Source organism: Amblyomma maculatum, unplaced genomic scaffold, assembly GCF_055883805.1.
Source record: "Amblyomma maculatum isolate TAMU_Amacu unplaced genomic scaffold, ASM5588380v1 scaffold_13, whole genome shotgun sequence".
Classification (NCBI taxonomy): Eukaryota; Metazoa; Arthropoda; class Arachnida; order Ixodida; family Ixodidae; genus Amblyomma; species Amblyomma maculatum.
In genome coordinates, this window is record NW_028146738.1 from 7,605,430 (window position 1) to 7,668,902 (window position 63,473).

Consider the following 63,473-nt stretch of genomic DNA (forward strand, 5'->3'; position numbering starts at 1 on the left):
CGTGATGGCGCCACTCAAATGTTAGCACCGGCAAGCTTCAGATTCCTCCTTGAGAGCTCCATCTCAAGCCGGGCTACAAGGTTGGCTTTTCAGCACAATATGAGCCCAGAACACGTCGCGTAAAAAAAAAGCTAGCACGCGCCAACACGAGCGCTTATCGGTTGCCAGAAGAACCAGATGCTCTAAGCGCACAGAACCATCATTGTGGTGCTGACGCCGAAGCGCAAACATTTCACAGTAAAAGAAAAAAATGGCATAAGGTATTTTCAACTCCGCGCCGTGACGCCGCCTTCACCTTACAAGGCAGAGACGCGTTTGACACTCTTACCACACGTTCAAAATTGAAACATATTATCAGTTACCATCAGCAGTGGCAGTAATCTAAAATGGGCCAACATCTCGGTGGCGGGCCCATAAGCCGAAGAGACTAATGCTACGCAGATAATGGCTCTGCTGGAAAGGCCGGCCTTGACATTTTTGCAAAGTCAGAGGACTCCGAGCAGAAATTCTCAGCCGAAACGCTACACCTGAGTCACTTCGAGTTCCGGGCTCACCACCGCGCCATGATTCAGTTGTGCGAAAATGGTTTGGTACGCTAGCATTTTCCCACCTCATCAACCACCAGCACGGCCGCTCGACGTGCTGCCCGACAACGTACAAAGCAGGGGCCTAAACCGCACTGGGCTGATTGACGAACCAGCCTACCGTAACATGCCCTGCCTATCTCTCCAACTCCCAGTCTAGCTGACAGCGGAAGCAGCGGAAGAATAAAGGTTCGTAAAAACGCCGTTCAGCGAGAAAATGCACTTACGGGCTGGAAGGCGAGAGCACCCGGACCAGTTAACCGCCGCTGCTCCTTGCACGCTCTTTCACGAGCCAGGATACGGAAGCGTCTTCTTTGTCTTCGTGAAGGTATCCACGCAAACTGAACATGGTCGTGAGCCTCACATTTGGAGCGAGCTGCGCTAGCGTCGATAAAGAAGAGCAAGTGGGATCATATGACCCAACGTACTGATCCGGGAGCAGACGCTCTATTAAATTCTAGCGTTTTAAAAGATGAACGTCTCAGTTTGTGAGTACAAGAATTTCAAAGTTTGATCTTTTGTCTTCGAGGCGGTTGCTAGAGTTTAATTAAGCAGTGGTCATGGTCCGTAACGCCTTTTTTACCTGAATGAAGTAGGTATGCAACAAAACCCGGCGTAAGCTCCCATCTCTTCCCGAATAATAAATTGAGAGAAGCTTGCCTAATAAGGCTGCAAATCGATGAAAAAGTGAGCGGCCATTCTCATGTGTGCAGGAAGCATTTCAGCGAACAAGACTTCGTCTTTGGAGTTTCTGCAGAGTTTGGTGGGTAGCGGCGAAAGGACATGCACGCGTTTACTTTCTTGCGCATATCACATGTGGAGCCGGCGAAGACTAATTGGTGGAAGATGTGGCGTCTCCAAGCATCAGTATCCTCCAAAACTAGGGAAGGTTTGCCCGAAAGCGAGTAGGTCTCAATTTGTTTCCTGTGATGATTGATGCCCAAGACGAAAATTTCATTGAAACAAACTAAATGATTCTGCCGTCATGTACAGTGGTATGCGTAACAGATCGTGCTAGAAAGCTTCAGCAGCACTGAAGCACTAATTTCAAATAACAGAAGAAGCGAATAGGCATGAGGAAGAGAATTAAAAGTAGTGATCTGCTGATGTAAGGATAAAGAAGACTGCTCCGCGCGGTGAAAACAAATATCCACCCGTCTCGAGTGGTAATTATTGCGGTCACTAGGCAAGAATTCACTGCTTGAAACACACCTCTGAATAGTTGCCTTAAAAGGTGTCTCCACATAGTTCCAGTGGCAAAACATGCCAAATCTATGCGCTCAGAAAAGTTGTCAAATAAAGTCGCTTCTTCCGACACTGCATCTGCAATCAGGCACCTGACAGTCCCGCTCATCTCGCAGCGAGGTTGAACGACCGGTCACCTCTGAATGGATTGTAGCATCTTCAGTTATTTTCAAGCAACTGCAATAATGAACTACTCAAGTTGGCATGGCAGTAGTTAAAAAACGTCGGACAACTCTTCGACACCTCGCTGACTCTACGAACTGCTTGCTTACGGAATTATAGCTCTTAATACTACAAATTAAGCTTAAACAAGACCAGGCTGACAGGTGTAATATATTGTCAGGTAGTGGTGACAAGGCCGTAGACACAAAAAGAAGACACAGGCTTGATGGTACTGAAATCAACTCTTTATTTAGGTGACTTGCGCCCTTAGAAGAACTAAGCAACTCGGCTGCGGCGATAGCAACAAACGTGCTCGTCGATCGTCGAACAAATGCCCGTCACACTCGTCAACGCTCAATTTAAAGGCTGCTCAACTGCTACTAGCACAACCTGGAACATTGTAGAAACATACGCAAATGATCGGAATCTTCGAGATAGATTTCGGCGCATCGTTCTCGACAAAGGAAAATGATAACGCGTCGTATCGCGTTAACGAGCATGAACAAACACGGGATACAGAATTCATACACGTACCAGAATCACAACGATAAGGCCACATACCGGCGGCTGTTGAAAAACAACAAATACAGTTTTGAATGTTTCGCTGCATTACTCCATCCTTTAAAAACATCACCTCGATGTTCCAAAATAAACAAAGCAACTTCAATACAACAATTACAAAGTTTAAACACCACGAATTGTTTAACGCGCGTAATAAGGCTTCTGGGCACGCTCGTCGCCGTTGTGATGCTGTCGTACCGTCGGGAATGACTTCATAGTCCAGTTGTCCGACGCAGCTGAGGATTTTGTACACCCCAAAGTATCGACGCAGCAGCGTTTCACTTAGTCCACTGCGGCGAATTGGAGTCCAAACCCACATTTGGTCTCCTGGATTGTACTCTGCGTGGCGTCGTCGTATCTTGTATCGTCGGGTGTCGGTGCGCTGTTGGTCTTTTATACGCAGCCGTGCGAGGCGTCGGGCATCCTTTACACGCTGCAGGTAGGCGGCGATGTCAAAGTTGTCTCGTTGATTGCGTGCGGCAGCATTGCGTCGGACGTCGTCGTGGGCTCCTTGGCGTGGCCGAGTGGTTAGCGTGCTCAGCTAGTGATTGATATGTACCTAGGGACGTAGTTCGAGGCGCGCTTGGTGCACTAATTTTTTTTATTTTTTTTTACTTTTTAGGTTTTTTTATGTACCTAACTTGTTTCGTTACTTTTTACTTTTTAATTTTTATCCCACGCCTTTTTTTCTCCGTGCGAACAGTGCCGCCAGTGCGGAGCGTCCCAGTATGCCGCGTCCCTGTGAGCCCAGTTTCCAGCGTCATACTGGGACCATAATCAGGTATGGCGCTGGAGCGCTGGCACCCAGTGGCAGTGGGTTTTGCAATAGGGCACCTTGAATGGTCGGCCGTATATGTACGGGCGGAAAAGTGGCCCAGATGATCGCCAGGCACTCCTCGGTGGTCGAGTAGTTCGCTTCGGCTTTCGAGAGGGACCTGCTAGCGCGATTACTTTCTCCTGTCCGGAATTCTTCTGAATAAGAACGCCGCCTAGGCCCTGACTACTCACGTCGGTATGTATCTCAGTCTCGGCGTTCTCATCGACCTGGTCTAGCACAGGAAGTGACACTAGGCGGCGCTTATGTTCCTCGAAGGCTTCCGCTTTCGGTACTTCCCAATGAAATTGCAAGTCTGCCTTTGTAAGCTGCGTCAAAGGTTCGGAGGGGCATGAAAAGTTCTTGACGAATCCTCGGTAATATGCGCACAGTCCGAGGAAGCGGCGCACCACTTTCTTGTCACCTGGATGTGGAAACTGTTCGATTGCAGCTGTTTTCTGTGGGTCGGGGCGAACTCCTTCCTTGCTCTATCACCAAGAAACAACATCTCATTTTAGACGAAGTGACATTTCTCTGCTTTCAAAGTTAAACCTGAGGACATTGATTGCATCAAGTACTGTTCGAAGCCTTCTCAGATGGTCTTCAAAGTCTGACGAGAACACAACGACGTCCTCCAAGTATACCAAACAAATCTGCCACTTTAAGCCCGCCAGGACAGTGTCCATTACCCTTTGAAATGCGGCTGGAGCGGAGCACAAGCCAAACGGCATTACCATGAATTCGAAGAGGCCGTCCGTTGTTATGAACGCCGTCTTCTCGCGGTCTCTTTCGTCGACCGCAATTTGCCAGTACCCGTTTTTCAGGTCCATCGACGAGAAGTACTTAGCATTACAGAGCCGCTGCAGAGTGTCATCGATATCGGGGAAGCGGGTAGACATCCTTCTTAGTTATACAATTCAAGCGGCGGTAATCAATGCAGAAGCGAAGTGTGCCATCTTCACCAAAATGACTAGTGCCGCCCAGAGGCTCTTGGATGACTAGATCACGTCATCACGCAGCATTTCCTGAACTTGGTCGCGTATTGCCTAGCGTTCTCACGGCGATACACGGTAGGGGCTTTGACGTTGCAGTCGAGCGTTTTCGTCCATGATGATGCGATGCTTTGCCAACGGAGTTTGCCGCACTTTCGACGCTAAGAAAAGCACTCGCTGTAGTTTTCAAGAGTGCGAATGCAGTCTTGTCTGTCTCAGGGGAGCAACACTTGCTGTTGGGCTCGGGGGAGCGCTAGGTTAATTTCGAAATTGGGCTGCTTGGCTCGGTTGGGTGCATCGTCTTCAAGTTTCTGTGGAGGGCGAAGACTTCTCGGATGGCCGCTAGCTTGTCAAGTAAAGCAATCGTCATGCCCTTGTTCAGGTGCCGGTATTCATCGGTGAAGTTCGTGACGAGCACGTCAGCTTGTCCATGACAGAAACGGACGATGCGTCTTGCGATACCAAGTCCTCTATACATAACAACTGAGTGTTTACTTCGACAACCCTTTCCGTGATTTCGACTTCTGTTGTAACGACAGGGACGATGACGCTTGATTGGGGCGGTATGGTCAATTCTCCGTCGAGGATGTTGAGGGCGACGTGATGCGTCGAATTTCTCGTAGCAGGTATGGCTTTGTCGCCCAAGAGCTTGATGAGTTTGGATCGGAAGTCGATGATCGCTCAATGTGCGTTCAGAAAATGCATGAACAGAATCACATCGCGGGAACAGTTCCGTTGGACGATGAAGGTGGTAGGGTAGGTACGTCCATTTACTGTAATCCTTTCTGTGCATCGCCCCGACGGCGTAATAAGGTTACCACCTGCGGTGCGGATTAGCGGGCCGTCCAAAGTGCTCATCACGTTTTTGAGCTGGGCGGCGAAAGCTCCACTGATGACAGAGTAGTCGGCATCGGTGTCCACTAGGGCGGTAACCGTGCGTTCATCGACAGCAACCTCAAGGTCACTTGTTCGCGTCCTAGTATTGCGCGTTGGCTTCGGTGTTCGATCTCTGCTGCGTCTTGTGCTGAGGTCGCGGCCGGTGCACACCGTCGTAACGTCGCTGGGTGGCGATACTTGAAGTCTGGTCGTGATCTCGTCGACGTTGTCGTCTTCTGGATCGGCGATTTAATGGCTGCGTCGTCGTCACTCATCGTCGGCGATGGAGGATCTTGTTTTCGCAACCTCACCTCCAAAGGTGTTTAGTTTCCCCTGCGCGGGTTTGGGGACCTTCCGCGCACACTCTCATCGTAGTCACGGCCTGGCGACACAAAGCGGGCCCTGTACGGCGATGGAGACCTGAACCGACGGCTTGGTGGCGCAATCTCACCGCTACGCAGATGGTTGTCAATTTCTTGCGGTCGTTCACCTGGGCGTGGTCAGGGAGCGTTGACTGCAAATCCGCGGAGACCGATTTGTTGGTGCGGGCAGTGGCGCAGAATGTGGCCGGCCTCACCGCAGTGAAAGCACAATGGCCGGTTGTTCGCTGCCCTCCAGGCGTCGCACTTCCTGGGGCTTGGGGGTGGTTGGTAGGCTTGGCGGGCGGGGGCCAAGGGGCTGCTTTCAGGAAAAGGACGGTAGCGGCGAGGGCTTGTAAAGTCATCACATCGGGGCGCAGGGTGACGTAATGCAGCAGCGTGTTCATCGCTGCTGCATTATGTCACCCTGCATTACGTCACCCCGTCATTACGCCCAGCGCCTGCTGGACTTCTTCACGGACGACGACCGTAAGCGTCGCTACCTGGGGTGTTTGCGATGATGGCAGCAATCGGCGGAGCTCCTCTCGCACAATCTGCCGGATGAAGTCCCGAAGGTTCTATCCGCTTGCAGATGCGCTTGGGTAGTGGCTTGAGTAGTCCGGTTGAAGTGGTCGCTCGTAGTGGCGCATCCGGGTGTTCAATGTCTTCTCAATGGTCGATGCTTCGCTTTCATATTCGTCCACAGGTTTAGGCGAGTTCCGGACAAGCCCTGCAAAAAGCGACTCTTTAACACCCCGCATTACAAATTTCACTCTCTCACCTTCTGTCATGTTAGGGTCGGGGCGGCGAAACAGGCGCTTCATCTCCTCTACGCAGACCAGGACGGGCTCGTTTGGGAGTTGGAGCTTTTTCTTTTCGGACAGAACTTGCGAAGCCCATGAAAAACTTTACTTTGAATATCTCCCAATCCTTTAAAGAATTCTTGCGATTTTTGAACCAAACTCGAGCATGTCCTTGAAGAACAAAATAGACCTTCCTGAGTTTCGTAGTGTCGTTCCAGCCGTTGAATTCTGCCACACGGTCGAAAAGGTCCATTCAATCTTTCGCATCTTCATTGGGCAGTCGTTCGAAGATGGGGGCTCCCGGGCCTGCACGAAGACGACGGGCTGTTGACTGGGCCATTCCAAAAGTTGGTGCCTTCCGCAGTCGAACGTGGTCAGGCAGCAGACAGTGTTCGGGTTGTAGGCCTTGGAGTCGGCGGCTGGTTCGGTGACCTGTAGGCTGGTCCCCCAGGGGACAGGAACAAGGCTGGGGTCTTCGCATGAAGGATCAAGGCAGCACCTACCCCAGATGTCACGTAGTGGTGACAAGGCTGTAGACATCAAAAAAGACACAGGCTTGATGGTACTGAAATTAACTCTTTATTGGGCGGACTTGCGCCCGCAAAAGAACTATGCAACTCGGCGGTGGCGATAGCAACAAACGTGCTCATCAATCGTCGAACTAAGAGTCCCCGTCGCACTCGTCAACGCTAAATTTAAAGGCTGCTCAACTGCTAGTAGCACAACCTGGAACATTGTAGAAACATAAGCAAATGATCAGAATCTTCGAGACAGATCTCGGCGCATCGTTCGCGACAAAGAAAATGATAACGCGTCGTATCGCGACAACGAGCATGAACAAACACGAGATATAGAATTGATACGCGTGCTAGAATCACAGCGATAAGGCCGCATGCCGGCGGCTGTTAAAAATACAACAAACACAGTTTGAAGGTTTCGCTGCAATATGCATAAGTAAATAAACTGTCAACGCGCAACTACACTATCTAGGAAAACACCACACAGCAGCAGCTAGTTCAACGCACGTTATGCAACTTAGTTTTCCATGTGGGAGCTTCCGAGAGGTGGCACTACGGTATTACCTCACGCCAATAATTCCAGACTTAGCCCAAACCATAGAGTTTCTTACACTAACTAGAGGGAAAGCTGAGGGCGCTGTACTTCAGCCACCATGGGCGCGCTAAGAATCATGGGCCGGTGTGCTTCTTGGTGCGGGACAGTCGGTTTTTCTCGGGTGCGTGGAGTGGCGTTACTGCGATGTTTCTTTTTCATCATCATCATCATCATCTCAAGGTGCGTACATAGACCGCAAAAGCCATAGTAGAGAAGGCACAAAAGCAGACGTATCAATAAAAGGTTTATGTTTCCCGAAATACCACTAAAAACTTTCTTAAGTAATTGCACAACCATAGATATTTTCATAACGTTTTTTTCTTTCGAAGTTTGCCTATTAAGTGCGAAATATTGGTATTTGTGCTGCTCAAAACTAAGCCAATAGGAGAAAGAGCCATCGCTTATATTCGATAAATCTCACACTGACATGCTGTTTCTCTCTCTTTTTGCAATTTATAGTCACATTATTTAATGTTAGAAGATTATTTACGGTAGAGCAACGTTTATATTTGCATTAGTTTTGGCCAAAAGTTGTAGTTCTGCACTCGGTAACTGTCCGGCCCATGATGTTTTGAGCGCCCATGGTGGCTGAACTGGTCGTCTGGAAAACCCATGTAAACTCCCATAGACGGCAGCACAGCTTTCCCTCTAGGTAAGAGTAAGAAACTCTATGGCCCAAACTAACTTCTGAAAACTTTTTGCTGCTTGTTTAGAACATGAACAAGGGAGTGAGTCAACAGTAATAGAAAAGGTTTTGAATTTAAAGATTTGAAATTGAACTGCAATGGGTAACTCTTTCTCTACCTCTTCATCACTTTCCTAATGGTGCGGTTCAAAGTGAAGGGTGAGCTACACTGGCTGTACCAATGTACTGCGTTTCAGCACACGCGTTAAAATGTACCACTTATAACTGAAACGTTTTTACACGTTTGTGGAACCAGAATAAAGATGCGGCTCGGCTATTTTATTTTGTACAATTAGGAAAATGCAGCACCACCCACCTTCGTGAAATCATTTTTAAGACAGAGAGCAGCTTGACACCGCTTCTGTCGAATCGACGAAACTTTTTACAGGACGGATACCACTTGAAGCGTGGATGTCAGCTAAAGCTGATTGCGAGAAGGGGGAGGGGGCACAGTGTGTTCACGGTAGTAACTAAGTCATTTTGTCTCAATGTAGCCAACATGTAGGTCGGACAAAAGGTCGAAGGCTATAAGTTCTAGTCTGAGCAGCATAGTCCGACACGAGAAATCCCTATGAAGCTACTAACCTGATTTCGGGTGAAGCGTGAGGATGAAGCTGCTCCTCACCTTTCATAAATTTTGAATTTGGGAGCGTAAGTGCTGCTGCCTGCATGTTACAAGTGAATACGATTTCAGAAGTTCAAAAGTGTAAGCTTTGTTCACACTCAGCTGCACATACATAAGACACATAAATGAAAAAGATTTCTGTGGCTCAACTCAGCTGAGACAGCTTATACTGAGCGAAAGCTCTGTTAAAGAAGGGAATAAAACAGCTTGAGGCAAGACAAAACACGCGAATGATAGACACATGCGTCTGTCCTTAAGTGTGTCTACCCATTACACATGGTGCATGTGTCTGCCCTTCACGTGTTCTGTCTTGCATCGTGCTGTTTTATTCCCTTCTTCAACATGTACCAACCAGCCCGTATTCGTACTCTTCTGGAGCGCGGACAAATATTGTCTAACCGCCGAAATGGCTGAGGCGAGGGCCCTTGGGATTCTCAGCCTCTTGGCGTTAGGAGCAGTCATCCTCCTCCGCTGTCCGTTTCGGGTTGCCCAGGCGGCGAGCGCTGCTCTTTTATCAAGAAAAAGTGAACGACAGTGTGAACCACATGACGCAACTGGCGAGAGTGAGCGGCTGAAGCGGCGGCGGACACGGCTGCAAAACCATGCCTTGGCGGCGGCTAGTCCAGTGATGCTTAACGTGAACATCTGGAGAGAAGGAGTGGGCAGTGCGACGGTCAGCAGAGCAGCGGACGTGACTGGGAAGAGCACAGCTGTGGCAGCGGCCCGGCTCTGATTCGAGGTCATTTCCAAGCCTTGTGCGACCTTCAGCTCAGCATCCGAGATGTGGAGCTTCGCTCCATAGTTCAGTGAAGACAGGAAGAGCACCTCTTCCTTAAAGGGCCGTCCAAACTTGTCCGCTATGCTTAAGACGAATTCTTTGCATCACGGTGATACCAAATCAAAATTAAGTGCGGGAATCTGTACACTGTAACAGGAGGTATTAAGGAATAAATTGTTCATTCGCTTTCCCATTTCACTTGCCCACTGAAGACACGCGGAGGGACCAATCAAAACAGCTTACATGAGCACGTCACTAAAATGTGAACGAAGTAGGCTTCTCATGGTTTCCAGGTCGCAGTAACATGTTTTCGGTAAAGTTTTCCTCTCTTCCATAAGACAGCGTGAACGCCTTGCAGTAATAGAATGACGAACAGGCTGGAATCAGGCAGGGGGAGACATTCTTTTATCACCATGCAACCCAAACTACTGGGCTTTTTTCATGAGTCCACTTCTTGACTACCCCTTTCTCTCCACCCCAGGCATCCTACAATAGCAAGGATTCACTTGCGAGGCTGTTCAGCTCTATCCTGCCTAACATTGGCTATACGTATACTTGTACACGTGTGTATGGCTATAGGTATACGCGGCTATACGATGTATAGGTCATAAAAGTTTTTTTATGAAAAGCAGTAACCAACACCTCTGCGGGTAATCTTTGTGCAACTTGCTTAGCAGTGCCTAAACATGTTAGATTCATTCACTCAATATCAAATACATCAATGTGGCATAATATAGCTTTCTTAATGGACACAATGTACCCCGCAGGGGTGGCGCAGTGGCTACGATATTCGACTACTCTTCCCGAGGACGCGGGATTGAATCCCGGCCTCAGCGGCTGTTTTTCGTTGCCGGTGAAAAGCAAGGCGCCCGTTTGCTGTGCCATGTCAGTGCACGTTGAAGAACCCCAGGTGGTCAAAATTTCCGGAGTCCTCCACTACGGCGTCTCTCATATCTTGAGTTGCTTTGGTACGTTAAACTCCAAAACCAAGCCAAACCAAATGGACACAATTTGCAGTGCATAGGCAACTTACCCAATTGTGAAACACTCGCTCGCCAGTTGATGTCATATCAGCTGCACAGAACCACCACTGTGTATTGACACCTTCAGTACCATAATTTTGATTTTTCAAGAATATAAAATATTAGATACGAAAATATGTTATATATATATATATATATTGCAAACAATATTGTATTTTCTCCAATTTAACATTTCAAGATTTCTATATGTTGATCTTAACACTTTGGTTGAATTTTCTTGGTTGAAGCAAATAAATCAATCGCCTATGTTAGCAGCTTATGATTGGATGGCCAATTATGATTCCATTGTATATGTCAGTAATACGGTTTATTTTGTTTTGTCTTTTGCACTTCTTTTCCTGCTGTGATTTCACGTGTGTAACAGCCTTTTTGCGGCATATCCGTTTAATATCTGTGTTGGTTGTAATGCCTAGATTGATAATGTATTATTTCACTGGTCTGTCAAACTTTGCTTGGGTGCCGAGGCCTCATCAGGTTTTTCACCCTTTTGCCTCGGCTGCCCCTTTCTGTAGAAATAAAAAAAAATACAGTCACATATACGGTTATTAAGGATACCAAGGATAGCAGGAGATACCCCAGACAAAACGGCAGCAAGCAGCTTAGACGCAAACGCGCAAGTGCCACTTCGTCGTCCTATCAACTACGGCCTTCACTCAGTCATGCGCCACCTGGCAACGCTAGGTGGCATTACCCCCCTCTTCCGAAAAAAAAAATGAAAAAAAAAATGGAGATGGCTGGTGAGAACGGTGTAAAAAGTAAGAGAGTGGTCACTGGGGGTGGCCGTACGTTATCGTTGGTAGTAGGGCTTCAGCCGCACAATATGCACGATGTCGGAGTTGGACTTTCGACGTTTTGGAAGTGCAGCATTGTCTAGAATAAGCTCGTAACTGAGGTCACTCACACGACGCAACACTTTCTACGGCCCGAAGTAGCGGGAAATGAGTTTCTCTGATAAGCCTGGACAGCGAACTGGTGTCCACACCCAGACTTGGCCCCCAGGTTTGTAGTCAACCTGGCGGTGCCGGAGATTGTAGCGCTGCGCATCAGAGGTCTGCTGCCGCCCGATGTGCACACGGGCGAGCTGGCTGGCTTCCTCAGTGCGGATGGCATACTGCTGGGAATCTAGGGAAACCTGGTCATCATCTGGGCACGGGAGCATGGAATCGAGCATGCTCTGAGCTTCACGTCCATACACAAGTCGAAATGGTGTGAAGCGCGTTGTTTCTTGCAAGGCTGTATTATACGCAAATGGGAGGTACGGCAGCAGCTCGTCCCAGGTCTTGTGCTGCACATCGATGTACATTGAGATGTCCGCAACCGTCTTATTCAACCTTTCGGTAAGACAATGTACGCTGGTACGCTGTGGTCCTGCGATGGGTTGTGTAACTCAGCTCAAATATGTGGTCGGTGAGCTGGGGCGTGAAAGCTTTCCTTCTGTCGGTAATGACGTACGAAGGGGCGCATGCCGCAAGACTATTTTGTACATGAAAAACTCGGCTACTTCGAAATATGTGTGCATGAGGGGTTGCCTTTGTCTCAGCGTATCGAGTCAAGTAGTCAGTAGCGACTACTATCCATCTGTTTCCCGCCTGCGACAAAAGGAAAGGGCCAAGGAGTTCCATGCCAATTTGGTCGAATGGAATACGTGGTGCTTAAACGGGCTTGAGAAATTCGGTAGGCTTCAGGGGGGGGGGGGGGGAATGTTTTACGGCGCTGGCATTCGCGACAGCTTCTTACAGAGCGTTTCACAGTTTCGGAGAGTCCTGGCCAGTAATGCATGTTCCGCACTCGAGCAAGTGTCCGTGAAAAACCCAAATGACCAAAAGTCGGTTCGTCGTGGAAAGCAAGAAGAATATCCGCACGGCGCTCGCATTGCACTACCAGAAGGTAAGCCCTTTCTTGGCCTTGGAAGTTCCCTTTATACAAGACGCCTTGCTGCATACAGAAAGACCCAAGGTGCCGAGATAGGTGTCGAGGGGGCTGGGAGTCGTATCATGCCGTAACAGATAATCGGTGAGTGGAAGGATGTCTGGATCAGCTTTTTGTCGATCCCTGAGAGCTCCTAGAAAGCCGCTGTCGTCATCTGCTGCAGCATCGCCAGTGTCAACGGGTGCTTGTGGCAGCGTGTCAGCGTCTTCGTGTTTGCGGCCTGACTTATAAACAATAGTTATGTCAAACTCATGAAGCAGTAAACTTCAGCGTGCAAGTCATCCAGATGGGACTCGCAGATTTGTCAACCAGCACAAAGAATGATGGTCCGTGACGACTTTAAATGGTCGGCCGTAAAGATAGGGGCGAAACTTCATAGGGGCCCACATGCCCGCCGGGCATTCCTTTTACGAAATGGAGTAGTTCGTTTCGGCACGAGAAAGAGTGAGGCTAGCATAGGCTATTACTCGCACAATTCCGTCTTGATGTTGAACACGAACCCCGCCAAGACCGATACTACTGGCGTCAGTGTGCACCTCTGTGACAGCCGCTTCATCGAAGTGCGCCAGAACAGAGGATGTTTGAAGGCGCTCGCGAAGCAAAGAGGAGGCCGTCTGCTGCTCAGAGTTCCACACAAAGGAGGTGTCCTTCCTTGTGAGGCGCGTCAGAGGTTCCGCAATCAAAAAAGTCCGCAATGAACCGCCGATAACATGCGCACAGGCAGAGAAAGCTCTCTACAGCCCTCTTGTTAGCTGGAACGGGAAACCGTGCGACGGCAGCAGTCTTATCGGGATCCGGGCGCACCCCATCAGCGCTCCCAACATGGCCAAGGAACTTAAGTTCTGTATACCCGAAGTGGCATTTCTGGGGCTTCAGCGTGAGATCAGCAGAATGAAGGGCTTCGAGTGCAGCTCGAGGCGTTCGAGGTGTTGGTCAAATGTTTCGGAAAAAACAACTACATCGTCCAAGTACACAAGACAGATCTGCCACTTGAGGCCAGTGAGGACGGTGTCCATCATCCTTTGGAATGTAGCTGGGGCAGAGCCCACTCCAAATGGGAGTACTGTGAATTCATATAGGCCATCTGGAGTGACAAATGCAGTTTTTTCTCGCTCTCCTTTGTCTACTTCGATTTGCCAATAGCCGCTTTTCTAATCAATAGATGAAAAATTCTTAGCACGTCGCAATCTGTCCAGGGAGTCATCAGTGCGCGGCAACGGGTATACATCTTTCTTTGTCACATTATTCAATTTCCTATAGTCGACGTAAAATCGGCGAGTGCCGTCCTTCTTGACCAGGACTACTGGAGAAGACCACAAATTTTGTGAAAGCTGCACAACACCATCATCTAGCATCTCCTGAGCTTGCGTCTGGATCACCTCCCATTCTTTGGCAGACACACGACAAGGCTGCTTTCGTATAGGGCGAGTGTCGTCATAAGTAATGATGCGATGTTGTGTGATGGGTGTTGGACGAACCTTCGCGGAAGAAGCAAAACAGTGCTTGAAGCCCAGCAACAGTTGCTCTAAGGCCCGCCGTTCCTCCTTCGACAAGTGGCAGTTAATGTCGATGTTGTCAAGAGATGGCTGGTTAGTTTCGACTGCCGTGGATGCAAAACAGACAGGATCGTGCATAACAGGGTCATCGAAAGCGATAGCAGTTCCCAAAAACAAGTGCCGGTGCTCATTAGAAAAATTTATCACAAGAAGTGCAGCCCGGCCATTGTGAAGCGACAATAAACTTCGAGCAGGGCAGATGCCTTGAGCAAGCAGGAGTGAATGGTTCGCTTCCTCTACAGCATCGCCTGTACAGAAATCGCCACAGGTAACTTCTACAAGAACACTGCTTTGCGGCGGCAGCGGCATGCTCTCGGCGGAAACGCGAAGCGCGGCATTGCAAGGACTGCTACTGTCTTGTTCGGCAGATTGTCCTATCGAAAATGTGACGAGTCTATTTCGCAGGTCGATAACTGCTCCGTACTCTCGCAGAAAGGTCATGCCGAGGATAAGGTCGCGGGAGCAGTCACTCAAAACGACGCAACTAACGACGTACGTATATCCGTTAATCTGAATGCGAGCCGTGCACATCCCCTTTGGAGTAACTATATGACCGCCGGCGGTTCGAAGGTGCACACCTGGCCGAGCAGTGAGTACTTTCCTCAAAACAGTCGCCATGCGGCCATTCAAAATCGAATAATCGGCCCCAGTGTCCACTAATGCATTAATGCATTGACTGTAGTACGTCTGTCTAAAATAACACGAATGTCCAGAGAAACAGTTTTGGCTTCCCTAGGCGACGGTACCAGCAGCTCTCGGTCGGATCGAAGCGGCGACGACAGGAGGTCTTCAACGCAGCGACTACCAGTGGCCTCGCCCTCGAAGGTCGCTGTTTTCAGTCTTCCGGACGAGGGCTAGACAAGAGGCCGCGCCCCTCTCGCGAGAAACAGTGGGTGGACGTCGAGGAGCGCCTTGGTGAAGGGAAGCGGGTCTGACGCTGCGAACGAGATAAAGCACGTTGCTCCGTCAGGTACTCTTCTATAACTCGGGGTCGTTCACCAAACCGGGGATGAGGCGAGTCGATGCGGAAGCCGTGAAAACCGAGGCGTTGATGCGGACCATCCAAGCAGAGATGGTCTGGTTCACCGCAGTGGAAGCAGAGCGGACGGCGGTCAGGCGTGCGCCAAATGTCGGCTTTGCGTCGGGGCAGGGGACGATCGTCGAAATACTGCACTGGCTGCACAGAGGGCAGCGGCACTATAGACGGCGCGAGAGTGGACGGCGGTGAAGGGGGAGCCTTACTCTGCCGTGACTTCCGCATATGTGGGACGGTTGTCGTCCCCCGACAGCAATGGCGGGCTCGTAACTACAGGCGGAAAAGGGTTCTTGAGCGCCGGTCGCATCTCCTCCCGCACTATAGCAGAAACGGAAGCTAGCGATGGCTGCAGAGGGGTGCAGAACTTGCTGAGTTCTTCGCGCACGATGCTGCAAATCAGTTCTCGCAAAGCATCAGGATGCCGCTCGGAAGATGCGAATGATTCCCCGATTGTGCCAGTATGGAAAGGTCATTCATAAGCCACGGCATGTTGCTGTAGCACCCTTTTCATTGTGGTGGCCTCCGCAAGGAATCCGTTCACAGTCGATGGTGGGTTGCACACAAGTTCAAACCCTGCATCAAATGCCTGACCATTTTATCTTCGGACATGGTGGGATCGGCTCGCCTGAAGAGACGCGTCATGTCCTCGACGTACGCTTGGACACTCTCATTCAACATCTGGATTCGAGAGTGAAGGGCACGTTCTGCATGTTCGTGACGATCCGTGCTAGTGTAAGCCTCGAGCAGTTGACGACGGAATTCCGGCCACGATGTTAACACTTACCCTCGGTTCTCGAACCAGGTATGGACGCCATCCTCAAGGCTGAAGTAGACGTTCCTTAGTTTCGCAGCATTGTCCCACTGGTTAAAAGCAACGACGTGTTGAAATTGAAGGAACTAGTCCTCTACATCCTCAAAGAGGTCCCCATTGAAAGACTTCGGTACCCGAGGGGCCTGCAAGGTGTAGTTGCAGGCCGGTGTGACGCCCGTTACTTGCTGAGCAGAAGCACTCGATGACATGGCGGCGGCTAATGGCTGAAGCTCCGGAGACAGTCCCTGGAGCCGTCGACTGGAGCGATGCACTGGGATGTCTAATGGCACAGGGCTGGCGCGACGCCTTTCAGATGGAGACTCTTGCATAGGTGATCGTTTTGCCCAGCAGCTCCACCAGAATGTCACGTACACGGTGATTAAGGATACCAAGGATAGCAGGGGGTAGCTCAGACACAACGGCAGCAAGCAGCACAGACGCAAATGCGCAAGCGATACGTCGTCGTCCTTTTAATTTCAACTTCGGCCTTCACTCTGTCATGCGCCACCTGACACACACACACACACACACACACACACACACACACACACACACACACACACATATATATATATATATATATATATATATATATATATATATATATATATATATATATATATATATATATATATATATATATATATATATATATGAAGGAAAGAAGCCAACAGTCGGCGAGGCCAAGGAAAGCATTGGGGATTGTATTTTGTCTTATTTTTTTTTTTTTATTTTTACTTCGATAATTACATAAATTAGTAATGTAATCTGTTCAGGGGAAAGATAATTAAACACAAAGTAGAAGAAAAAACAACGTGCCGATGGTGGGATCCGAACCCACGACCTCCGAATATCGCGTCCGGTGCTCTTCCAACTGAGCTACATCGGCCGCTGTCCCTCCTGCTACTTTATTGGGCATTAATGCTGTCTCTATACGAACCTTGAGAGTGTTCACCAGCGCCACCCTCAACCAAAGCGGCGGACGTGGAACGTCCTTTGTTACCGCCAGCGTCACGTAGAACGTGATCAAGAGCGAGGGCGAAAGCTGTGCTAGAACCCTCTTACGCTACCTATGGCTTCAAGACTGCCAGAGCAGAGACCCCCGTAAGCTACAAGCCGATAAATGAAGGGGAAATGAAGGTGCTCGTTATAATACATGAAGGAAAGAAGCCAACAGTCGGCGAGGCCAAGGAAAGCATTGGGGATTGTATTTTGTCTTATGTTTTTTTAATTTTTACTTCGATAATTACATAAATTAGTAATGTAATCTGTTCAGGGGAAAGATAATTAAACACAAAGTAGAAGAAAAAACAACGTGCCGATGGTGGGATTTTTGTGCGCAAAAGTGGTCAGTGTAGGCTCAGGAACAATAATTTTCTAAAATCTCTTTTGTAATTATTCTGCTTCGCAAGCACAGCCAAATAGCAGCATACTACTGTAAGGTAAGTCCGTTACGCTGGACAAAAGGTATTTTTGTTTCTTCCTACGGTAACCTTGTACCTTTATCGTGTGAGTGGAACTGGCGTTTATCAAAACTTTTATGACAAGACTAAAGAAGCACAGAACCTATCACGTAACCACTTTTGGCCCGCCGGGTGGCGCAGTGGTTACGGCCTCGACTACTGTTCCGAAGGGTGCGGAATCGAATCCCGGCCTCGGCGGCCGCTTTGCCATGGAGGCGAAAAGCAAGGCGCCCGTGTGATTTGCGATGTCAGCGCACGTTAAAGAACCACAGGTGGTCGAAATTTTTGGCATGCTCCACTACGGTGTCTTTCATACCCTGAGTCGCTTTGGGACGTTAAACCCCACAAACCAAACCATTTTTGGCCTCTTAGGTCTGTTGGCTGCAGGAAACGGAGCAAGCGAGTTGTATCCAGCCATTTCCGTTGTATCCATAGTTCCCTGCGATGCACAGCAATCTGCCAGCCTGCTACAATTAATTCCCGAGCGAGGAGGAATACCTGTTTCGCCTGCAAGCATTATCTCAAGTGATATACCAGAGCGACGCCATTTTTTCGCTTTTGGGCACGCTTCTGTTTGTATCCGCACATTTGTCGCGATTTCGGACGCCTTCAAGTGTGTTGGCAAGTCAGTTTGGCCGTTTTCCTGTTGTAAGTTCTGCTAATACAAGTTATTGCGCTTTTTGTGCACTTTGAACGGAGTGTTAATCATAAGCCCTCTCCTGTTTTGAAACGTGCGTATTGCCTCAGGGTCACGGACGGCGTTAATTAACATCCTCATATACTGACAGCCGGAAAGGCACCAAACAAATGTATTTGCGTGCACCGACGTTGGTAAACACAGCCAAGAGGTGCGGCAGTCGTCTAAGTTGGGGCGGCAATTGAGTCCGCTTCTCTGTATCCGCTCGAAATAAACTTTCACCCTCACCATCACCCCCGCCTTCCCGATTGTTGAAGCCAAAACTCAACAGAAGCTTGGCATCACTGTGACACGAAAAGGCTTCAGGCCAAGACGTTTACCTGCGTGAGCAAAGCGGGAACCCTGGTAATGGCGCCGGAATCTGCTGCGAGGAAAAAAACCCCGTGCTGACACATGACCGCAGCCAACAAGTGGCTTTCTCCTGCCGCGGCGCGGGAAAAGTGAAAGCAGGCGAGTTCAAAGGTTTTCTACTAATATTAGTTAATTCAGAGGTTTTATCCGAACGGGTTTCGCAGAGATCTGTATGGATGCGGCAGCTGTTCAAGACACTAGATAAAGGACCATATTTTCTTAGCCTCGCTAGCAACGCACGAAGAGGCGCGCTACTCTCGATGCCAGGCGCCATCTCTTAGTGGGGACTGCGACAAGCGTTCTCAATGCCGTGCTGATGCATGGTTTTGGCTTTTTCGGGTGCAACCAGAAATGTACGGAAGTTATTCTTCTGGATGACACTGCACCGCCGTTGGGTTTCACAAGCAACCAGCGCCAGCGCAAAATCCTTTTGCAAGGCACTTGTTCCGTGCACCAAAGATTAAGAAGAGTGCATGTGCGGTGCTTATTCACTCTACAAATATTCAGCCGCGGCGGGCAGCTGATGGCAGTGGGTAAGCGGCGCCTTTAGGTCCCAAAACGTCCTCACGCCTTGTGTTCTGATCCTCAAGTGTTGCTCGAATGCTTTGGAGGAGGTGCCCGGGTCGATACCGTGAATCACTCCGCGCAACAATTTCTCCGGTGCGGCCACGTAGGTATTCATTTCGTACGCTTTGCCTCCAGGTTGAGGTGTGTAATCCTCCGCAGGAGCTCCGCCTTATGTTCGTGAGGCGTACTCACAATGATAATGTTAGAGCCGTTGCGGAGCCTCGTTATAAAGTCTCCGTCCTTGCATTGAGGGTTGTGTCCGCATGCCGCCACGATAGCGCGCGACACCTGGTTCCGCCTGCGGGGGACGGAAATCACCAACAACAAAAGATTCTGCAGGCAAGAATGCTTGGTAAGTCCAAGACTGTCGTCATTACTTTTGAGGGCCCCAAAGTTTCGAAAGTAGTTTATTACTACGGCGGAGAGGTGCTGCAACCACTACCGACCCATGAGGCAAATTTGCCGGGAGTGTCTGCAGGCAGGACACCGCTGTGACATGTGCCCCAACCCTGATGTTCCAAGCTGCTGGGAGTGCGGGGCACAAGACCCACAACAAGGACACGAGTGCTCGCCCAAGTGCGGGATATGCGGTGAGGCGCACCTGACGAGAGCCAAGGAATGCCGAAACCGACTCAAGAACGTCAAGCAACGTACCCTAGTTAAGGTCGGGGCAACTAACGGAGGCGGCGACAGGGGCAGGAGTGTTACCAAGAGTCGAGGCGGCAGCGGGCAGCAAAGCCTACAGCAGCAGCAGCAACGAGGTTGGTGGCTGAGCTCGGAGGGGGAGGAGACCGTTGAATAGATCGAGGTCCGAGTCCTACCCGGCCCTGGTTAGTCCCGAAAGCATTTATTCGTCCAAAGCAGTATATACCGTGCAATTATCTGGCAACTGTGCCTACAAGTCTTTGTTTTAATACTGGTATAGTCAGTGAAAAAAATCATTCTGAAGAAAATTTGTTTCCATTTTTATGAATAGCAAAACCAAACCTCGTTCAATGTGTTATGCATCTGAAAGTTATGGTTTTGTGTTTTCCCTGTGAATGTTACAGCATGTTTTTTCCCACAAACTGTTAACTATGAGGGTTTGAAATATACAGGTGCCAGGAAAACACTGTGAGGCATGCCTCTTGTGTTTAAAATTATCTCATGAGTTTTGTAGAGAACATGTGATAGTAACTTGGTTCCACATGTGAGCGCTTCAGCGGCATGTGCTGAAGTATGTGTAAGGTTCCTCCTAAGATTTGTTAGGTAAAATATAACAAAGGTCTGTATAACAGAGTTGTGCTTTATATTATTACAGACGCAACTGCTGTAGCATTTTGGTGTACACAAAATCTTTGTCGATTTTTTCCTGTAGCAGTGTTGTACTTTGTGACATTGGCTTTGTTCAGTCAGTCTCGACAGCAGTACGTTCCTTTCATGGTCTGCACTATTGATAGCTAGACGTTGAGTGTCTGATAGATTTTTGGAAGCAAGCTTCACATCCCAAATCTAGGGAGCACAATCATTTCAGATTTGTCTGTTCAGAGGTATGGTGTTAGGTATCGGTTGACACTGCAGTAAAAAAAAACTTCAGAGCAGTAACAGATGCTTGACACTCCTAGTGTGGTCACCTGTTTAGGATTTGCAAATGAGAAATGTATAGTCGTCCTTATGCCTGCCCTATTTTCCTCTACACTTACCACATCGCACATGAAAACAATCTGGAGGAAAGTACGGAATTCAATTTGATAAAATAAATAAAAGGCTTTTATTGCTCCCACTTCAATATTGGGAAACGCTGTTGACTAGTCAACAAGGTTCAGTCCACACCAGTCAACATAATATACATCAAGGTGTCGCAGCTAAATGTTATCTAGCTTTTAAAAAGACTGAGTGTTGTAGTCCACTAGAATCAGACACCTCATGAGTTGTATAGCTTCATCTCCAGTTTTTGTTTTCATATTCTAATGTTTATCAATTATTAAACCTCATTAGCAAACGTTTTATTAGTTGGTTTTAGCAACAAAATAAGCGTAGAAAGAGTTTTGGTCGTCTTTAAATACAACTGTCTGCAGTGTTTGCACTAAGGGGCCATTTGCGCAGCTTTATTTAACAGCATTAACAGAGAGTTCCGATGTAACCAGCTGATGGCTTAGCATCTCTTGCTCACTACACGAGCAAAGTGGCCATCAGGGAGAGCACACCAGTGAAAAGCAATTTTGTTGTCCAACATCTTGGGTTGGGCTGGGTTTCCAATGTCCTGGGCTGCTAAAGTGGGATAGCTGCATATGGCAGATTTTTTTGTGAAGATCAGCTTCCTATCCATGAGTTGGAAATGAGGCTTGAATTAATTTAAGTATTGTCAGCAGTAATACAAAGCAATTTCTTTTGGTGCTTTTCAGGGTACACGTGCGACTAGTTCACGACAATGCCGCTTTACCTCAAAAACAGCCTATCTTCTATGCTGTGCAGGGAAATAAAGTTAATTTCCTTGCATAGCATAGAAAACAAGCATGCGAATGGCATCCGAGCTGTGCTGCACGTTGTGAATAAAAGAGAAACATTTTCGCGAAATACAATGTCGGTTTTGGTTTCTGTAATTAAAATTACCGGCACTAACTCAGCTGCATGTAGTGTCGGGAACCAAGATCACATCAAAAACCAAAGTGAAAGCCACACGACGCTCATTGATCAAGTCATGAAGAACTCACAAGAAATTCACATATTAGGTACCAACCAAAAACACTGTGGCCAATTTGTTTTAGACACACTGTAAGAGCTCAAAATTAAATTCATTTGAAACTCACAAGAGACTCTGGTGTATTTATTGTGAAAGAGCAACATATTCTCATCAGACACACATCCAAATTTTTATAAGGGCCCATGGCACCGCTGAACGGTCCATGATTCCAACGTTCTAATGCGCGTGAGCAATTTCGGTATCCTCAGAGATGGTCAGTCTCTAAAGTACCAGACGACAACCTTAGCATGATCAGCATGACCTTCCACTGATTGGATTAGAGCGCTCAAGTTCTTTCACATTATTTGTACACATTTCATCGCCAGAGGCTGCAGTCCACTCGGTTACAGGAGGAAATTTAGTTTACCCGGGAGAACAAAATGTCACCAGGCGGACCGATCCTTCTTCAATAGTCTCCTAGCCCCCCTGATTACGCAAAGGGGTTCTTGTGCGAGGGTTCACTCATGCTGAGATCCTTCAACAGCCGCCCCAAGTCTTTAACTTACGGGACCGCGCCCGAGATGGGCCTGTCTATAGTAGGAAGATCTTAAGCAACACAGTCTTCCGTCCCAAAGAAAGGCCATCGACGCGGTAGATGCATAGTGGAGCCTCTGACTCACAATCGGGAGGTACCCGGTTCATAACCCGGCACCGTCGTGTACCCACCCATTTTTCAAAGGGTACAATATTTCGCCAGGGCATGGCTATCGGATCCTTAGAGGTTAGAATGCTGGGGAAAATGGTCACTAACCAAAACGCTTCGCCGATGGGTCAGTGATTCGTCCCGCCATCCGACAACCATACATCCGCCTTATGCGGCAGAAGCCCGTACGTGCCACTTTTTAGACAAAGCGCGCGAACAAAAGGATAATTTTATGAAAGCATCGAAAGAGTACATGTTTGTGTGGCAGGTGCGCTTGTACACAGAAGGCAGTGGAAAACAACCACTATCACGACGGCTACAGTTCGACTAGGGTCGCGTCCAGTGCTTCCCGGAGCGCCCGGTTGTGCTCTCGCACTAGCGCATTCTCATTGGCCAGCTTGCGGATCTCTTCGCGGGACACGGCCATCTTCAGCTGGGCCTGTTCCTCTGAGGCAGTCGCCGGGCGCGCGTCGCTACCCGTCTTGGTCGGTGCAGCGGCGCGAGCTTTCCGCGCGGCGCTCAGCTTGAGTTCAAGCTCCTGAACATGTTCCTCTACCGACAGGTACCCTGAACACGTTCTACTTTGCTTATAGCGTTGAGCCGCTTAGCGTGCACATTGTCGTAGGCTTCGGATGATTCTGCAGGAAGTCCGCTTCGTACTCGGGCGAGCTCCATAACTCGTCCGTGGTGTCCACACTGTCTTTGGGGCTGTTCTCGCGGTACCAGTGGTGGCCGGTTATGCCCTCCTAGTCGCGCTCCTGAACGGAGTGGTCCTCCATGGAAAACAGGGTCCTGTTGTGGGACGACACAGACTGCCCGTGTGCGAATAAGATTTGACGCAGCCGTTTGGCGCGACGGGACTCACGTTCCTCCCGCTATTGACGTTTCTCCTACGGCAGCTTGTAGTGCAGATTTCACTTGCACTTCTTGCTTTTCTAACGACAGTTCCTTCCCTTCCAGCGCAGGAGTGTTACTGAGCGAGTTTCTCGGAACCGATCGCTTCGTCCTCGCAATGCGCCGCAAGGTTCTATTCTGCATCCTCTTCATCGTGGCGCTTGTAAAAAGAACAGCACTAGCAGGGCTCCAGATGCTGTACGACTGAGCAGTTTTATACTTTATGAAATTATTTATTGAAAATAGCCCTAAAGGTCCTCCGAGAATGGTATTACAGAGAGGGCAGGAAATGATAAAATCATAATAATCGCTATATAATTAGCAGGAACAAGTGTAACAAGAAAAATTTAATAAAATTTAGGCATAACATTAAAAGGAGCAAATAAAAACAGCAGCATAGTATTATACACATTTCCGTCACAGCGAAGTAGCTCTTGGAATATTTTAAGTCAATTTCTGTAGCAATGTCGAATGACAAGTTATTGTATTCAATGATGCTGGGAGGTATGCATGAACTGGCATAAGAGGGTGAATGAAACTTTGCTGGTTTAACACTGAAAGCATGACCAAGTCATGGAGGTATGATATGAGGTGACTGAAACAAATTATTGTGAAGTAATGGGATTTGATAAAGCTTATAGAAAAGTGTTAACCGAACGTGTTTACGATGATGTGATAAGACTTCCAGCTTATCGCGTTTTTGAATGTTGTAATGGTTGTGAAAGTTGAGTGTCTGAAACCATAAAATGCACTGCGCGATTCGCCAACGATTCGATGTTGGCAATAAAATAGGCTTGGTTAGGGCACAAATAGCCGCAGCATATTCAAATTTAGGGCGTATTAGAGTGATATAGGCAAGTTTTTAAACGTAGATAGGACCGTGTTTGAGGGTAGGTTTAAAAAGACCAAGTGAACGGTTAACAGCAGCTAGGGTGAGGTCGACATGGTGATGCCACGTTAAATAGAACAGAAGAGGCACCTCAAGGTATTTGTAAGTCTTTGTTATTTTGCAGCATTGACGTTAAGCATGTAAGTAGTTGAAATGTAAGCTGTACGATCATGGCGAAAGTCGTGCTGACATTTGAAATAATGTTATCATCTTCAAGGTAGGTAATTATTTGGCTATTATTGATATGAAGCTTCCAAAAGTTCCTGGTCAATGACATGAGTCAATAGTTAAGTGGGGAGCGTAGTTCACCTAATTTGAATATACGTATCACCTTGGCTACAAGCCAGTAAATAGGAATTATTCACACAGAACAAGATAGCTGAGATGCTTTGGGATGTATTCTCTAATACCTTATTGTTAAAGCCAAGGTGGTCCTAGCTACTTGCAACTTTAAGATTGTTTAAAAAAGCTAAAACACCTGCTTCGTTAAAAACTATTTCAAGCATAAAATGTTTTTATTACAAGAGATAAGTTAATGTCTTCGTTGGGTAAAACTGATGCGAAGATAACGTTAAAAACCTGAGCACGATCAGATTCATTGATTACGACGCTGTTGCTTTCGTGAAGCAAAATGTCAGGATGAAAGCAAGGATTTACGTGCGCCAAAATTTGCGAGAGTTATTGGTTACCAGAGAGGACAAGTCATTAGTGAAAAACGGACATCGAATAGATTTTAATAATCAATGGTATTCCTCGTAGCATTTCTTAAACTTTTCCCATGTGCCTAACTGGCATTTTTTCTTGCCTGCTGGTAAAGTCGCTTTTTTTCTTATGCATACGCCGCAGCTTCTGATTAAACCATGGCGTATTGCTGCTGCATCTAATGGACATATGAGGTACAAATTTGTCGGCGAGGTTAGTAAGGGTGTTTTGAAAAAAAAATCGCAATTTCACTCAACAGTACGCAATGAATATTGATTCCTGAGCTATGCAAGGTCGTCAAGTGGGCATTTCCAGCTTTGTTTCTTCTGCACGGTTTCAAAGAGTCGTCACGCAAGGCGCGTGGACGAATGGTCGTCCGTACCCAAGGGGGAAGTTTTTCTTGTTTTTATTTCAGGTGCGGATATCCAGCGGCGAGACGGCCCGCGTATTTGTAACCCACCAATTCTTAGATCCTTGAGGGGGATATCTTTTCGGTGTATAGTGTTTCTGCGTTTCCGTGTTGTTGTTTTAGTTCTTTCTTGGTGGGTGGGGGTTTTGCATTGTAGAGTGCTTAGCCGCTGTGTGTTTGGCAGCTTAGTGCGCGCCACTCCAAACGCCCTTCAGGAGCCCGTTGGGTGTGTGTACTTTGTGTGTAACAGGCGGCCTTGTCGTAAATTTCATGCATGCGCATCCGCGAGAGTGGTATGTCAGCGTCGAAACGGCCGTGGTTGAGGTGCTTCGGCGAACTCGATCCCGGCTACTGTACGGTTTACGCGAAGATGTGCGAACGGCGGCTGTTTGGCACCAAAGAAGGCTTCTGGGAGGAGAGACTGAGCGACAACGGCGAGTTGCGGGGGGTAGCCCCGGTGTTTCAGCCCGAGCAAGGGAGGAGGCGAACGTTCTCCCGTATGCTGGCTTGGGACAATGGACCATCCTAAACCGGAATGGCGGCCCAGCTCAATGAGTATGACCTGTCTTCGTTTTGATTGTGCTGTACTGTTCATCTGCCTAATAAGTTCTATTATATAAACAAGTTTTCTATTTTAATTCGGCCCTTTGAACGACTGATCGTCTGATCTGCGCCAGTACGTCCGGCTGACAGTCGAAAGACCATCGTGTCGATCTTCGCATCGATAGCCACGGAGCCACGTGACCACAAGTTGGCTACAAAAAGGACCGACACTACAGGCCTGCTGTCATTCACGCGGCAGCAGTGGACAGCAACCAGAACGCGTCTTTTAAGTTTTTCTGCACTTGTTCACAGGTTGGTGGTGCTTCTAGCCTTTCTTAAAAAAAAAACAAATTTTATCTTGTCCACTGCTGCCACTTTGAAGGGTTTTTTTAGAATTCTTGACGATGCCGGATGAAGATGCAAAAGAGTGTTTGTCATGTCATGGCCCGTTGCCTGAAGATGGCATGTATATTACGTGCACTGGTTGCAAATACTCGTACCATCTAGGCAAATGCTCTGGGGTGAAGACCACTAACTTCCGTACCAAGGGTGCTTCACTGACGTCTAGTTGGATCTGTCCAACCTGTGAACTTGGACAGAAAAGATGTAGCACCGTCCTCACGCCAACTGAAGACTCAAATATTTTGAAGAGGTTAAAAGAGTTAGATGAAAAGGTTACCCTTATCCTCCCCCTCGTGTCCAAAGTTGACAATTTGACACAGCTATTGAAAACAGTCAGTGACATTGAAACCTCGATAGAATTGCTTTCTGACAAATACAACACGATTTTGAACAAGTTAGACAAGCAGGACTCTGACATTGCAGCCTTAGAAAGTAGAGTCGAGAGCATAGAGTCAGGAACGTCACCGAGAACGAACGAAGTCAAACTAAAGCAAAATGAACTTGAACAGTACAGTCGCAGGCAAAACATGGAGGTACATGGACTCGCAGAGGAAGCAAATGAAAACCTGCTAAGAAAAATGAATGACCTGGCTTGCAAACTTCAGCTACCCCTGCTTGAAAACAGTAACCTGGACGCACTTCATAGGCTACCAGCACGAAAGGGGAAAAAGTCGATCGTTCTTGCTCGGTTTGCATCTGTCCGACTAAAAGAAGAGTGGATGCGGAACCGCTCACGCCTTGAGGATGAAGCACTTGACCTGAAATTTTTGGACAACCTCACCCCTTTCAATAAGCGCCTTCTTTGGTTGGCGAATGGAAAAGGCAAAGAAAAGAACTATCGCTTTGTATGGCAAAAAAATGGTCACATTTTTGTGCGGAAAACCGAGGGCGTCAGTGCAATCCGCATCCGTGATGAAAGTGACTTTGATAAGATGACATGATTTGCTGCATCGATAGTGAATTTCTACTGTGAATGACAGTCGCAATGGAGAGCAGCCGTTATCACGATGCCAACTCCTTTAGATGTATCAAGATTGCAAAAACTAAATCTGGATGCTTTTCTTTTTATCATCTGAATGCATGTAGCTTAAAGAACAAAGAAGAAGAAGTAGGTACTTTTTTGACGACATTAGATCATGATTTCGACGTGCTTTCTTTCACTGAAACGTGGTACACTGATTTGAACGATGTTGTCTGCTTTCCGGGTTACAGATGTGAAGCACTGTTCAGGAAAAACAAAAAAGGGGGTGGTGTAGCTTTGTACATGAAAAACAGTATTCCTTATGAACTGCTCCCGCAATGCACAGTTTTGAGCCCCGCATACGAGTCACTTTTTATTCAGACAGGTGCATTCATCTTTGGCGTAATTTATCGGCCACCTTCTTCGTCCCTTCAAGAGTTTTTTCATTTTTTCGACGCTGTATTAGATGATTTTGCCTTGCAAAGTAAACCTGTGGTAATAATGGGTGATTTCAATATTAACATGCTAGAACAGTCACATTCTATGAATGAATTCGTTGATATAGTATCGGCCAATGGGTTTTATAACATAATCACAAAACCTACCCGCATCACACACTCCAGCGAAACACTTATTGATCTTTGTATAACAAACAGCGATATTTTCGGTACAATAGCAGGAGTACTCCTGAGTGACGTCAGTGGTCACCTATCAACTTTCTGCTTCATTCAAAGGTCATATAAACAGATCGTCGAACGTACCGATCAACCACAGAATTTCCGGATTATAAGCAAGATCAAAATTGACCATTTTCGTCAACTCGTTTCCTCTATAGACTGGAGCGAATTACTATGCGAGGAGGATCCTAATATTTTGTACGACAGATTCTTGGATAAAATAACAAAGTTATATGAATGTGCTTTCCCAGTTGTAGCAACAGCCAAATGCAGAAAAGGAAGGAAGCCTTGGATTACGCGAGACCTGCTTAGACGAATCAATGCACGAAATAGACTTTTCAGCCAGTTTATAAAATCGAAAGATTTGTCAGTCCTGAAAGAGTATAGAAAAATTAGAAATAAGTTAGGTGCTGATATAAAAAAGTCTAGAATTAACTATTACGCTCAGAAGTTCTCGGATGTTTATTTTGACCCTCAAAAAACCTGGCGTACAGTAAAAGATCTTCTACAGAAACCGGAGAAGAACGTACCAGCTCAAATGACAATTGGAGGAACTGATCTTAGTGGTAAAGATCTTGCTAATGAGTTTAACAGGCGCTTTTTGGCACTTGGAGCCTTTCGTGCAACAACGTCCAGAAATACTGGACAATACGTAGAATCTAATGTACAACATAGCCTTTTCCTATATCCCACAACTCCTTCAGAGGTTAATGACATAATACTTGGCCTCAAAAACAGCTGTTCCTGTGGTTTTGATGGCATTAAGGTAGCACCAATTAAAGCAATTGCTGACTTAATAGTTAATCTACTCTGTCATCTGACAAATCTAATCTTAACAACAGGTGTTTTCCCCGACAAAATGAAGATAGCAAGAGTGGCTGTTTTGTTTAAAGGCGGTGCTACAAATATCATCAGTAATTACCGACCTATATCAGTTCTCCCGTTGTTTTCTAAATTAGTAGAGAAAGTGATTAATATTAGAATCACTAACTACCTTAATAAACATGAGTTAATCTCTTCTAGCCAATACGGATTTCAAAGAAATAAATCGACTGAATCTGCTTTGCTTGGTATCAAGGAAAAGCTTATCAAAAACATAGAAAATCATCTGTACACATTAGGTGTTTTTCTAGATTTTAGTAAAGCATTCGATTCAATTAAGCATGATATACTTCTTAACAAACTGCCATTTTATGGAATACGAGGGGTTCCACTTAAACTATTGCAGAATTACCTTTCATGCCGCTCTCAGTATGTTGTTGTCAATGGTTTCACCTCCGAGTCTGAGTTGATTAAATTTGGGGTTCCCCAAGGGTCAATTTTAGGACCTACCTTGTTTCTTCTGTACATTAACGACATTGTATCTCTACCAGAAACTCCTCCTATCATCCTTTACGCCGACGATACAAGTGTATTTTTTTCAGCAGAAAACTTAGACTCCTTAATTCCACATGTAAATTTATGGCTTGAGAATTTATCTGATTGGCTTATTGCAAATGAGCTAGCATTAAATGTTGACAAAACAAAGTACATTGTGTTTACTCCAGTTAACAAGGCTGTTCATATTAGTAATGAAGTGATACTTCAGTCGCGACCACTAGAACGGGTTTCAGAAATCAAATTTTTAGGCGTTCAGTTTCAGGAAAACCTGAGTTGGTCTTGTCATGTTCGCTTCATTAAACGCAGTGTTGCACAATGCATTGGTATGCTCAATCGGTTCCGTTTACTGTTGCCTCGTTATCTCCGGCATCAGCTCTATTTCAGCACTGTTCACTCGCGGCTACATTACTGCCTGCTTGTATGGGGCAGCACTTCGAGGACAAACATGGAAAGCCTCTATTTATTACAGAAGAAAGGTGTCCGCTTTATTGAAAATCTATCACGACGTGACTCGACATCATTACATTTTAGGCCAAATCGAATTCTGGACATTGAATCATTATTTAAGCTGCGATTGTCAGAGGTTGCCTTTTCAGATTTTAAAAGCAATCCAGCACTATTCATATTCAAATATACAAAACATGAGCCACATTACGAATTCAGGAAAACCATTTTTATCAAGAACAACTGCCGGACGAATTATGGTAGACAATTATTCAGTTGGCAAATTCCTAACCTCCTGAACCTCTATCCTGACCTGATTGATATCATGAAAACCTGTTCCTCTCTGCCTGCCTTCCGGAAACAGGCAAAGATTTTCTTCTTTAGTCATTTTCTTCAGTGAATGCCACGTGAATAAGTTTAAACCAGCTGGTGTGTGTAAGCAATGCAATGTTCGCATATTATACACTGTTTGGAAGATCAAGTTCTTCTGGAATGTCTTTCTTTTCGCTCTGTCAAATTAACGTATCTGTTTGTATTATTTTTTTTTTGAACAAAGGTGTTTTTTTTGTCAAGCAAACCTATCTGTGGATATTGTTTGTTTTGTAACAAAGGTGTTTTTTTTTCCTATGTATATATTGCAACATGAAATCGTTTGCTGTGTTCTTGCTATGCTCCAAACTTGCTGTGTTCTTGCTGTGTTCCAAACTCTGTCTGCATGAATGTAGGGTGTCTAGGGCCCAGTCAGGTGACCACGCGTGTCACCTTTAGCCCTCTTCACCCAGACAGTTTTGTCTAAATCAAAATAAACTCAAACTCAAACTCAAACAGCTTTTCGACGAAGCAAGGGAAGGGAACATGCAACATCGAGAAAAAAGCTACTTCAAAGACCACGAAAAGAAGTTCACTGGCGCTGTCGACGATAGGATCACCACCTTGTGTCAGGCTTCGGAGATCACAGTATGTACATTTCGAACAGAAAGACATCCGGGCCGACGGACAAGACCTGAGAGGAAGGTCTGCACCTGACGAAGACCGCAAGGAAGACTGCAGCATAGTCGCCAACGGACTGAGCCATCACTGCGTGTAAGGTGCGAGCCGCGTAGCACCGAAAGATGCCCCGCATTAAGGCTAACGGACCGAGCCAGCGGTGCTGATTGCGTCAAAGGACTGACTCCAGCACACCAGCCAAGGGATCAAACAACGAAAGTGACATCGGCCGCTGATAGGCTAGCGATGGACTTTCGCGTGTACCTAGCATTACATCGAGGGTTAGGAGCGGAGAGGAGCAAAAGCCACAAACGCAAACAAAGAGGTCTGCGCAGAAGCTCGACATGGAGAAAGAAAAGCAGACTAGACGAGGTTGTCGTGGAAAGCAGGGGGTGGTACTCCAGTGGCAAGGTGAGTGATTCTTGTGCTGGTCCTCGGAACCCGATAGCCCTGCGGGGCTTCGGAGCGAGGTACGTCACTGCTTCATGATGCTGCGTAGCGGCGTATTATTCGCAGAAATGAGTTCGGAAGAGAGCGGCAGAGATATCAGAGAGCAGCGAGCAGGGAAGGCGACGGGGACCGATGAAATGAGTGGAGCAAAAAGAGTAACGAAAGCAAATAAAGAAGCCGCCGAGGCCGCAATCTCGACTTCGGCTGTGCGACGGCTAGTAACGGAATGGGAGCTGAGGAAAAGCACGCTGCTTATCGAGCAAGAAAACAACGTAGCAGTTGGTGCTGCAGAGCGACGTAATGGAGGGCTCGCATACAGATAGAAGGCAAAAAACGCGCGAAGAGAGGCTAGCTTATTTCCCTAAACGTCTTAAGAGTTTGTTCATTCTGATTCCAACAGACCCAGGAGTGCTGGTATGGCTCGAGGGAATCGAGGGAAGTTTTGTTCATATAAGGTGTCAGAAAATGTTAAGAGACATTTACGTTTGTCTCTTCTAACGGACAGAATACCGCGCCTTTTCTCGAAGCTGTCTATCAGAGAGCTCGACAGCTGCAATTAGGTAAAAAGAGGATTCTGTCCGAGCACCGACTGTCTACAGGCGACTACCTCAGGCAGTTCCACTGTGCGCTTCAGGCCGGAGATGAAACTTGGAACACTTCGCGTCACGAACTGAAAGCTACTATGCTTTTTACATGCGGCGCATCAAAAATACTCGAGGAGCTTACTGCTCTGAATTGGCAGATCAGATGAAGCATGCGCTGAGCACTGATGCTCTCAAGTATGTCAAGCGAAAGGAAGGGAATGCCTGGGTGAAGCCACAAGAAATAGCAAAATTGATGGAGGCTTTCGAGGATTGCGAAGTGAGGGGTCTGGAAGGAAGCAAACATTTGCAGGCAGAAGCCCCCCTGGCAAGCAATGAATAACTTCGCAAAACTCTCCCTAGCTGAACAAAAAAAGCCAGGCTTTCCGATACCTCTGGTGTGCTTCATTTTAGATGGGCTACATCTTACGCGTTCATGTCCTGAAAACCCTAAAAACCAGGAAACTGGCGACACGCTCGTGAAAACAATGAACAAGATTGTGCAGAGGAAACGTGATACCGGTAATGGTCAAGGCGTGGGAGCGGCCCGCGCCTCAGAGGGCAATGCCACCGACTTTGAGTCCAGTGCGCCGCCACTGAAGACTGAAGGAGTAGCCTCAATAGAGCCCGTTCACCTGAGATGCGGTGACGTGGTTCTGAGAGCGCTAATTGATACGGACACCGAAGTAGCGGTCATAAAAGAGGGTGTCTACGTAGCAACCTGATGGAGAAGGTGGGTGACGTCACGCTTGCAGACGCTTTCGGTGCAAAAATGCTGGCAAAACTCGTTCGGGTGACGCTCAGGTTAGCAGCAGGTCAGGATCGGCACATCAGAAAAAATCAGTCTTGTTGTGGGCTGTAACTAGGCAGTTGGCGTCCAGGGAGATAGATTGTTTGCTCTCCACCGGGATTTGAATGAGGCTAAAGCACGCACACAGTGGCGTTTGCGAGGTACCCGGCATGAGCAAGCAGCCGGATGTCGGCTTAGAAGCAAGTAACTCGAAGGGATGTTAAACCTCCCACGTGGAGAAACGCCGAGAGAAACAGGAGACCAGAGGATGTTATTGGGGCCGCAAACGAAAGATTCGGCAACAGACCGACAACGAGATAGAGTGTAGTGCGCATGTTTATTCGGTTTTTTTTTTTCGCGGTTTCAAAGAGTCGTCCCGCAAGGCTCGTGGACGGAGCGCCGTTCGTATCTAAGGGGGTCCTTTTTCTTGTTTTCGTTTCCGGTGCGGAGATTCGGCGGGGAGACGACTCTCGCCACCCGCCTCGTCACCCGCCTAACTTTAAATTTTTGCTTGAGAGAGACATGTTTTCGGTGTTACGTATTCCTACGTGTCCGCACTGTCTGTTCTTTTCCTGAGTGGTGGGTGAGTTCTTGCACTGAATAGTGCTGGACCGCTGTGTGTTTGGCCGGTCCCTTAGTGCGCACCAGTCAAAATACCATAAGCGGACCCCTTCAGAAGCTTGTTGGGTATCTGTACGTTTGCGTAACGGCTGACCTCGTCGTAAATGCCATGCATGCGCATCCGCAAGAGTGGTATGCCAGTGGCGGAACGGCCGTGGTTGAGGCGCTTCGGCGAACTCGATCCAGGCTACTGTATAGATTCCGCGAAACTGTGTAAACGGTGGCAATGGGGCACCAAGTATGGCTTCTGAGAAGTAGGACTGAGCGACAATGGTCAGTTCAGGGGGAACCCCGGAGTTACGGCTTGAGCAAGGGAGGAGGCGGACGTTATCTGGTATGCTCGCTTCGAACAACGGACCGCCCTGAACCGGAGGGCGACCCAGCTCAGTGCGTCTGATCTGTCTTCGATTTTTTTTTGTGCTATACTGTTCATCTGCCTAATCAGTTGTTTTAATTAAACCTGTCTTCTATTTTAATTCGGTTCATTTGAACGACAGCCTTCGACGAAGCAAGGAGACGGAACCTACAACGAGAAAAAAACAACTTCAAGGACCACGAAAAGATGTTCACTAACTGGGTAGATAAATAATGCAGTTCAGTGTCTTTTTATAGTTAGTTCTGTTGTAACATCTGGTTTATTTAACAGTAATTTTGTTTTTGTTAAAATAACCTGTAATGTGTCTTGTTATTACGGCGTTTTCCGAGATACCGTCTAAATGAATTATGTCTGTACAAATATCAAGATTAATTGTTAATCTTCCTGCTAAGGTGGCTTCATCGCTCCTCTGAAAATTCTTGCCGTTCTCGTAAGCACCTGCCCTGTCTCCAGAGAAGTGGATCTACTATTTCCGAGGAAGCTCCAGGCGTCCTCTCCGCGTCAGGTTGCGAGACCTCCGGCGCATGCTACTCATGCATGATTGCAGCTCAGGTCGGCACGGAGGCTAGGCCTAGTGCTGCCGCTGCCACGCTGGCAGAGGTACCTTCGCCGGAGTTGCTCGCTGCAACTCCTGCCCTGCCGTCGACACCTCACCCTGACCATCGGCCTCAGGTCCAGCTTGGTGCTCCCGGTTCTTCAGCCCCAGCGCCCATCAGCCTTCCCAAAATGGACAACAGCCCGTAAGTGAACTGTTCTCTGGGGGGAGCACGGCTATGGCCATTCAGCTAACACGACGAGATGCACATCCAACAGTGCGACCTGAGGAGACAAGCTCTCCAATGGACCTATCGGCTCCACCATCCGTATCAACGAGCACCCGTGCCCCTCACAAGCGTCCTTCGGAAGATAATCAATCGAATTCGTCCTCGGCAAGTGGTGGCTATCAAGGAAAGCGCTCCTGTTTAACTATCGAAAACCAGGTTGCACCTACATTGGGATCGTCATCTTATAAAGTGGCGATTAAATCTCTAGCCAACAAAAGCCTCACCGTTATACCAAACAGGAACATCCAGGCCAACTTGGACGCGTGTCTCGGAACCAGAGGTTTTCGGGGCTTCACGGCAAGGAAGAAGTCAAACACTATAGGGAACCCAAGCTCAAGTTTCGCCGCGCGTTGGCAGCGCCGCATTCCTGGCATGGTGGCGAAATGTGAAACGATGGGACGTCGCCGGAGCAGACGCTCCGCTAGCTTCCTGTGCATGTGCGGCGATCGAGTTGCGCCTGGCGGTTAATTGGCGATACAAAAACGCTTCCGCTGATGCGAAACGGAGGTACTAAGTAGCATTGTGTCATGGGTAGCCACAATAGTAGGCGAAGCGCCAAAAGACGAGGCTCACGTGCGGAACTTTGCAGATTTCATTGGAAGCGTTTCCACAAGACCTGTTTTCCAACCGCATGACAGCATTCTGAGAAGTCTCGCGTTCTTTGTGGAAGCGAAAAGGGCCAATTTTCCCCTTCTCCATAAACTCAGAAATGTTCGACAGTTGACAAAGACGTCTTAGAGAGGCATCAAAAGAGTGCAATGGTTTAACACCCTCTATACGAAGTGAAGGGGGTAGATGATTATCCTGCTCTTCGCTCCGCGCGTGTCTTGTTTGCCGATTTTCTGTGCTCTCTCCCTGCTTTGCGAGTGCTCTGAAAGCAACCAAATCAACAGATATCCAGCGTGCGACGTCCGCGATCGATAATGATGCGTGAATGTGCCCTACGACCAAGAAAATATCAAGGAACGAGGCTTTTTTTGTTTTTTTGTTTGTTTGTTTTTCGGGGGGGGGGAGTGGAAAATATGCTTGGCTGAGCCGCTTTTACAGATTTCCGCAAACAGGCCAATAAATGAACCAACATTATTATTATTCATAACCAAAATATGTTGGAAGTGCAATACAAAAGCCATCCTAGTTATGGCTCGATTGACACTACTCGCACGAAGCACCCTATTCGCGTCACAGGTTTCGTAAATGCAAACCAAATATAAATGAAGCACAACCATTTAGTAAGAACCGAAATAAAGCCCGATTGTAGTACAAGCTTGGATTTCACCTTCCTTCCGAGCTAGCGAGCCGGTTATGTCGCGTGCAGCGCGCGGAGCACGCATGTGCTTTTGAGACTGCTGACGTTCGTGCCTTTGAAGAAACATCTCCTTCGGACTATAGCTTATTCTTCTACTGCAAGATTTGCTTTAGTAACATCGTAATAATAAAAACAAAACCGTATATAGATCTCATGCTACAGGCCAAAACAATAATCAACAAGCGAGCAACTTTATCTCAGAGTACTGATAATACTTCCGCAGTTTTTAAACATAATATATACGACAATATAGTTACATAGCTGACCTACCTCGAGATAAACTTCCTACGTTTTCGCTAACGTGGGAAACGCATTCACAATCAATATTTACTCATCGCCGTCTGTCGTCTGCTCTACAGTGCAGACGTGAATAAAAATTTTCTCGCCTATAATTACGTTTCCTCCATGGAAATACGCGGCAGGTTGTCCAATCATCAAGACGGAATGCAGGCGGCATGTCGCGATGCGCCTGCGGGGGCGCGTCAGGGCGCGTGCTCGTTCGAGAGAAAGCGCGCGGCGCACGTCGCGAAGGCAGCGAGCCGAGCCAGCGGCGCCCCAGTGTGTGTTTTTCTGCCACAGATGGCGTTGCACATCAGGAGCCGCAGCGCCGCCCAGCGATGCTTTGGGAGCCTATAGCTGTGTGGCTCCCGACACTTACTGCGGTGGAACGTGTCCAAACGCTTAGTTATATTTCAGTCACAAGTGAGATCTCAGTGCCTGTGCAAGTGTATCTAGTTGAAGGCTCCGACTTGCAGCGTTGCGTCGTTTACAACGTCGACATAAACGAAGATCAAACCACCCTTCAACGTGAGCTGTACTGCCCAACGCACCGAGTCATACAGGCCCGACACATAGGAAAGGGGCGTTCCTGCATGATCACCTTGCAAGGCCCTCCGACACTCCCAGCCTGTCTGTACTACTACGGCTGCATATTAAGGCCACGGCCGTATAAACCGAGTGTGGTTTACTGTTATAACTGTTTTCGGGCAGGGCACATGCGCAAATCTTGCCCCTTTGCTACTGCCGATGAAGGTGCGTCTGAAGGAAAAGTTACGTACCGATGCGGCCTCTGCAAATCGGACGACCACGAGATAACATCTCCAAGTTGTCCGACAAAGCAAAAGGCAAGGCAGATGGCTCGTCTTCGGAACACTAAGCGTTGGCCAACAGAGGACATGACACCGGTGCAGACATCCAATCGCTTTGCAGCTCTTCAGTGGAATGATGACGAGTGGCCAGAGCTTCCTGAGCCCGCTTCGAATGCACCTCCAGCTAACACAAAGTCTAATGATACGGTGCTCAAGAAACGCCGTCGACAACAGCCAATACAGCAGCGTACTGATCTACCAGACGACGATATGGCTGTAGTCGATGAGCAAATCAATCGTCTCTTAGCAGAGGTCTCTAAGCTCCGACAACACCGCGAAATGCTTGCTCGACGTCAGCGAGCTGCAGAAGTAGCCGCCAAATCTAGTAATTGCCCAACACAACCGCCTTCATCCTGCGCAACAGGGCCATTTGCTGCCTCTTCCCAGAGTACCACAACGCCCAATGATAACTCTGCAACATCGCTGCTCCGCTATATGGTCAACCAGTTGTCCAACCTGACATCTATGATACTACAGCGCTTGGACTAGCACACAAAAATGGCGAAATCCGGTCGTCCTGGTGTACTACAGTGGAACTGTAGAGGCATTTCCACGAAGGTGGCCGAGCTCAAGACCCGACTGCGATTTAACAAGCTTCGGGTGTGGGCTATGTTACTTCAGGAAACGAACGCCTTGCCATCCATTCCGGGCTTCAGCGGCTACGTGTCTCCTTCAATGACCGACCGTCGCGTGCAGACTGCTTCTCCCCCGGGAAAGGCGGCGATATATGTTGAAACGCGTATTCCTCATGTACGCCTCTCTCTCGAAAACTGGTGCACATCATACCAAGAGGTAGTAGCAGTTGCTGCGAAATTTCTGAAAGGAACCGTTGTTCTTGTTTCTTATTACGTTCGACCAGCTGGAGGCGCCTCTTCCCGTATTAATCTTGGCTGGTTATTAAGTGTTCGTCGGCAATACCCCGGGTGTCCAATTTTAGTCGGAGGCGACTTTAACGCCCCTCACCCAGATTGGGGGTATCCGACTGCAAGCCCTCGTGGTAGGCGTGTGCGGGACGCCTTCACTGATGCCCTGTTAGTTCTGCTTAATCACCCTGGGACAGCAACACGGCCTGTGCGTCACATACGTAGTGCTGCCTATGCTCCAGACTTGACGTGGTGGTTGGGCGCAGAAACTCCCTCATGGCACATGGAGCCGGACTGCTGGGGAAGTGATCACCACCCTATCCTCATCGGTCTCCATCCCTCCCGTCTCCGCCCTTTACGCCGCAAATGTTCTGTGATAAACTGGGACAGCTTTCGCTCATGTCTCGACAGTATGTCTACAGATTCGCCGTCACTCCTTGTTGGCCGTATACAGAGAGCACTAAACAGCGCTACGACTACTACCTGGATTGATGTAGGTCGACCGGCACAAGATCCCGGCCTGCTTAACTTGTGGGCAGCCCGCCGTCAAGCTGAGCTGGCTGCTACGCGAGACCCTACTTCGGGGCAGGCACGTACACGACTGAATTATCTTACCGCGAAGGCTCGGGGATATGAACGCGATCTCTCGCGACGCCAGTGGCATGCATGGTGTGAACAGTTTTCTGATAAATCATCGAATGCCTCACTATGGCGAACGTTTCGTGCAATGGAACATGGTCGTCGTTCTACTGACGCAGCAGCAACAGCATGCTTTGCGGCTAATCTGTCGCCGGGCGATTTCGCCAAAGAAGCTGCTTGAAAATTTTTCCCAAAATACGATATACTGCCTCCTTCAGCTGTAAACCTTAATTTGGCAGGTATCCCTGCAGACGCATGGAAACTACCATCTGCTGCCGACGCAGATGGAATTGCGAGCCCCTTTTCGATGTGCGAGCTGCTGGCTGCAATTGACGATGCGAAACGGAAAACAGCGCCCGGCCTGGACAAAATTCAGTATGAGGTTTACAAGAACCTCAGTACTGCTGCACTCCCTCAACTACTAGACACCATAAACAAAGTGTGGCTTGATGGTGTCGTACCCGAGAGCTGGAAAACCGCTGTCGTGATCTCTATTCGCAAACCTGGGAAGCCTCCAATGGACTTCGCCAACTTACGACCAATCTCCTTAACATCAACGCTTTGCAAGCTTGCAGAGAAAATGCTAGCCACACGACTTTCTTGGTGGCTTGAACAGCACGGTTTTTATCACCCTGCTCAAATTGGATTTCGTCCATACATAGGTACAGAGGACGGGTTGGCTGTCTTGGCATCAGCAGTTCTATCATCTACCCGCAGCCGCAATGTACGTACCATATTAGCAATGGATGTTGAAAAGCCATATGACAACATCAGTCATGCTGCAATCCTGAATGCCATTGACATGCTTCATCTCCCTCCGAGAGTACGCACTTTTGTCGCATCATTTTCGGACGGAAGAAAATTTGCAATACGCCTCAGCCGTGACACTGTTGGCTCATTCGTTTCACTACGTGGCGTGCCCCAGGGATCAGTATTGTCTCCGACGTTGTTCAATATTACTTTCATCCCATTGGCGTGGCGCTTACATGATATTCCTGAAATCAAGTTTTTGCAGTACGCAGATGATATCACGGTATGGAGCACTCACCATGATCTTCTCACTCAAGAGGCCGCCCTTCAGTCAGCATTAGACGTAACCTCTGATTACGCATCCTCCATTGGCCTTCAACTTTCTGTCTGTAAAACTTCATACACGTCAGTCGCCAACCGCTGGGGACGCCGTAAACTTGCCTCAAATCCAATTCGTCTCTCTCTATCAGGCACCCCAATACAAGAAAGTTCGAGCCTGCAAATTCTGGGCTTAACAATTCACCAATCCGGATCAGCGACTGCTTGGCTCTCTCAGGCAGAAAAGCAAGCACTTCAAACTATAAGTTTAATAAGAAGAATTGCACCTAAAACGGGTGGCGCTGGCTCGTCTGTTGCACGCCAGTTAGTGAGGGCGGTTCTGCAGCCCCGTATTGTTTATCAGGCCCAGTTCCAGCATCCTACAAGGTCACAATGGGATCGCCTTGAAGCCGTAAATCGAGAAGCTATGAGGGCCATAACATGCCTTCCACGAATCACACCGGTCGTAGCGTTACAGGAGAATGCGCAGCTCAACACCATCGATGAACTGATGCAGCAGCGCCGTGATGCTCGCAGACTCAAGGCCACTTTGTCACATTCCACGCAAGCACTGAGGGCGTATGCAACGTCACACATTATTCTTCAGCCACCTGCGCCAGTTCTCCCTCCCTGGAAATTTATACAGTTAGGAGACAACAAGCCAACTGACATCCGCAGACCGACGTCTGCCAACTCGGCATCGTTGCTACGCCAGAGATTTGAAGAGCAAGATACTAACCCGCCTCAAGAATCCATAGTAGTGTACGTAGATGGAAGCCTGCAAGGCTGTGAAGCCAAAACGGCAATCTACTGTCCACGGAGACCTCGCCTGAATCAGACAACTACGTTTCAGCTTTCGGAACCACTTACATCTTTCTGCGCTGAGCTTGTGGCAGTTCAGGAGGCACTCTGCTCCGTGACTTCTATAACCATGCTCCCTACAGCCCACGTTGTCATCCGCACTGACGCACTTCAAGCAGTACGTCTGCTCCGACGTGTCAGCCGCTGCCCTAAAATTTGCCAGGACATCCACCAGCTTGCGGCGCGCATCCCACAATCAATACGCATTGAGTGGGTCCCACGAGATCTGCTGCCTTCTCAAAGTCAAGCAGATTTTGCAACCCGCCTCGTGAACCAAGACGCATCAATCCCACGGCTTCTCGAAGTCGACGACGCTACCCTCCTTTTGTCAAGAAAGGAGCACCTCCGGCGCCGCACACGTGCACTTATCCCTCCGTGTGCGATATCCCTTCCCCGCGGTCTCATCCGTGCAGAGGAGGTTGCGCTTAGGAGGATCCGGGTCGGTGTTGCCCTTACACCAGCTGTAACTAGGACGTGGTCATACTTCCAACACTTATATCCTCGCCCAGGATGCCCGATCTGTAACAACGAAGATGTCGAGGCCGACATCCACCACTTGCTGTGGGACTGCCCAGTACTCAAGCCAACACGAATCCGGCACCTGAGCATAGCTGGCCTTTCAGCAACCAATTCTGCCTCATACGTCACTTGGACGCAGGGACCTCATCATCGCTCACTTCTGGACTTCATAAAATCAGCCAACCTTTTTCCATTCATTTAATCATTTTTTCATCCTTCATCTCATAACCTACTGATGCCCTGAGGCAATAAATATCGACTAAAAAAATTGTTATTATTTCAAGAATGTTGGCGGTGCTCGATGTGCGACACGTGGGATTGGTGATAAGTTGTGATAACGTGAAATCAAGACATGACTGAAGAAACATATCAGCTTCGGTTTCACTCGCTGTGACGGATTGTGTGAACCAGCTTATACTAGGGAATTTGAAGTCTCCAAATATGAGTAGAACAGACCTAAAGAAACACGTAGAAATTTAGCACAATATTCGATTAAATTCAAAAGAAAAGCAATCATTCATATTAGGAGGATGGTAGAGAGCAGCAATGATTACATCAAGTGAAGAACACTTCAAAGAAACCCTTACACATTCAAGTAAAGAACTAATCATCCCAGGTACAGCCAACAACTATTTACCGCTAAGAGTGCACTACCTCCTCTACGATTTTGTCTGTCATTTTGAAAGATACTGGAACATGTTTCGGTGACAAAAAGGGTGTTATCTGGAATTAAGTCAGTGCGTCATGTTTTGGTGATCGCTATTACTGATGCAGAGCAGGAGTCGATCAGGGAAGATATTGCAACGACCCTCGATACAACACTTCTGATGTTAATGTAAAGGAAATTAGGCAATTGTTCAAGTGGTATTACATGATTGGTTGCGATCCGTCAGTTTGTCCCGCTCGCGGTAAAACCTGCTTCGCATGCGGCCGCCGTGGCCACTTCATGCAAGTCTGCCGTAATCCCCGCAGCGCACAAGGACGACGCCCAGCTCAGGTCCGCGAAGTGGTACTTGAACAAGATGCACCAGGACTCGTAAGCATTCTCACTGTTCACGGAAACAAGAGCATTGGTGTTTACATTGACGTGACAGTCGCGCCAATCACTTCCAGTTCGCAACCGGGCGCTGTGAATTTTTTAGTCGACACTGGATCAGCTGTGTCAATTATGGGAGAGGAAGAATTTCAAAGCATGTTCGAAGACAAAATACCCTTGACTAGCTCAAAACTTACGTTGCTGGACTTCCAACGCAGGAAGATTCCTGTACTGGGCCAGTTTAGGGCTAGCGTGTCTTTCAAGAAAAAAACAGCTGGGATAACAATTCATGTCACACCCGGGCGGACTTCCCTTGTTCGTTTGGACGCTGTGCAAGCTTTAGGACTTTGTATTCTGGGCACGCAGCTACGTTGCCTGAACATGGCTGCCGAAGAAGGTTCAGAACCTATCAGCAATGAGATGGCAGGCCCTCCAAAATTCGGTATGCCAGTTCTGTTATGGTCAAAGTTTTATCATTTGTTCTCACCAGGCCTTGGACTGGCCAAGGGCGTTCAACACGAAGTCAAAATGAAGTCTTCTGTCCCTCCAGTTGTGCAGAAGCTCAGACGTTTGCCACTTTCTCTGCGCAAACCTGTTAGCGACAAGCTTGAGCGCCTTTTTTCTGACGATGTCATCGAAAGGGTTAATGCCTCTGAGTGGATCTCTCCTATCGTTGTAGTCCGCAAGAAAGACGGCAGCATCCGCCTTTGCGTTGACTTGAGGGAGACAAACAAAGCTATTGTTGTCGACAGCTTTCCGCTGACTCATATGGAAGAGCTATTACACTCGCTGAATGGAGCACGCTCGAAGCTCGATTTGGCCTCTGCCTATCATCAAGTCTTACTTCACCCCAACAGCAGAGACCTCACTGCATTTATAACGCACGATGGCCTTTTTCGTTTTAAAAGGGTGTGCTTCGGACTAGCATCGGCTCCAGCTGCGTTTCAGAAACTCATGACGACAGTCCTGCAAGGATGCAAAGGTGTCCTCTGCTATCTAGACGATATCATCGTTTTTGGCAGAACTGAGGCAGAACACTTGAGGAACCTGGAGCAAGTTCTCCAGCGTATATCCGAAACTGGAATTAAACTTAATGAAAAGTGCATCTTTAATGCATCTGAGCTACCGTTCCTTGGGCATCGAATCAGTGCGGAGGGAATAACCTCCACAGATGCAGGCATGCTGCGTTCGTTGTTGGGTCTGATAGAGTACTATGCCAAGTTTATCCCTCACCTGGCTGAAGAGGTAGAACTTATGCGTAGGCTACTTCGCAAGAACATTCGTTTTGAATGGGATGACGCTGCCGCAAAGAATTTTAAGAAAATAAAGAAGCTTGTTGCTTCACAAAAAGTTCTGCGAATGTTCGACCCGACGCTCCCAGTTATTGTGGCTACAGATGCGTCTGCGTATGGCTTGGGGGCAGTACTATAGCAAGCTGACGGCCCACATATTCGGACTGTTGCTTTCGCATCCCGAACGCTCACAGAGACAGAGCGAAAGTACTCGGCAGGAGAGCGGGAGGCCTTAGCCTGTCTGTGGGCGTGTGAGAAATGGCATATTTATCTGTGGGGACGACCATTCACTTTAGTAACGGATCATCAAGCACTATTGTCTTTGCTTTCGACACAAAGCACAGGACAGCGACCACTTCGCATCACAAGGTGGACTGCTCGTTTGCTACGTTACAACTTCACTGTTCAGTACAGACGTGGGCAACACAACACGATAGCGGATGCCTTGTCCCGGTTACCTATTGCAGACACAGAAAATGGCGTTCAAATTGAAGAGGAAATAGTGTCCCTCGTAACATCCTTGATTCACAAAAATGACCTTCAACTTGCTACAACCGAGGATTGCGAGCTACAAGAAGTTGCTCATTTTGTCCAGACATCATGGCCACCCAAGAAAAGATTGACAACAGAGTTGTCTCCTTATTATGAGGTTCGTGAGGAACTCTCCATCGCCGACGGCCTCCTCATGCGCTCGGAACGTATTGTAGTTCCACCGAAGCTCAGAGCTACGCTTGTTCAGCTGGCCTATGAATCGCACCCGGGAATAGTGAAGACAAAACAACGTCTTCGGGAGAAGTACTGGTGGCCAGGCCTAGACAAACAGGTTGAGACTGCTATCCGCAGATGCATGATCTGCCAAGCCGCAGACAAAAGTGTCAAAACGTATTTTGCTCCACTGCAACCAGTGCCCCTTCCAGATAGACCATGGAGCAAGATAGCAATTGGCATTGCTGGCCCATTTGAGCGTGCATCAGCAGACTGTCGATTTGTAATATCTTTAGTTGATTACTTTTCTAAATGGGCAGAAGTTGCTTTCTGCAGGGATGTGACCTCCCGTACAGTAGTGGATTTTCTCCTATCGATATTTGCCCGGGAAGGATACCCTGATGAGTTGGTCTCAGATCATGGACCACAGTTTACATCTCGAGAATTTGAGTCATTTCTTCAAGACAGAGGAATTAAGCACATATTTTCTGCTGTGTATCACCCGCAAGCAAATGGCCAGGTGGAAAGGTTTAACTGTGTGCTCAAATCATATGTCCAGGTTGCCATATTGAAACAGCAACCAGTAAAAACAACTGTCACACAGTACTTGGGCATCTATAGAGCCACCCCTCATAGTGCCACTGGAGTCTCTCCTGCTGCGCTTCTGCATGGCCGGCACATGAGGACATCCTTGGACGTGATTGTACATCCCACTCCGACTTTATTCGCAGACCCCGCTCAGGAAATGTGCTCGCTTCGGAAGAGGGTAAAGGAGTACCAGCGCAAAAATAAGGTGTATGCTGACCAACGAAGAGGGGCCCGAGTACCAAAGTTCCAAGTCGGAAAGTATGTGAGAGTTAAGAAATCGGTCCCCGGCCCGAAATGATCTCCAAGTTATGGACCACCGCTGAAAATCCTCAAGCGAATAGGACGTTGGTCCTTCGTCCTGGAGGATGGGCACACCTGGAACGCCACGCAGTTGACCGCAGTACCAATGGAGGCATCGCCACAGCATGCGGTGCTAGACGAGGCCCACAGTGACCGAACTGCACAGACATCTGTCGAAACATCACTGCCGTTTGAGCCGTCAGTCAACATCACCAGGTCAACTACAACAGAGTTCACAACACACGCGACATGATTCAAGTGATGGTTATGGTGGTGATAGTGCTGGTGCTGATGGTGAGAGTGGCGATAGTGCTGGTAGTTACAGTGCTTGTAATGAGCCTGATGCCGAGCTACCAACACTCCGTCGGATCTTCAAGAAATCGGAGGCCACCCGCAAGATTTCAAGACTATGTGCAGTGACTTTTTCTGCTTGTACATATCTGTATATGCTTGGCACCTCCTTAATACTTGTACATATATCTGTTTCCTTTTAGGGAGGAATAGATGTAGTGTTCATGGACAACACTAGGTGCCCTTAGTTAATAAGTGTCGTCAATAACCATCAACAGATGGCGCTAAGATTTGTATATAAACTGCTGCACGCTTGAATAAAAAGTCTCGTGTGGCATGAGCTGAGTGATCTATTCCCGCGGTCGTGCGCCGGCCAACACAACACTCCTATTATTGGTATATATTTTAACCTGACAGGTCTTGTATACTTTCATAAGGGTTTTTGGCGCTTTCTTCGCCCCTTTTCTGAGGTGGTTAATTTGCTTGTTTTTTCTGCTTGCTAAAACAGCACGAATTAGCCAGCCTCTTCAAATTACAGCCGCGAAGCGCACTTTTCTCATGGGTTCACGTAGTGCACTTTATGTTTTCTGAACTTTCATCCCTTTGAAAAGCTTTAGACCCCTTTTATCTTTAAAAAAAAATTCGTCCTGTTTGTAGCAGACAGTCCCTCTGCTGGTAAAGGTCCAACGAGCCTTACATAGTTTCCAACACGTGCACAATCGCCTCTTCATCTCTTAGCGAAGTGATTGTCAGATCTATATGGGCAATGTCGACACCCGCGGCCAGATATTCCACAACTGACTTCACGGACTGCGGCGCTAGCTCTTAGTAATATTCCTGTATGAAAAAAAAACAGATTATGATCAATGCACATTTTCGTCCAGAGCTGCCGATCTCTATGTAACCATAAAATGCAAATTTTTTTCCCAGTTAGTTGATTAAATTTCATTCGTCTGATTTACTCGTTATCTTTCGCACATCGCTTTGTGTTGTGTCACTGAGTGCAACTTTGGTGGTTTTTATGTTTAAATTTTTGCCGTTCCTGATGTAGACAGATGTATAATATAGATGATTAGGTCATATGCTAGGAAATTTATGACACCTGAGGGACCGTGCCGGTCGCTAGGTTTTGACCACTTCTTCGGTGAACGCATGTTTGTAGAATTTAGTAATATAACCTCTTCCCAGAAGTATGTGTTGCACACGCTTCATGTTGTTCGCAACAATTTCGCTCTAGGCGGTACCGTTGTCTCCCAGTTGCATGACACACGGTCATTTGGCGGCGGAGAGAACTTTCTCTTCTCCCAGTTACGGCGGTTCCTGCTGAAATATTATGGCTCAAAACGCATTATAATGTTTTCTCAGTCCTGACACATTCTGAAAAAAAAAATAACTGAAAATCACCACCTACCCTCTGAATGAATATTTTGAAATTTTTGCGCTCAATAAACGTCTGGCAGCGCGCGGTAATTGTAAATCGATTAATAATTCATGACCAATGCCGGCGCCCACATTGAACTGCAAGGTAACATGTGCAGTACAGCTGAGGATTCGCAGACACTAACACAGAAAAACAAGATTATTGTACGAAAAAAAAAAACTAAATTGGTGCACGCATGCTACCGCAGCATCGGCCGCGCTGCCGTATCGGCGCGTAGTCGGCGTGGAGCTGATGATGATGATGAAGCTCAGGGCCATACCCTTTCAAACGGGTCGGCACCAAAACTGGTGCGCAGGCCAAAAGTGAAAGGGAGAAAGAAGAAAGTTAAAAAACGGAAGAACAAACAAACAAAAGACAGGACTGGGAGAAGAGAAGCACGAACTAGGATGATGCCACACCCTCCCAGGTGAAGTTCGGGGTGGGGTAGCTGGCTCCCCACTGCACTCCTACACCACGCCGCACCACAGTCATCCACTCAGTTAGACGCCTTTTTGTCACTGCCATTGGACTTACTTAAACCACCTTCTGCAGTGGCGAAGTTGGGCGCCGAGCGCGGCCAAAAACCCAGCGACTGCGGTAACGTGGCGGTCTCCAGCGGCGGCGTCCGGAGGCTCGTGCACTGTTGCACGATGTGCGTCATTGTTTCGCGTTCCTTGCCGCACACCCTACACAACACACACTGCACTGGCGGGTCATACTTGCTGCAGTGTGCAGTACTACAGGGTCCAGAGAGCACCTGCTCGTGCCTCAAAGAGGAGGCTGCTGCCGACAGTGTTATTGTGCCACCCGATGCAGCTAATCGACTTTTTGTGCTGCACATACCCTAGCAAAAAGACCAATAGGGAGCGTTATTGGTTCTATAAGAATCGGTGTTGGTTCTGTAGGTATTCTATGTGTTGTATCTGTATTATGCAGAAACTCATAAATCTTATAGACTGGCACATATTTGCAATAGTATTGGTTTCATAGGTTTATCTGTGGGTTGTATAAGAAAAGTATCAGACCAGTGCAGAAGCCCATACAACTTATAGGCTGACACATGCTTGTCTTATAGACCACTACATATTATTTCATGTGTCTGATACATCAGTATCCCTTTGTTTATGGGTCTTACATGCAGGATCAGTCAGTTGGAGATTTTGGGTCTTTTTCATTGTTTCCTTTTCCATCTCTGACACATCCCCAAAACTCACGCATTCATCCCGTTTATTGAGTGTTGCCGTAACGTACAATATTAGCCGTAATAACAATTGAGGACGCCGCGACACAAAATATTCTCACTTAATTCTGCGCGAGGTCTCAACAAACTACGTACGGTTGGAGCCGCAAGACGCGCGACGCTGTTGCTACTGGATCACTGAATGGCAGTGAAATGGATTGAGAGGCGCGCGTCCAAGCAACTGCAACCACGGTGTTAGCGCAAATGTTCTAGCCTCTATATTAGTCCAACCGCCGCCGAAGCGAGAGGAGTCGACATCGAGCACGCGCCGAATACGCCTCCAGCTGCCGCCGCGGTAGCGCGATGCCGGCGGTGCTTCGCAGCGGAGAGGTAGGTTTTCTTTCTCTCACTCCTACTCCCGCGCAAGCGTTCCCGTGCTGGCCTCTCCCATCCTCCTCTCCACCTCTCCTTTGGGCGCGCATGCGCAGCTCCGTAGAGGCATTGGCGCTGGCGCGATCGCTGATCGGGCTGGCGGCAGTTCGGTCGGTGCCCTGTGTTTATAAGTTTTCGCCGTTTTTCGGGGTGCTTCTCAAGGATATCAACGTTCCAGCGCACGTTCAGCTTTTGATCAGGTGCGTGTGCATCACTTGCAACTTCGGGCTGACGTTTATACTTTGTCAGTGTATGATGTGGCTTTGCGTTGCAGAATGCCGTTGCCTGCACGCCAACAAAGGAATTTGAATCGCGTGATATAACGCAGCGCCGAGTTTGAAAGTTGTCGGCACGATTTCTTGAAAGTATTGATGGAACTTTTTAGCGTTAATCTGTTTTTTAATGTTGTGCAGACTGTGTTCAAGTGACAGAACCTGTGGTGAGGCGCAAGACGGAATGTTGGTTCAGCAGATACCTCGGCGCATCCCCTATCTGCCTCCGCATGAATACGCGCGCAATCGCGGTTGCCGGTATATATGTGCGCCGATTTTTTGAAGTCGTGGTGGTGTCGCGCTCTTGAAATCGCTTCTTTTTCAAGCTCTACCGCAATTGTTTATTTCTTTCAGGTGCCTTACTATTGGAGAGACTACATCATCGGGCCGAAGTCCGAAATCTTGGAATCGAGGGCTACCTGGATGCAGTCAATGTTTGGATTATGTGCCAGTATGCGTTGCCACTGTCATTGTGGAATAATGTGTGCATACATGCACCTGCTGCGTAACTCATCCCTATAAAATGGAACATAGCTGCCCTCTCCCATCAGGTGTCCGGAGAGGTAAACACACGCAGGTACTCGATGAGACCAATATTCCATGGGCCTACAAAACCAATAGGAAGCCTACTGGTTTTGTGGGTCTATCAGATTATTGACAGCTATGGGTGTACTAGCATTACAGACCTATCTGTTTTATCAGATGCCATAGGACCGATAAAACCATAACCTATACGACCAGTAAACAATTGACCTATAAAACCAATACTCCAGCAGACCTGTAAAACCAATAGGCTAGGATACCCATACGACCAATACTCTGGCAGACCGATAAAACCAATATCAATAATCTGATAGGCTATTAGATTTCTATTAGATCTTTTAGCTAGGGTATTCTGTGAGGCAGGATTGCTCCTTGGCATATGAGAGCCACATGGCTTCCTCAGCTGCCGCTACTCGAGTCCGCACCTCAGCTCTCCATCGCGAGCTGGTGTCTGCTACCACATGCTCTTTGAAGAACCCGTACTTCCGCTCTAGGTTGTAAATCCGGCGAGTCCAAAGAGGTGCGGATGCACGTTGCGGCCATGTAGTCGAAGACGCGGCGTGCCCACCTGTCGCAATGCAAGAAACGGAGACGGGCGTGTTACGCTAGTTTGCCAGAGGCCTCTCGGGCCTCGTAGCACGACGAGCCCATATCGCCTTGCACAGCCTCGTTGCGACTCGGCCATGGCCTCCGAGCGCAACACGTCCCACTTCACGCTGTCGACGCTCCAAGTAGTCACGTGTGCCAGCCGAGAAGCAGATCACCGCGTTTGCGAACGTCAACAAGGGCACATGGACCAGCTTCCACAACTCCCGCACGCGTATTAGCAAACCATATCAGGAGCTTGTGGGGGTGTAATCGATACCACATGGTGCGGGAGGCACCATGTGGTATCGATTACACCCCCACAAGCTCCTGCGTCGGAGGATTCACTGGGCGCGGACCGCTGCCTGTCGGAGCTTGCGTTCGTGCAGGCTGTACATCTCTGGTTGTGTGCAGAGCAGCACGCCGAGGTATTAGTATTCGGTACACACGCTCAGACACCCTCCGCCAAGGGTCAAATCCACGTTACCCTCACTTTCACCCGCAAGTTGCACCACGGCCGACTTTTTGGCGCTGAACCTGAGACCAAGGCTGGTGATCTCATCGTAGCAAATTTCCAGCAAAGCCTGCAGGTCCCTCCGACACTCCGCTATCAGCACGAGATCATCTGCGAATGATAGACCTGGCAGGCGGCGGCTTTCATCTACGCCCTCGGTGGTGAAATTCAGGCTGAAGTCAATGCCGGACCTGATGAGCGCCCGCTCAATACCCGCCACACAGAGTATGTACAGCAGCGGTGATAGCGGACACCCCTGTCGAAGGCCTTTGGTGATGCTAATGCACTCCCATTCCACGGATCCAAACCGCGCCGTTACCGTGCTGTTAGCATACAATCTTCGAAGGGTATTCAGCACCACGCTAGGCATATTCAAGGCTTCAAGGCGCTCAAAGAGGGCTGTATGTGGCACATAATCATAAGCTTTTTCAACGCCCAAGAAGCAACATAGCAGGGACCGCCCCTCTCTCCTTGCGATTTCCGCACACTGCGTCAGTACGAAGACGTTGTCGTCGAGCCGGCGCCCAGGGCGAAACCACGGCCGCTCAATGGAGGCGCACTTGGTGCGGCCCGTCGCGTCGAGCCTCAATGGCTGGGGAAGCGCGTATTGGGAGAAGTTACAGTTTCCGCCGTCATTCTCCGCGGGGGCGCCACCACTCCAGGACAAGACGCCGCCGGCACGGACAAGCAGACGACGCGGAAGGAGAGCGCTGGCTGGGTTGGCGCATCTTATCGTTTTGATTACTCAGCATAACAGCGTCCTAAGCGTATGCAGCACCATGCCAGACAACTGCTGTGTGCCGCTGTGCACCACGAAAGCAAGAAAAGATCGGTTACCATGAGTTCCCGTGCGATTCACAACGTCGAGCAGCATGGCTGAAAAACACATTTCGGGAGGGCTAGGACGGAAAAGGAAGCCGGTGGAAGCTGAGTGACAAGTCACTGGTATACTCCACTGCACTTCACAGATGACGATAACAGGAAGAACATAAAACTGAAGATCCTGCTTCCTTCAGCTGTCCCCTCCGTGTTCCCGAACTGCCCACATTACAAGTTACTCACGCGGGCTCATGTTGAGCCAAACAACCTTGAAAAAATTAATGTGCGCAGGTCAATAGCTTTATTTTCCCCACTTGTTATAGCTACACTTCATTTCCTCCTGGACAACCCCCCGTGTCATCCTGAAGCATGTGTGTTTCAAGATAGCTGCGCCACAATCACTTTTATCACGATGATATCAAAATGGTATGCCTTGCCCAACATCGCATAAGTGAAGCCATGGAGACACTAAGAGGAGCCGCTCTATTTGTCAGATGACGAGCGACTCTCTTGGTTAGAGTTGGACTTTGCCATATCGAAGACATTCAGGTCCAAGGAGGCACATCGAAGCAAAGGCTAACCAAACAAACGTACGAAGCAACAATCATGACAACCAGATCCACAGTGGCGCAAATTAAGTACCTTCTAAATCCCATCAAGTATCTTGCAACAATGTCTTCTGTGTGCCTTGCTAGTGCATTGCATTTAACCGAATCTTATTTTCAGCTTCCGATACGCCCTAAAGCAAGCCCTCAACAGCGGGCCTCTAGTATCGCTTTTTAGCAGCCTAAGGGAATTCAAAGACGGGAACAACAAAGTTGACACAAGGGCTGCCGTTTTCCCCTCGGAGAAAATACTGAAGGTACCAAGCGAAAAAAAATATATATCGACTGAGATTATACACATTTTGCCATGCTTTGTGCACGTTGGCAACTTGCAAGCATCGGTCTGCAAATGCACCTATCAACAATAGGCAGCTATAAAACTTGGAATTCGTGATTATGAAAGTCGTACCTTGCCAACTGCCATATCACGTCTGCTGCGAGAGAGTTTTCGAGTCAGCTTGGATTCATTCATGTGTGGTCTGAACCAGCAGCTGACATAGAGTTAGCACCGATTGCATTTCTGGCTGGTTACCTTGCACGTCCATTTGAAGAGAAAGTATGAATAGTTTTACAGAATCTCATGAAACATTTTTATTTATTGTTTTCAGTGCCTGCCCGTGTTTTCATTATTGATATATTACCAAAGTTTAAATAACTTCTAGTGCTTACTTTAGAGTGTCAATAATTTTATTTTATTAGTCCCCATCCATTTATTAACTTTGTGCCTTGTGATTTCTGCAAAACCCTCGACTTATCAAAATTCTTGATGACGGATGCCTAAGGTATCTGAAAATCACCATGCACCTTTGTTAGCAAGGTGGTGAAGTGGCCGGAGGTCATAAGAAGCAGCAAGCTATGCAACATGTTAGTTTCATCCCTTCTTCCCTATTTTGTGAAATTTCCGGAGTTGATTTGCGAGAGAGAAGACTACAGTCACACTAAGGACCTAACCAAACTAATGCGACCACTGCTGACCAACTGGACAGGCAACATCAATCTGACAGTGGAAAAAATCACGCTTGCACACAAACCTTTTTCGAGGAAAGTTCTTCGCTTGTAAACTAAGCTTGCGTGCCTTCTGTGCATCACGCGACTTCATAATCAAACGAAAAAAAAAATTGCCTGAGCTTGCGGGCGTGTCGATGAACTGGCTGTCTTGTGTTGTTTCTTTTGCAACAGTTTGTGTTAGCTAGTATGTTTAGGTGGTGGTACCCACTTGAATATTATTTCCAGTGAAATCGGAGGAACTGGCTGAACAATAATGTTGAACGCTACGTCCTCAATTGTAAGTTTCCAGAAAAGTGCGCACTGAATAAATAGCCCCAAACCTTGTCCCGATTTCAAGATTGTAATATCTAATACGTTATTATAGTGGTTGAAACGAAACTAAATGGGTGCCCACTCAGCGAAGCACACGACTGCCTCGATTCTCGTTGTAAACGGAAGACCACGAATGACTTGGAAAAGCCCAGTGCTGATGATATGCCGCTATCACCTTATCAATAGCAAACTTGCACGTAGCATCACATAATGTGTGAAACGCCGCTCATAAATCCTAAATTGAGCAAGCGCCGACCACGCGGACGCCGAAACGAAAGTACAGCCACGGCCGCTGCGCGCAGCTCTCCGCCCGGACTCGTCCCGGAGCGGTGGCGCCGCAGCGTTGGCGATGAGAACTAGGCGCAATACGGCTCTTCTGGGCGACGCGACGGGCCGCACTAGGGTCCCTAGAAATATTGCTAGTCTGTCGTCCGCCGGCCACGGCGGGGGCTGCTGCTGAATGATCGCCGCGGTGGCGCTGCGGTGAACCGGAGTGCGCCACTGCTGACGGAGCAGACGACGCGCGCGGCCGTGCGCTTCGAAATGCATTCGCTGCATGCTCATTGTCAGGTGCCTTGTACATGCGATGCCGCTCTTTAGTCTTTGATTTCAGTTTAGTCGTAATATTGAATTCGCAGCCGAGTTGTTGGCATAACCACGGATGCGACTTTTCTTTTTCGTGAGCGAAGTTTTGCGCGCATGCCCCTGAGCCGATGTAGAAACGAAGCTGCTTTTTATACCCTATTATCCTGCTGAAGCTACCGCCGTGCCGTATTGTAATGAAGACTTCTGAGGATTTTGTGCAAACAATTGCGCTTGCATGGAGAACTAGACGCACATTCTAGGCTCCAAGGACCATGTGTGCGAGCAACAGAGCGCTGTCGCCGGCGTTTTCATTCGCGCTATAGTTTCATCTTAACTTCTTCGGACGTTTAGCTAAGATATAACACGTAAGTAAAACTAGAAACTTTCGGATGCATGCACAATTAAAGCACGCAAGATGGGAACCCGAGCCCTTCAAATCGCACCGCGCTTCAGGCAAACTGCTGATAGGCATTCTTTGGTATACTTAGGAAGCCTAGTAGCCACTCATCAGAATATGCCATCACTTTTGTTGACTTCCGTTTTGCAACCTCTAAAACATATTTTAACAGCCAGCTGTTAGTTGAGAGGAAGGGCACTAACACTTCTTTCAAACTCTGTCCTTGAAGGTGTTCATTTTTCATTTCACCGAGAGCTTTTACCAGCTTTGCCACCTTGTCCTTCGTACGACAAACTGCTCGAGACATAGAAGTCTGTTTCTTAATTTTTTCTTCTTCTTAACAGGGTGTTCTGAGTTAACTTTCGAAAGTATTTACAGGCTATATGCATGTTGCATCAGAAATAATGGTACAGTTCGTCGCAAATTAAGCAACGCCCATTGTAGGTGGGAAAGGTCTTGGTAATAGGCTTCAATCCGCTGCCAGGACACAAGCTGAGTTTCGAAATGTCCTGAATAAGATTAATTACCTCTTCTGTCGACTTTTCAGCTATCTCCTTGACTTTGTTTCCTCGAACGCACACAGCAGCATTCATGGCAGCTTCACCACTGCGATGGAACAGAACTCGCCGATGGCAATTGCCTCCGGAGATTCATCCTCGCTTGAGTGGCACTATGCGAATGTTCATTTTTCAACATCAGAAAGATCGACATTTGTCCCCAGTGGCGGTGGCATGCAGCTTTCTGCATTCCTGGAGCAGGCACACGTCACACGATCCACCACCGCTGTATTCTTCAACTGGCTCCGCTGATGCTTCAGGATCAGTGCACTTTTTTTTCTTTCTCTGCAGGTCTCCCTGCTGACTGTTTTTGCTCGTACAAGTTGCGCTCCTTTCTCTTGAGAGGCAGGGGTTTCAACAAGTATTTTGGAGTGTCAGGAAACAGCGTTGAGATGGCATGCATCCTTCGTGAGTTGCGTAACATCCCGTGGAATCTCAATTAGCTTTACCTGTCTTAAAACTTCGCTCAATGAAGCAGGGTTTGAAGTGTCGCTCACAAACGTCGACACTAGCTTATTCGTGTTACAGTAATGTGAGGGCAACCCCGATCCGGATAGACCGATATTTATATCAACGTCCAGGATTTCCTGTCTGCAACTCACAAAGTAATGAGGAAGATATTCACCACTTGTGGGTTTGCCCGCCACTGAAGCCGACAATATCGGCACCTGACGGCAGTGGGCCTTTCACCGAGCAACCCATCTTCGTACATTGCTTGCACGCAAGGGCCTTATCATCGTTCTCTCTTGAATTTTATTAGAACACAGCCAGTCTATTTTCTTTCATTTATTACGCCTTTTAATTTTCGTTTTGCATATTCCTTTATGCCCTAGCTGAGACAATAAACAATGTTATTGCCTTTGCAGCCGCGCTTGATGTTGCGCTCCCACTCTTGCCTCTTCCCTGCGTCTTTCGGTGTCCTGAAGAGAGAACATTTCACCTTGCACGAGCGCTACCCGGTCTTGCACCCGGGCAAGAAACACGTGCTATCACGCTTACCCCGTTTTCTGGACATGACGCGATCACATATCCATAAAAAAGGCACACTTGCACACATGCTAGCTAATTTGCGCGCATTCCGGCTCGCGAGCGAAAAAAGTGCACGTGGTGCACGAGCCTTGTCACGGCACCAACGGATCAGCGCGGCGCAGATCCGCAGTACGGCACAACCGCCACAGCACCACGTACACAACGCGACCACGCTCCGAATGCGTACAGCGCCCCCTGCGCTTTCATCCGGGAAGCGGCCAACCGGTTCCATAGGGAACCCCGCTCGGACGGCAGACTAGCAAATACTTCTAGGGACTTTAGCCGCACCCAAGTTATAGTGCTCTAGAAGATTGGGAAGTGTGTCGACCGCGCCGCGAAATGCATGGGAGCGGGGGGCCGCTTTTGCGATGACGGAGGCGCTGCAGCGCAGAGGGCGCCACCAGCAACTGGTGTGTCAGCCGTCCGGGCGCCCGCGTTTGCGCGCTGTGCGGCGGGCAGATACCGTGTGCACTGTACGTTCTTGTTTGCTGGTGCGTCGCCTCGAGCTATTCGCGACAAGATTTTACAAATATGCCGGTTAATGAGGCTCAGTACCGTAAGCAATCACCTAATTTATTTTCCATTTTGGCCGTCGGCAACACCTCGGGGAAGCAACATGACAGGAGTTGGGTGTTGAAGAAAGCAGCTTGGAGAGGGCGTACAAATTCAGACTCGCACAGCACGCTTCACTCGCCGTACAGCTCGCTTTAGCATTCCTAATGCACCTAAATGACGTCCAGAAATGTACTCGTTTTAAAAAGAGGACATTGTGGAGACAGGACGTATGAAAAAGTCAAACATGCAACACGTGCGTTCGAGCGCTGACTAAAGCTGGCCACAGTGACCCCATAGACCCCATTACCAAAACAGTCCAAAATGGTATATTCCATTGTTTCACGCACAAACTATGCGGTCTACACTACGTCACCTGAAGCCACAAGAGAAGTCGGTATTTAGTTCAAATGAATTAAATGTGGACTACCCCGCATGGAGGTATACATAGTAAGGACATGAAAAACGAACGACACCACTCTAGGTAAAGGGCTACTGAAAAACGGAACACAGTGGGTCAGGAAAGGTGGAAGTGGGAAGTAAAGGTTTCACAGTAAAAAAAAAAAAAAAAAAAAAAAAAAAAGACGTGTCGAGGGAGGGAGAAAGGGGTTGGTGGAAAGCATGCAGCGCAGTGAAAAGAGCGAATGTGAACAAAGGTTTGGAATTTTCGCGCGGCACGGCAAAAACACGACGGAGAAGAAGGCAGGCAGCTAAAGACGAAGAAAAGTCGAGATATATGAAAGAAAATAAAAAAAGTAAAGAACCAAATGAAGGCCTGGGAAGAAGAAAGTAGTGCACAAACAGGCTGCAATCGAACGCGCACAAATATATAAGCGTCGAAATTTAAGAGTCAACTGTAATCTAAGAACAAACCATTTTCTTTTCTTTCCATAAGCTGGAACATTGTTGTAACGGGTAGCTTTAAATACCCAGAGATGCGCGCTATGCTTAAGACATTTAATACCAATGCACATAGTTTGACAATGACAATTGTTCAAAAAAATGTCTAGGTAGTTTTTACTGCGTGCTCAAGCAACCGGTAATGTGCAAGTCATTGCCCTCAGAAGACCTCTCTAGTCCTGTTTTGGTGCACATACGAAATGAAAAAATAAAAATAAAGATTTGAAAAAGAAAGAACGACGGAAAATAGAGGATGCAGAGGCTTTATAATTCGCTTCCGCTAGATCATCCTTCTGCGAAAGAGAGGTTGTGAGGTCGGCACGGTTTCTCGCCACGAACAAAAACTGCGCCATAGGCTCGAGGCTAGGTAGAAATTTACCTACAATGTTGGCTCGGGTGTATGGTCCTTTTGGACGCCTTCGCACTTCAGATTTTCCAACCTTCCTGTAAAATGTGGAGGTTCAAAGGTTTTACCTACCTGGAGCACCAGAAAGCTCACACTTTAAGTAATTAAATTTCATGTGTTTTTGCGGCTTCGCTCTTTGCGAAGTAAGCGAACTACGACAAAAGTTCCCAAAGGGAAAACAATTAAATGCCCTTGGAAGTATTCCCCGTGTAATATCAACCTCTTTAACAATTATAGCCTGATTAGTCCTGCAAAAAGTAACCGCGGTAAGTAGCCCGACTGTAGTCTGGCAAGCAGTAGTTGGCGAGTATATCCAGTCGATTACTCACATTTCATACCACACACTCGAAGAATAAACAGGCATTAATGTCCACATTTGAATTCGGCCTTATATTAAGTGAATGCGCATTAGGTGCCCGTCATCGTTTTCGCATTTTTTTTCTCTCGGTGCGCGCCAAGAACTGCATCATACCTGCCAATACAAGGCGCAATTATAAGTGCTTTTTTTTTTGCTCAGTACAATTTGATGCCAGTAAAGCGTCCGCACTCACGTGCCCATGTATATGAACGTATTCCCTCGTAAACGTATGTGACAGGTTTAATTTTTCATATTTTATCTGAAGTATTGCCCTATCTGGTACTTGACTTTTTTTTTTTTCATCTAAACAGCTGGTTCACGCTTTCGTCAGCGGCACGTAAACAAATGTCCGCGATATATGAATTTGTTAACAACGAACAAAAAATAAATGCTTGAGTCGTGTATACGCTCCTTTTTATTTTTGCCGGTAACCGCAGTCCTTTAAATTTTCGCACACTGTATTTGTCAATTCTGTAAGTGGTGATTAGCTAGGGTACGTAAAGGACAACGATTACAGATTACTGGCGATTCAAGATAAACGTATTTATGTATTAGCCTAAAGATGAAAAATGTGTTCGTAAATAAGGCTCGTAAAAAAAGTAAGGTGTTCCTAAAGAGCTTTGCTTCGCATGTGTACTGTTTTTCTCCGCGTGTGAGCAGCGCTCCTCGGCCTTTATTCCCTTACTGGAAGAACGAATGCAAAACACCCTTCTTCGTTGGAAGCATTACGTACAAATTGTTCATCTGGACGATTTATGGCTGTCCGCAGGAAGAAGTGTTGAAAGAGTTTTCAAATAGCGATTCAAACATCGCGCGCTGCTCCGTAGGACTACCCAAGCGTGCACGGCGTCTCCAGATTAACGTAAAGGAATGGCAGGGATCAGTTTAAGAAGTTGGAATAAGTAGCCTCTTTATTAAATATCGCACCAATTGCGTAGCGTGTGAAAATAGCTCCAAAGAGAACCACGACCCTCATCTGTACCGCCACTATCTCCGCGGCCGCTACGCGCTGAGCGGCGAACGTGGCACCCCTGTTGCACGTCGCGCCCTCTCGCGGAAGTCGGTTCCTGTCATCGCAAAAGCGGCCCGCTCTACGGCGCCGGTCGTCACACTGCCCAATATTCTAGAGCACTATACCCAAGTGCTCCTCCATTGAGCGGCCGTGGCGAAACTCTCCCTGTAGCTCTGTTAGGAGACTGCTTCTGCCCATCCACTTACTCACTAACGACCGCAGCGCCATCTCAGTGCCTAGGCAAGATCTATGTACAACTGGTCGCGCAACTGCCAGCGGCATCAACTCGATGATGAGGGTACAGTGGCTAGAATATGAGGGCTCTTGCGAACTGTGAGGCAAATTACTAGCGCACAGAGAATAAGATCTGCCAGAACTCCAAAGAACTAGAAAGTAAACATAAAATTCGTGCTCAGGAATGAATGCAGTTTTTGTTTCTTGCGTAAGAAAAAACGTGTCACATTTTTAATAATATTTTAACTTGTTTCTAGCGGCCTCTCTCGGCCACTTATTATCCGCTGCGTAGTTGCCCAAGGATCAGATATGGCTCAGACCAAAGCTTTTTTCATCCGCGGAATCGGTGCGTCATCGGCCCCGGTTCAACGTTCATCGTTGCGTGCTGCGTACAGAGTGGGTTATCTGTAACAAACAGTCAGTATTTCGTTCTGCTGGTTGTGGTAGAGCTTTACAGCAAGGCGAAGACTGTCTGTGCTCGATGAGAAACTGATTTCCGCTGCATGTGCGCATTTCCGGACGATGGGACAATGCTGCGTCACAGCTCGGCTAGGGTGGCTAGAACTTTTTGAGGTGTGCAAAGCGGCCGGCGAAAGCTGCCCCCAAAGCGCGCCGATGCCGCGTGGGGGCGCTGAAGACAGCGGCGCCGTCAGAGCAACAGCCCGGCGCATTGCTGCAGTAGCGTTGTGCACGTGGTAAGAACGCATCGCACGCGCTGCTTTTTGCGTTCTGAAATTTTTTGGTTATTTTGTTGTCGGCTCGGCTTTGAGAATGCCACCAACAGCAAAAAAAAAGAAGACACAGCGCTGGTGCTTCGTGCCTGGATGCAATTCTGGGTACAGATCTTCAACAGAAAAAGTGTCCCTCTTCCGAGCTCCAAATTCGGAAGAGTTATTCGCCAAATGGACCAACGCCATTCCCAGGGCTTGAACGGTGTTTCGGGATTGTGAGACAGGCAGGTGGGGCCAATGATCACCCGACTCCGGCCCAGTTCATTGTCATCATGAGGTATTACTAATCTTGCTGTTTTTCTGCCATATTCAGTTTGTTACCTTGCATGCATCATATACACTGCATATTTAAATTGTTTACACTTGGCTTCAAAGATGAGTTACTATTCCGTGCTTACTTTCAGGTGCCTCAGTTTCTATAGTCTTGCCAGAAGTCCCAAAGGAGGCAATGTGCCTGATGGCGTGGTTGAGTCATTGTTATCTGTAGAGGAACTACTGAATGAGACCGACGGTGGAGAGAAAGAAGAAGAAAGCCGACCACTCCAATGCGATGCAGCTGAAGTGTCTGTGGACCATGCTTCCTACTCAGCTGAACGAAGTGATGCCCGCCTTATATATTATATCGCTGGCTATGTGGCAAGGAAACGTGTGTTGTCTGTCGACTGTGAGGACTGCAAGGATGCTTGCCTAATGAAGAAAGAAGACGTGCCCAGCTCCGATTTGCCCGCAGAAGCATCGATGCTGTGGGACCTTGGCGGGCTTTTGTATCCCACACACTCCCTGTACAACCTTATTATGACACTAGAGAACAAAATTACTAGCTTTTTCAGCAGAACTTGTCTCCACGCTAAGTCGGTGACTGACATGTGGAAAATGATTGGCGAAACAACAAAAATAGGCTGCCCCCAGCACTCACCTATCGAATTCTGTAGTTAAATTTTACTGCTTAACCCGGGTTCACTTCTTTTTGAAAGGGGTAAATCAAAAGGAAGATGAAAGGAAAGCCAAGAGAGTGAAGCCATGCGTGCTTTAGCGGGCTGCAGAATAAGGGAAAACTGCCACACTTCATTCTCTAGACACCTGAAGTCTTTTTGGGGTACCATCATGTACACATGCCGGCGACCGTATTTTCACATAATGATAGATTTAATAAACAAGTATTCTGTCAGAAACACGTCTTTTTCTGTTTTGCTGGGTAAGTGCACTCATCTCTTTTTTTTTTATGCTCCACGAGCTACATTTCCTCGGAGCATTTCTTAGAAGAGGGAATTCAAAAACGTTCGATTGCTCAGATTACAAAGCATTTAAAAGAACTCAATGGGGCGAAAAATTAATCTGTAGCCCTCCAGTACAATTTTGCCATTTCCTTTTGGCCTCGGCAAGAAAAACCCCACTAATTCTTTCACGATACAAACGCACTGCGCGACACAGAGTAGTCTTGCCATGTAATCATCTAAAGAGCAAAAGAAAAGCATGCAACACCTTCCGCATATGTTGAAATTTTCCTCACCGTATTAGCGCGAATTTGCATGCTCTGTTTACATCACATGAGCTTGAAATTGAAGCTCTTAAGAGGCAGATTGTTATTAGCTTCTATAGTCGACATGTGGACTTCGAAGAAAACCACCGCAGGAGGCAAAGGTGGTGATAATAAACAAAAATGCCACACATTGTTGAGGAAGCCGAGATGAAAGCAAATGAATTAAAATCTGAAGGCATTAGGAGCGAATCACCCTAGCAGCGCGGAGAAGGATGGGCGTTCTAGAAAGGTGTCTGAGGGTCTGTGTCAGCTACTTTTCATGCCAGCACACAAATTAAACCTTATGAGTGGTCCAGCTGCCGTTAAATTAAACCTCCGCAAATTTATGCCGAAAAAAAAATTGATTCTCGCAACTGCGTGTCGTCTGCTCTAGACAGAATGCCGTTCTGATTGGTGAATATTTCTTAACTCGGGCCTCATAATTGTTTTGTGTCGACAAACCACCGTCACCGAGCCATTTCTCACCTTCAGCGGCATTCTAAAGCCAAACCACGGTGCGCAAATCATGCAATTATGCGCAGTCCGCGCACTTGCCCCCATGCATGAGCAGCGACCGCGGATAGCCACCCTAACAGCGCCCTTGGCATCAGCGCCCCTGGCGGCATCGGTGAGCAGCGGTGCCATTTCCGGTAATGGAAACGCGCCTCGCTTTTCACACCTGAACAAGTTCTAGCCACCCTAGCTCGGCGGCTCGGCTTGGCCTCCCAGGCACGTCGCAAAAGTGGTCGCTTGTTTACGGATACACGTCTGCATGAGCGGCGTATCGCTGCATGTTTTAATTGAGCGGTGAAGGTGAGATTTTATTGCCCCCAAGACGCGTGTCGCATTGCTCAAAGCCTTCCGTTCCGCTCCCTTTGCTGCGTGTTTTGCTAACTGCGTCGTATTACCGCACCAACGTTCGCTGAACGTGCTTTAGCTGTTATTACAGTGATGTTCCTATTGTCAATGGGATCTTTCTCATGAACATGTTAAATGCTTAAGTTAAATGCTTTGTAAATTTGTAACTTCACATTGACTCCTCTCAGTGGCAAATGAAGCGCGAGTAAAATAATGGAATCATGAATTCAGGGCGGGATTTATTGGAGCGAAGCTATATCGCAGATATTTTCACTTCTCAGACGCATTAACTTCCAAATACTAGCAATCCCAATTTTAATTCCTTACCTAAGCTCTTACAGGTTGGCGTCCTAGCGCTAGCGTTAGTTATTTCGTTCGTTTGTTTTTGTTGTTCTTTGACACTGATATGTACTTCGTTTGTTAGCAAGATCTTTCACCCTATTATAATCTCACCGAGTCTCGTTTGGAGACCTACGCTCAGGTCATTTTGTTATCACGAGGATTTCATGAAGACCGTGACTAATGAGCGGTGGTCGCTTTCCTGCACTTAAAGACTTCATTGTCGTGAAGCGTCTATGTAAGTAATCGTGAATTAATAAAGCCTGGCTTTCTATGCAGCACAGCTTCACTCATTTATGCCCTTAGTGAAATGCCTCAAGCCATGTGATTCTATCCATGTGCTTGCCGAATTCAATTGAAGGCCCTTGTTCACAAACGTGCCCGAAGAAATAAGCCCCAGAATGCGTTTACATGATGCGCGACGAAAGACTAGGCTAACGACGACGGAGGCAGAACGATGCTATGATAAGGTGATTAAAGATGCCGTAACATTTCAGTTAACGTAAAACTTGACAGTAGAAATCCATGTCAAGTAAAGTTGGCTGAACAGTTACGGTGTCCATTTTTCTGCCTTATCCGAACATCGTTCTGCCTCCGTCGTTGTTGGTCTTGTTTTTCGTCCATAAGTAAAAATACAATCAAATTCCCCGCCAAAAGTACGTTACTGTGAAGTCACAAGAAACGTCACGTGTTTGTTGTACCTCACAGTTCGCAGGGGGCGCCGAGAAACTAAAGCCTCGCTCAGAGTCGACACTCAGGCTTCCATGGGAGTTACGCTACCATTTGTTCTTCTACCATGGCCTAGGCGCAAAGCGCGGTCGCTTTTGGAGGCGCAGTTTCAAATCTAAAAAGGATCTATAAACGATGACTAAGGTCTAGATGGCCATGGACTAGATGGCCATGGACTGGAGGCCATCTAGAGCGGACCGTCTGCATGTTGACGAAATAAATGTTTTCCAATTCAAAAATTTATCTGCAACTGTACGTCACATTCAAGCGCGTCCAAACTCCGCGCTTGATCGTAGCAATCAAGCGCAGATTCCAATCCTCCTTGCTAATCCAGAGATTAGCAAGGAGGATTTGATATATCAGAATATATGAGTACGCGAAACGCTTCGACTGAAATAAAAGCAATAAAAGCGCGCGCCACCACGGTGTGCGCGACCAACGCGCCAAACGCTGACGATACCTACATAAGTTAAAATTACTAAGAAAATAAACAGTAACCTTTATTCAGCCAAAATTTAAAGTTATAAATTAGTATTACAAATATTTCACTTGCTGTTGCGCACATTTTTTTCTTTTGCTTGGTTTATGATGACGTAGCGTGACGAATTTTTATGCG

General features: G+C 47.7%; 1 pseudogene; it reads right to left on the minus strand.

The window, feature by feature from the left end:
- Positions 1-22,731: 22,731 nt before the first annotated feature.
- LOC146172158 (uncharacterized) lies at positions 22,732-50,277 on the minus strand (annotated as a pseudogene).
- Between the last annotated feature and the right edge of the window lie 13,196 nt (positions 50,278-63,473).